Source organism: Saccopteryx bilineata, chromosome 6 (genome assembly GCF_036850765.1).
Source record: "Saccopteryx bilineata isolate mSacBil1 chromosome 6, mSacBil1_pri_phased_curated, whole genome shotgun sequence".
Classification (NCBI taxonomy): Eukaryota; Metazoa; Chordata; class Mammalia; order Chiroptera; family Emballonuridae; genus Saccopteryx; species Saccopteryx bilineata.
Window position 1 is genome coordinate 164,741,949 of NC_089495.1, and position 60,948 is coordinate 164,802,896.

Below are 60,948 nucleotides of genomic sequence, written 5' to 3' on the forward strand. Positions count from 1 at the left end.
ATGCATGATGAAAGAACTAGGAATGCCAGGTGTGCCCTTCAACACCACGCTCAGCAAAGCTGTCAGAGGAATAAAAAATGTTTCATGCCATATCTCTGTGTGGTTATCCAGAAAATGTAAGAACCTGAAGAGCCACCCAATAAGCTTATACATGGGTTAACCATGTGCCTGTCACCATTTTCAAAAACCTACATTCAGCCAATGAGGATAAGAACTAGCAAAGTTATAAAACCACAGAAATAAGGCAGGTACACCATAGTCCAGACATATAATAATGACCCAATACTAAGCAATATTTAGTTTACTACACTAATGGGTCAAAAAAGAAAAATTATTTGATATACTTGGTAGAGGCTGAAAGAATAATTGATAAAAGAAAATATTCTTAATTTAAAAAACAAAACTTCATAAAGAGGGAATTGGAGGAACTTCAGAAATCAGCACTTGATATAATATTTAATAACCGAATAGAAATACCAAAAACATTCTCATTAAAGTGGGAATGAAAACAACTACTTGGCATTATTACTCTTCAGTATTATTCCAAATACTTAGAAAGAGAGATTTCAGTGTTGATAAGTGTGTGCTTAAAAACATGCACCTTAAAACCTTAGATATAATAAGTGGGTTTCCTGAAGAAAATTCTCCTTAATTCTCAATATTTTCTACAAACAGGTAAAAAGCAACAACTTACAATATATTTCCTATGAGCCCAGTAGAAAACATAAATTTAAACCAACCACACTTCTACTAATAGTAAAAGATTTAAAAAAAACATTAAAGATCAGGTAGCATTAAGACATGCTTGCTGCTTAAATGTTTGTCTTGATGGGTATCTACTATTAACTGGAAATAATCAAATTTGTTCAGTCTGCACACCCGGAGGCAGCCCTACACATGATGTGAATGTATTTTGTTAATGGGCCCTTGCAATCTCCTGTACCGAAGGGCAGAGCAATCATCTGGGAACTTGTCAAGAATGCAATTCTTGGATCCCATTCCAGACCAAGGAATCAGAAAGGCTACAGGTGGGATGCAGCCAACTGAGTTTATCAAGGCTTTTAGGTAATTCTAATGCCCACTGTGGTGAACCACTGGTATAAAGAAAGGGCAAAAACACACCTCTTGGACAAAACCACAGAAAGCCTCAGACTACACACAGGGCTTTCCCCCATCTAAAATCAAAAACACAGGCTTGAGGCCAAAGGACCCTGGGCCAAGTCAGCCCTTTCGTGGGTGTCTTTAGACCTTCATGGAAACTATGGCTGAGCCTGGCAAGAATCAACTGTAAACTTGGGTTGGGGACACTGTGTGGCCTAGTCACTGCTTGATCTCTAGCACGCGGAATAGCACCTGGCGCAGGTTAGCTTTGATGAGCAGATAAATGAACAAATGGATTTCCTTTTGTGTCTTTACAAGGATGAGCAACTGCTGAGCCAGAAACAGCTGAGTCATGCACCCAGGCCCGGAAAGGCCGACTCTCAGTGAATACACATTTCCTGAACCAACCGTCTGCAGTGGGTGGAGCCCGTGCAAACCAGTGACCTTGACAGCGTGCCTCCCCTAGGATGGGGGTGGGGGGAGACTCAGAGGAGTCCACCACATTCTGCTGCCCTACGTGCTCTAGTCTGAGAGCCACAGGGCTGACCACCTCGGAGGTTAAACATTGGTAATGATCCAGGCCTCAAAGAGAGAGTCTGGGCACCCCAAGTTCCCTGTAAGAGTAGCCAAGACCATCACAGACCCTTGGTTTGCTACTTACCTTTTCCAGTTTGGAGTTTTCTTGAACGACACAGTTTTCATGACTACTTGCAAACTTCCTGCAGTTGCTTCGGGCAATTTCAACATCAATGAAGTATTCCAGACGGTCTGTGACCTGCCAGTCAGCAATCGAAGCAGTTGTTCAATTTCATTCAAAAAGTTATATTTTACTTTTAAAATGTTTTGCCAACACTAAAAAAAAAATGCTCTCCTTTCCATCCTGCCTCCCTGTTACAAAGCCTTTCTCCCTTGAAGCCCACTGCTGGTCCTCAGGGGAAAGGCTCCATTCTCATATGGAGCCTCCTGGAAGGTAAGGCCTTTAAATTTTCTTTTCTGTCCCAAAGTCCAAGGCATGCTGCATGTTCGGTGAAGGGTTGGGGGAGAAAACCGAAGTCACCAGAACATCAGCTCCTCTAGGCCCAAGAATTTACACATTCACATGGGCCAGATGGGAGGACAGCCCCTCAGCCACATCGGACCCCCCCCCACCCGCCCCCAATTCTCTTCCCGTGTGCACACAGCCCTCAGATTCTGTTATCTGGTTCAATCTCCTGTCCCTTGAGGCTTTCCCACTCAAGGCCCCACCCTCCACCTCAGCAAACAGTCCTTAAGGCACCATGCCAAAGTAGTTTGGCTTTCTGGTCTCTGTTGAGTGTCTAGCAAGGAGAGCAGCAATGTTTGTAGCAAGACATCAGTGTTTACCAAATTCACCAATGATTGAGTTTGGTGAAGGTGAAAGCTATTCATGGCGTCCGCACAGCTGTGCTCTCATCAGTTTTAAAACCTCACAGTGGGAGCTGGAAAGGGGCACCTGCTTCTTGGCTCCAGTTTCCCTTGGACTCCCCTTTTGCTCACATTTCCTCATTGCCATCTCTAAGCCTTGATAAAGTTTATTAAATTGTGGCTGTGTTCCAAAGAATTAAGGGAAACTGGCCTGTGGGGAAGATGCTGGTTAGAGGACGTCAAGAAGTGAGGAGCAGAGCGGCCTCTTGGGTTTGGAAATTAAGTTTGTATTTAGAGGACCTCAAAAATACCATGGAGGTGAACCAATGCCCAGTAGGACCTCCTGCTGGTTGTGACACCTGCTGACCCTCACCAGTGGTCACTCTCTGTCATGCAGTGTCCCGGGGGCTTTGCACACATGGCTGCTAACCCACACACCAAACCTCTGGCGTAAGGCTTCACTCCCATTTGTTTCAGGGAAGAAAACTGAGGCACAGAGGAACTAAATAACTCTCTATTAGCCATCAGCCAACCTTGGCTCAAACAAGGTGTCCTGGCACAAGAACGCGCAGCCCTGACCACCATGTTCTCTCTTGTTTCTGCCCACTCAGCTCGTCCAGTCAGAGGAAGGCAGAGGACTGCTGTGTGGTGATTCCTGGGAAATGTAACCTGAACTGTGGGATAGCTGGGGCCATCTGGTGACGTGAACACCTTGGTTGAACCTACATAACCTCATTCTAAATATGTCAACAATAATAACAGTTTTAAAACTCAAATCTAATGGTTCCTGAGAATTCACTGACTTCATGTTTTTCTGGCTTTCCAGTGCTCATAAAATAAAGTAGAAGTCTTGCCCGAGGCCTATAAGGACAGTACAGTGGTCCCTGTTTACTTCCTTGCCAGTCAGATTGCAATCTGAGCTGCCAAATGAACTGTGCCCTCTCCCATCCTCATGTACCCCAAATCTTCCCTGTTTCCCTCCCGTAGCAGATGCTATGAGTAGTGCCCCATGTCCCATGCTGTTCCTAAATGTACTACTACTTTCTGGGGCTCCCTGCTAAGGGCTTTCTGCCACCAACAGGAGCCAGGGTCTCCCAGAGCAGCTCTTGGCCAAAGTCAGATAAGACGTGGTGGGTAAATAAGTCAGCACCTCACCTGCAGGATGGCCCAACTTCGAAGTGGGCTCTGCACCCTCTCCCCAAGGAGTCCCCAAGGAGATGAGCCCCGCTGCCCAAGGTGGTAACCTGCTCAATAATTCACCTGCACTGGCTGCCTCCCTGCCCCTCACACTCCCTCTGACCTCCGGGCGCTTCCTGAGATGGCCTCCCAAGTCACGGCACTTGAATTCTAAGACTAGAGTCTGCTTCTGGGAAACCAATCTAAAACCCTTCCCACCAACCTCCTTCACCTGTTTCACTGCTAATTGCCCTCTGGCTACACCTTCAACAGCACCCCCTAGAGAAGTGATACTCAGCCTTGTCTCCATGTGGGGATCACCTGGAGGGTTTTAACACCTACTGAGACCTGAGTTCCCCCTGGAGACCCTCGTTTAATTGATGAGGGTGCAGTAGGATATCCACAAGCTCCTTAGGTGAGATACGCTGCCTGAAGAGGCCTTCCCCTGACACTCAGACCCTGTGTTCCATACCCCAGAACAAACATCACAAATCTCATTCCTGGTTTAGTAATTTTTTTTTCTATTTGGACTGGTTCCCTAAGGGCTATTATCATTTCAGTCTATCTCTCTGCCCTATCAATAGTGGCTAGCATAGAAGTGGTTTCAAAGAAACCTGATAAAAAGTATTTGCTACTTGGGTACCAAAGGAAAACACAAACTATAAAGAGGGCTTGGGAAGTTCAAGACTTTGGATTTATTGTCCTGTCTCATGTGAATGGACTGTTGTGTCCCTATCAATAAAATGCACTGCACCATCAATATAGGACTACAGATGTGGTCCTCCTGGCTCTCGTGTTCCCAAGAGATGGGATCATAAGTACCAACATGTAACGTGGCCCGGCTGCTGCCAACAGAGACAGACTGGAGAGAGTGTAAAAACTGAAGAGAAGAAGCTCTGCCAACAGTGACCTATTTGCTGGTTCTCTTTAGAACTCATTCTTATAAGTTTCATGGTGCAATGAGAAGTCACACCACCAACCAACCCCTGAGGCTGAACTTCAACACCAAGAGCCTTTTCTCAATATGGCAGCCAAGGTCAAACTAGACTCCAAGTCAGCAATACCTCCTAGTGTTGGACAACTTGTGGTTCTGTGAGGACAGACACATTTCTATAAACAGAATAACATAATGTTTCTGTTTCCATTAAAAAAAATGTTGGATTAAAAGCACTACAAAATAGGGAAGGAGGCATATTATGGGCCCATAACAGCATTATTACAAAATTTCCATGGTGCTCAATTTGTTTCCCAGTAACCTTAGCAAATACAAAGCAAGAACATTTGATTTGCAGTTTGGGTTTAAATGAATATATATAAAGTACTCAGAATGACAGTCCAAGCATATACAGAAAACACACTGTTAGAGAAACACGGAAGTGTGCATGTGCTTGAGAACTCACACATTTAGGATTTTCATATATCAATGTTTTTCTCACATGTCCAACCTTTAAGACAGACTTCAGTCTGTACCACCTTATGCAAATAAGCATATTGAGAGGAAGCAGCTTTACCTGCAGCTGGACTTGCACTATCTGGACCACCTGGAAGATGTACTTATCCTCACTCTTTTTGTTGTACTCTTGCATGGCAAACCACAGACACTGCTTCACGTTGGCATTGGAGGCATTGATAACTTTTAATTCCCTTAGCACCTTGACCTTATTCTTGTCTGGGTCTGTGCTGGCTACCAGGGCCACCAGAAGGGTGAGCAGTATCTGGCAGGACCCCCAGAGTCTTGTCATGGTCCCTCCTTCCAGGGGCACAGGTGAGTCTCTCTCCTCTCAGGGCCGGAGCTGCAGGTGAGATGGGGTGGTTGCTTCTGCTGCTATAGATCCAAAGAGCTTTCCACAATAGCATCAACCCAGCTAGATTTAAGACAGAGCCATTAGGGTTACTTGTAAGGTTTCCTATTCTTCAAGGAAACCCACCTGAAGAAGCCATGAGGAGTCTTTGCTCCCAGGCATCCACCCTCCTTATCCTGGGTGCGGTCTGGGGTTCCAGGGAGAGCGCTTAGCTCAGATGTGTGGACAACCTACCCCGTGCACTTCACCTCCCACTCCTGCTTCTGTGTCTGACCTACAAGATGTGACTGTTAAAATGTTGCTGCCCCAAGGGTTCCTGGCTCTGGCCCTCTGCCCTCGGTGGGCTTTCCAACCTGTCCCGCTGCAGGCTGCCGCTTCCTCCTTGTGGAGGCAGGCTCTGACCCAGACGTCAGCCGATGGCTTTCCTGAGTCTCTGGCAAAGTAGGAGTAGGAAAGAAGGGGGTAAAAGCCAAAAGCTTATATTATTTATTCGAGGAAAGGCTATATCTGGAGCACCAATTATTAGTGGCACAAGTCAGTTTCCAAAGCCACCAATTATAATAGGTATAACTATAAAGAAAATTATTACAAATGCATGAGCGGTAACTACTACATTGTAGATCTGATCATCGCCTAATAGGGCTCCTGGTTGGCCAGTCTGGCAGTCTGCTAGGGCTCCTCTGGCAGTCTCAGCTCACCTCCTCCCTCCTGATCTCTGGTCTCTCTCCACCTTCAAGTCCTTGCCCTGGCAGGGAGGTCACACTTTGTGATGTAATTGAGCACCTGTGACCCTGCCTCAGGGAGGGCTCCTCTAACCTGCTGGCCACTGACCAGCAGGCAAGCCCCTCAAAGGTTTCCTGATCACCTGTGCAGTGACTCTGGCTTCCTAAATGCTTGGTCTCTGGACTCCCTCTGGCCCTATAGCACCTCTCTCCTCTGTCCTGCCTGGGAGCTCACACAGCCCACCCTGGGCTCTCAGAAATTCTGTTTCTCTGTGAAAATCCCAAATCGGTGTCCAGCAAATTACTTGAGAGGTTGGGTGCGAAAATGAGTGGGCTCCTGACCACGAGGACGGGCAGTGTGCAGAAAACGACAGGGAGGAATCTGCGCAGGCAGAAGAGCACTGCGCACTGCACACTCACCGTGCTGTGCTCGCCCCTCTGCCTCTGGGGGGCGCTTACTCGTTCTCATACTCAGCTGTTACACACAGTGCTGCAGTGGACAAAACTTCCCAAATAGTTTTGCAATTTACACAGGTATTTCTTTACAAGAAAAGACTAGATAGAGGACTGCTGCCAGAACTTGACACAAATTTAAATTTAGTATACAGTGCCAAATTGATAGCTACTTACTAGCAGTGTCTTCATTATTTTCAACTCTTGCTGTAAGTTAAAAGCATGTGAGAGCTCTAAGAAGTAAGTGCATTCCCACTAATACAAACACCATCTCTGGAAGAGGGTCCAAAAGTCAGCATTTTTTGAAGTTAGCCAGGGTTCCAAGGCACAGCCAAGTTTGAGAACCTGTGTACTGTACCTGTGTTTCATGGATGTTAGTGTACACTTGAACCACGTGGAATCTTGTGAAAATACAGGTTCTGATTCATTGGGTTGGGTCTGCGGTGGGCATGAGATTCTGCATTTCTTTTTTCTTTTTAATAATTAAAATCATTGAAAGTTATTTTAATTGGGGTATTCCTTTTATAACCTATAGTGTAAAATAAAAATTTACTTTAAAATTGATTTATAATTTACAAAAAAGTTGCAAAGATACTATTTTAACTTCCTTTACTGTTAACATCTTACATAGAACTATGAAACTTTTCCTTATTGTTTTTTTATTTTAAATAGAACTATTCACTCACAGACTTTATTTATTGTAATTTCACTCTTCTTTACTCACGTCCTTTTTTTTTTCTTTTTTTTTTTTGGGGGGGGGGCTCAGATGGCTTATTTTTATTCAAATCCCTGTGGGCTCCAAATTATCATCTTGATTTATGGTTCTCAGCTGTGGAGCCAGCCTCCCTTCATATTGGCCAGTTTTTTCTTTACTTTTTTTTAAATAAATTTTTATTTTATTGGGGTGACATCAATAAATCAGGGTACATATATTCAAAGAAAACATGTCCAGGTTATCTTGTCATTCAGTTCTGTTGCATACCCATCACGCAAAGAGAGATTGTCCTCCGTCACCTTCTATCTAGTTTTCTTTGTACCTCTCCCCCTCCCCCTCTCCCTCCTTCCCTCCCCCCGCCCCCCGTAACTACCACACTCTTGTCCATGTCTCTTAGTCTCATTTTTATGTCCCACCAATGTATGGAATCCTGCAGTTCTTGTTTTTTTCTGATTTACTTATTTCACTCCGTATAATGTTATCAAGATCCCACCATTTTGTTGTAAGTGATCCGATGTCATCATTTCTTCTGGCTGAATAGTATACCATAGTATATATGTGCCACATCTTCTTTATCTAGTCTTCTATTTTTTTTTTTACAGTGATTAAAGCCTTTAAGCAAACTCTTGGCCAATACAGCAAGAATCCATAAAAGAGTAGTGTCCTTAACATGTTCACCAAGGATTTGGCATGGTGTTGGGGCCAACTTGGACTTGGTGAACATGTTAAGGACTCATGTCCTTCTTTTATTCTAGAACCCAATCTAGAATACCACTACATGGCATTTAGCAACTTTTAAAATATTTTTATTTGGAAAATTAAATTTAAGGGGGTGACATTGATTAATAAGAGTACATGGGATTCAGGTAAATACTTCTATAGAATACTGATCGTGCTGAGTACCCATCAATCAAAGTCAAATCATTTTCCATCAGTGTATATTTGTCTCTCATTACTCTCCTCCTCCCCCCCTCCCCCCCACACCTCCCCTAGTAACCACTTAACTTTTATCTAAGAACATGAGTCTCATTTCTTTTATTAATTTTAATTTATTGTGTTAACATGAATTCAAGTGTCCCACTCAATATAACCCCCTCACCCCCACCCCCTCATCCCCATTGCCCCCTGCTCCCCACTTCCCTTTGGGATTTGCTGTCCTGTTATCTGTATCTATGTGTTATGTATATATAATTTCACCAATCCCTTCACCTTCTCTGATCCCATACCCTAATCCCCTTTCCCTCTGACAGCTGTCCCTCTGCTCCTATGACCCTGCCTCTGCCTCTATTCCGTTCCTCAGTTCACTTTGTTCTTTAGATTCCACATATAAGTGAGATCATATGATATTTGTTTTTCTCTGCCTGGCTAATTTCACTTAGCATAATAATCTCCAAATCCATCCATACCATCGTAAAAAGTAAGATTTCTTCTTTTTCACAGCCATGTAGTATTCCATTGTGTATATGTACTACTGCTTTTTAATCCACTCGTCCACTGACAGACACTTGGTCTGTTTCCAGATCTTCGTTATTGTGAACAATACTGCCATATAAACATGAAGGTGCATTTCTTTTTTTCAAACAGTGCTATGGTGTTCTTGGGGTATATTTCTAACAGTGGTATAGCTGGGTCAAAAGGCAGTTTCATTTTTAATTTTTTTAGGAAACTCCATACTGTTTTCCACAGTGGCTGCACCAGTCTGCATTCCTGCCAGTAGTGCAGGAGGGTTCCCTTTTCTCCACACCCTCGCCAGCACTTATTTTGTGTGGATTTGTTAGTGAGCGCCACTCTGACAGGTGTGAGGTGATATCTCATTGTGGTTTTAATTTGTATTTCTCTGATGATTACTGATGTTGAACCTTTTTTCATATGCCTATTGGCCATCTGTATGTCCTCTTTGGAGAAGTGTCTATTCAGTTCTTTTGCCCATTTTTAAATTGGCTGGTTTACCTTTCTGGTATTGAGTTTTAGAAATTCTTTATAAATTTTTGTTATTAACCCCTTATCAGATGTATAGGTGAATATGTTCTCCCATTGTATGGTTTGTTTTTTAATTTTGTTTATGGTGATTTTTGCTGTGCAAAAGGTTTTCAGTTTGTTATAGTCCCATTTGTTTATTTTGTCCTTTATTTCACTTGACCATGGAAGTAAATTGGCAAAAATATTGCTACGAGAGATATCAAAGAGTTTACTGCCTATGTTTTCTTCTAAGATCTCTATAGTTTCACAACTTACATTTAAGTTTTTTATCCATTTTGAGTTTATTTTTGTAATGGTGTAAGTTGGTGGTCTAGTTTCAATTTTTTGCATGTATCTGTGCAATTTTCCCAGCACCATTTAGTAAAAAGACTGTCTTTACTCCACTGTGTGATCTTACCTCCTTTGTCAAATATCAATTGGCCATAATAGTGTGGGTTTATTTCTGGAGACTTGTTCTATTCCATTATCTGTATGCCTGTTCTTATGCCAGTACCAAGCTGTTTTGATTACTATGGCCTTGAGTACAACTTGATATCAGGAAGTGTGATACCTCCCACTTTATTCTATGTTTTCAAGATTGCTGAGGCTATTCATATTCTTTTTTTGGTTTCATATAAATATTTAGAATATTTTTTCTATATCTTTGAAGTGTGCCATTGGTAATTTAATAGGAATTGCATTGAATCTATAAATTGTTTTGGGTAATATAGACAGTTTAATGATGTTTATTCTTCCTATCCATGAACACAGTATATGCTTCCACTTGTTTGTATCTTTCTTGAATTTTTTTTTTTTCAGTGTCTTATAATTTTCTGAGTACAAGTCTTTTACCTCCTGGTTAAATTTACTCCTGGGTAATTTTGTTGTTGTTGTTGCAATAGTGAAGGGGATTGTTTTCTTAATTTCATTTTCAGATAGTTTATTGTTGGTGTATAAAAATGCCACTTATTTCTGAATACTAATTTAATATCCTGCTACCTTGCTGAATTCATTTATTATGTCTAGTAGTTTTTTGACTGAGACTTTAGGGTTTTCTATGTACAATATTATATCATCAGCAAATAATGATAGTTTTACTTCTTCTTTTCCAATTTGGATGCCTTTTGTTTCTTCTTCTTGTCTGATTGCTGTGGCTAGGACTTCCAGAACTATGTTGAATAAGAGTGGTAAAAGGGGGCACCCCTGCCTTGTTCCTGATCTCAAGGGGATTGCTTTTAATTTTTGCCAATTGAGTATGATGTTAGTTGTGGGTTTGTCATAGATGGCCTTTATCATGTTGAGGTATGTCCCTGTATTTCCACTTTGCTGAGAGTTCTGATCATAAATGGGTGCTGGATTTTATCAAGTGCTTTTTCTGCATCTATTCATATAATCATGGGATTTTTCTCCTTCCTTTTGTTTATGTGATGAATCACATTGATTGATTTGCCAATATTGTACCAGCCTTGCCTCCCTGGAATAAACCCCACTTGATCAAGATGTATGACTTTTTTAATGTACTGCTGGATCCAGTTTGTGAAAATTTTGTTGAAAATTTTAGCATCTGTGTTTATCAAGGATATAGGTCTGTGGTTTTCTTTCTTTGTAGTGTCTTTGCCTGGTTTTGGAATGAGGACCATGCTTGCTTCATAAAAGAAGCTTGGAAGTCTTCCCTCCTCTTGAATTTTTTGATAGCTTGAGAAGGCTAGATGTTAGTTCTTCTTTGAATATTTGGTAAAATTTGCCTGTGAAGCCATCGTTCAAAGACTTTTATTTGCTGAGAATTTTTTAATAACTGTTTCAATTTCATTTGTTGTAATCGGTCTGTTTAGGTGTTCTGATTCTTCTAGATTGAGTCTTAAAAGGTTGTATGTTTCTAAGATTTCATCCATTTCATCTAGGTTGTCCAATTTTTTTTGACATATAGATCTTCATGGTATTTTCTTACAATCCTTTGTATTTCTGCAATGTCAGTTGTTACTTCTCCCTTTTAATTCCTAATTTTATTTATTTGAGTCCTCTCTCTTTTTTCTTTTTTTCTCTCTTTTATCTCTCTCTTTTTTTCTTGATCATTCTAGGTAAAGATTCATCAATCATGTTTACCTTTTCAAAGAACCAGCAGTTGGTTTCATTGATCTTCTATATTTTTTTTTAGCCTCTATGTCATTTGTTTCTACTCTGATCTTTATTATTTCCTTCCTTCTACTTCCTTTGGACTTTATTTGTTGTTCTTTTTTCTAGTTCTTTTAGATGCAGGGTTAAGTTGTTTATTTGAGTTTTTTCTTGCTTCTTAAGGTATGCCTGTAATGCTATGAACTTCCCTCTCAAGACTACTTTTGCTGTGTTCCATAAATTTTGAGTTGTTGTATGTTAATTTTCACTTGTTTCAAGAAAATTTTTTATTCTTCCTTGATCTCATTGTTAACCCATGTGTTATTTAATAACATGCTATTTATTATCCAAGTATTTGAAAGTTTTTCAGTTTTTCTATTGTAGTTGATTTCTATTGTAGTTTCATGCCATTGGGATCAAGAAAGATGCTTGATTTGATTTCAATCTTCTTAAATTTATTGAGACTTCTTTTGTGTCCTAACATGTGATCTATCCTAAAGAATGTATTATGAGCACTTGAAAAGAATGTATATTCTTCTGCTTTGGGGTGAAAAGTTCTGAAGATGTCTATTAAATCCAGTTGGTCAAGTGCAGGCATGGCCAACAGTTTTTGCTCCCAGGTCAGATTAGAAAGAAAACTTTTTTTATGGGCTGGACAAAATATTAAAAATAAAAAATGTTAAATACAAAAATGATTTATTTAAGTAAACAAAGTTTTATTATGTAATTTGTTTATGAATAATGTAAATAATTTAGTGCAACAAATTAACAAAAAAACCAATGTGACGTGTTGAGGTGCTTTGCATCGTCTATTATTTTTTTAATATCTGGCTCTATACTTGTAATAGCTATTCTTAACACAGCCTCCAAATGTAAATCATTCAATCTTGGTCTGTTGTACTTTTATTTAGATTCATTAAAGAAAAAGTTTGTTCACAAATACAAGTTGAGCTGAAGATTACTGAAGATATTGTAGTTTATGTATAACAAGTTAAAAGTACCACTTATTTCATTTCCACAGTGCGTCATGTGGAGAATATTAAAAATTTAATTGTGGGCTGCATAAATCATTATGCAGGCTGTATCCGGCCCATGGTCTGTATGTTGGCCATGCCTGGTCTAGTGTGTCATTTAAGGCCACTGTTTCTTTGTTGATTTTCTGTCTGGAGGATCTCTCCATTGATGTTAGTGGGGTATTAAAATTCCCTACTATTATACTATTGCTGTTGATCTCACCCTATGTCCATCAAAATCTACTTTATAGATTTAGGTGCTCCTATATTAAGTGCCTAAATATTTACAATAGTTATATTGTAACTATCCTGTTGGGTTGCTCCCTTTATCATTATGTAGTGACCTTCTTTATCCCCTACTATAGCCTTTGTTTTAAACTCTATTTTGTCAGATATATAAGCATTGCTACCCCAGCTTTCTTTTCATTTCCATTTGCATGAAATACTTTTTTCCATCCCTTCACTTTCAGTCTATATGTATCTTTTGTTCTGAGGTGGGTCTCTTGTAGACAACATATATAAGGGTCCTGTTTTCTTATCCATGCAGCTACCCTCTGTCTTTTGATTGGAGCATTTAAGCCATTTACATTTAATGTTATTATTGACATGTACTTATTATTGCCATCTTATTCTTTAAATCTACAATCCTCTTTTTCCAGATTTTTTTCCCCTTTGCACTTTTTACAGCAGGCCCCTTAACATTTCTTGCAGTACTGGTTTGGTTGTAATGAATTCCTTGAGGTTTTTTTTTTTTTTTTTGTCTTGGAAACTTTTTATTTCTCCTTCAATTTTAAATGATAGCCTTGCTGGATAAAGAAGTCTTGGTTTGAGGTTCTTTTTTAGCATCACTTTGAATATATCTTGCTAATCCCTTCTGGCCTCAAGTGTTTCTGTTGAGAAGTCAGATATCATCCTTATGGGGGCTCCTCTGTAGGTAATTAACTACTTTTCTCTTGCAGGTTTTAGTATTTTTTTCTTCGTCTCTTAACTTTAGGACTTTAATTATAATGTGTCTTGGGTTCCTCTTTAATGGCACTGTCTATGCTTCTTGAACTTGTGTGACTTTTTCCTTCATCAATTTAGGGAAGTTTTCAGTTACGACTTCTTCAAACAGGTTCTCTATCCCTTGTTCATTCTCTTCTCCATCAGGAACCCTTATGATGTGGATGTTGTTTCTCTTCATGTCACAGAGCTCTCTTAGAGTTTCTTCATTCCTTTGAGCCTCTTTTCTTTTTGCTGCTCTGCTTCCATGCTTTTGTTTATCTTGTCCTCTAAATCACTGATTCGATCTTCTGCTTCATCCAACCTGCTGTTAATTTCTTCTAGTGCAGTTTTCATTTCTGATATTGTGTTTGTCATTTCTGACTGGTTATTTTTTATGATTTCAATGTTCTTTTTGATGCTTGCTATCTCTTTATTTAGGTGCTTATAATGTCCACCCATTGTTGCTCTAAGCTCTTTGAGCATCCTAAAAATCATTATTTCAAACTCTGCATCAGGTAGTAAGGTTACTTCCATCTCATTTTCTGGTGGTTTCTCTTGTTGATTTATTTGGGTCACATTTTTCTGTCTGCCAATTTTGTCTGTGTATTAGGTAGTGCTGTCTGACTTTGAAAATTTTGTGGTGTCTTTATGAAGAAAATGGGCTCAGTGGTACTGACCTCCAGGCCACCTCTTTTTCTTGTTCTAGGAATGCTTCTTGAGGGTACTATTTTCTCTCTATTGTATGTGAGTATTAAATGCAGTTGGTCCTTTCATGGGTACTGTAATCCCTTCAGGCTAGCTGGCTCTAAGAATCAATCTTGACCATATGTATTATACACTGTGCCATGTTTGTCCTATTGGGCATATTTATTCTCCACGATGTCTGGTGCCTGCTAGACTCCACCTTTGAGCATGCTGCTTGTATAGGTAGCTGAGTCTAGGGTTGGTGCTGTCTGCCACCCACCACCAGTTGTGTTGGCTCTAGATCTTCTTGGGTTGGCGTCGGTTGTTGTTTGTAACCTGCTGTGGGCTACCTGTCAGCAGCTACTGCACTTTTTGCTGTTTGTGTGTGTCTGCATTTTCTGTGCCTGGGTAGTATGGGAGGGGCCTACCTTTGTATATCGATCAGCTTATTCCTGCTTAGAGATGACAGCAGCTCCATAAAAGCCCCAAGTTCTGTAAGATTTATCTTTTCTTTTCAGCTGCTCCTCCTTTTCTTGCAGCTTCCTGGTCTTCCCACAGAGTCTTCTGTAGGAAGACTGTAGTGTGGGCTCAGACTGTCCTTACCCAACCAACCCCTGTACAAGTTTGCACATTGATCTTTTCATACTTTCCATCCAGCACCATCTCTCTGTCCTGCCCCCTGTTGTGTAATACTCCCTTCAGCTGTTTCCAATCTGAGGTTAACCGGCCTATCTCGTAATTCATTTCAGTTATTGTATTTTTCAGTCCTAGAACTATTATTTTTTCTTTTTGATAGCTTCAACTTTTTCACCAATATTATTCATCTTTGAATTCATTGAATCTATTCATCTTGGTGTGTTAAAGTCCATCTCTGATAACCACACACCTAGATAGATTTTCAGGTTTGTTTCTATCATTTATCTTCATTCTGCATCATCATGCCTTGCCTTTTTCCCAATTATTTTTGACTGTGTGCTGGAATTCTGTATTTTAAAAATATAGAACTAATTTGAGGTTTTGCATGATTTGGATAATATTTTAGATTTACTTAACAGCTATGCACAGAATGTAAGCCACAGGATAGGTCTATGTAAAATATACACAATCTCAGAGATAATAGGTGTCATCATTTAAAGAGCACAGATTCTGAAAATGGGGTGCAGTGAGGAGATTGGAATTGGAAGAAGAGGAAATGGTAGAGTCTGGAGAGCTGGGAATAAATGGGGCATATACTGAGGGGTAGCATGTGAGTGCGGGCAGTTGGAGACAAGGAGGAGGAGCTTATACTGACTGAAGTGATGGTTTAAGACATTGATTTGTTGACTTTGACCCACTTATGGTATTCCTTGGCTGACAATGTGATCTCACAAGCGATGACAGGTGTTGGGCAAACAAGTTTATAACAGGTTTGCTCGCTTATATTTTGCCTAATTGTTACATTGGCGGCAGTGCCGTGTGTGTGTGTGTGTGTGTGTGTGTGTGTGTGTGTGTTCCCAAGAGAAGGGGTTATTTTTCCTTCAGCCTATTTTGCTGGAGAGGGCAGAGGGGGTGGAGAGAGAGTGCTGAGGGGCTTGGGAGCTCTGAGATTTCCTTGAGTCTGGTTGGCTGGGGATTGCTGAGGCTGGTGGGGGGCTGTGAGTCCAGGTGAGTCCAGAGTGAGAAAGGGAAGTGATCTTCCCTGCCTGTTTTCCCATCCGCCTTTAGGAGACTTTAATAAACAAAATATCCCACCATTTTCTGGCTCCACTGTTCCTTTACCATCTGTCCAAATCCAATGGAACCTGCATAGCTGTGGCGGTGGCCACCGGCCCTACAACAGGGAACCAGATAAACAGCAACAGTGTTTCTGGCAGGTGGTTTTGCTCTGAGAATAGTATTTGGAAAGCATTACAAAAAGGAAGTAACAAGTAGTTAGTTTCAAGTGTTTCTGGGCCTTTGTTTCTTTGCTAAAACAATGAATCTTTATGTCCAGAAACCAAAGAGTTAAAAGGGAAATTGATGTGATGGGGACTGGACTTAGTTGGCCTTGAGCTCAGTTTCAGAAAACCACAGTAAGGAAACAGGAGACTTGTTGCTGTCCTTATCAGGTGTCCCGATAAGGAAATGGAAAAGGGGGTTGGTGGTGAGGATACATAGGGATAATTTCAAAACGTGCCACATCCAACCTACAGGGAGCACATTCTTCCATTTCTCCTCCACCTCTTTCTTTCTGCGTTTGAATTTTCCCCCAAAACACCCCAGTGCTGAGATTTGGGGTAAGCCCCAATTTCTGGAGTGGAGGTGTTTAGGTGAATGTATTCCAATATTTCAAACCAGTTAATTCTATAAAATAGTCTGGGTTTTGTGAAAATCAAGAATTTCTAAAAATAAGCATCAATTTTTACATTGTGTACTTGTTCTGTAACTTTCAAATATATTTTTACTCCCTTCTGATTGGGAGCTACTAGTGACTGGGCTTGCTCCAGAGAGGTCTCTTTAGGACACAATGACACTGGTTATGACAGACTTTAGTGAGTGGTGCATCATTCAAAACCTGCTAATGTGGGTTCAATGAGAGTGGTATCAGGAGCAAACTGTCCCAACCCTACCAAAAACCCATGGGCATTAACTCAGTGCAAGGGGCCATTTTTTTAACACCATATTCTGTGACAGCAGAAATATAAGGAAAGACATAGACCATGAACAAAATATACTAACTGCAACTTACACAGTTTCTCAATATTAGAGTTCCTTAGAGAATCATTACACAACCTTGGCCACAAGTGCCAGTCACCTGGGGCTTTATATATGCCTTCTGTCAGGTCACAAATGTTCTTTTATAGTAGAAAAGGAGATGTGGTCTGTTGTCTAGGAAATTTGTAAAATAAAACCAGTGGGGTTTGCATATGAATCAAAGCAGGAAACAACTGAAATGTAGCAAACAAGAGCAGGACACCGGGCTTTTCTGATGTAAAATGGATGTCAGACAGGAAGGTGACTCCACCTGTGAGAAATGCAGACTAGCACTCAGGAAGTCAGGATATCCTTGACCCATGAACAACGGCTCAACTTCTAGAAACCTGAGTGCTATCATAGGTGAGGGTGGACAGTATGCTGGTTTTGCCGACCACACAACTGCTCTTGTAAGTTCATAGAGGCCTCTATCAAAGTATGGGCAGATGTTAGAAACTCTACACACAGATGGGTCAAAAAGCCAAAGTTCACCGACACGATCTTTGTGCTGTCCGCAGTGAAAGCATCACCTGCTGTCTTGGGAAATCCTGCACCATAGGCCCTTGTGACCACTTCATGGGAAAGGATGTCCAGGAAGGAGCAGGATTTTCAGTTAGGGACCAATTAAACCAGAGTGCCCAGAACCCAGGAAGGATGAGGAAAGTTCCATCAGCCCTTCCATTCTGAAGTGTTCCTTCAGATGGCATTGCTACTATGTCTCTGTCCCCAGCAGGCCCCACATCCTCCCATGCCCTCTATCTCTCTCTCTCTCTCCAGGGCTACTCCCCATATGGACTCAGGAGGACAGAGTTGCTCATGAGAAGAAGTGTCAGCGGCCACAATGCCTATCCCAGGGGACGTGACTAGTGTTGATTTGATACACTGGGCCCAGATGAAGAAAAACAGGTATCAAGAAAAATGTGGTGATGTAGTGACTGGAGCGGCTACATTATTACCTTTTTCAAAGAACATGAGAAGATATCCTTGTCAATTAAGCAGCTCCCTGAGTAAATGCCATAATGAGTGTTCATGGAGGACAGAGACTGCAGTCAACGTCAGTCACCCACCACCCATCCCTGCGCTTGGGTGTGACTCATGACAAAGGCCACCGCAATGTGGAGACTGGCCAGGGATGGGAAAACTGTTTGTATTCCTACGAGTGAAATGGAAGAGGGCACGGAAAGATTGGAGAATAAATAGATGGATGGATGGATGGGTGGGTGGATGGATAGATGGATGGATGGACAAATGGACAAGTGAATAGATGAAGAAGGACACAAACAAATCAGTGGGGCTCTACAAGAACCAGTAAGGGCAGACACACATGAACTGGGGTGTTTCATTTACCCAAAACTTTGCACCTGCAGCCAAAGTAAGAGCAATAACAATAAATTCTCTACCATGTGTCCCTGGCAGAGTCTTCCTGCAAAATAAACAATACAGAAGAATGAAAAACTGGCAGGGACCCCGAAGTGCTCTGAGATGCCTTTATTCCCCTGGTGCTTCACAGGCCTAACTATAGACTAGGTGTCACTCTCTGGAGAAAAGGGATCTTCTGCTGTGAGAAGCCAGGAACTCCGGCTCCGCCTACTCCTGCACGCAGGTGCTGTTCAGGACGGTGAACTCAGAAAGCCATGGCTGGACATCCACAACAAAAGTGCAGTCCACCTGAAAAACGTAATTGCAAGACATAAAATCAGCACAATGTAACACATGAGAGCACTTAATAGGAGCTCAATAAGAAGCATTTAAAATGACAGGCATGGCATAGTGGATAGAGCATCGGCCTGGGACGCAGAGGACCCAGGTTCAAAACCCCAAGGTCACCAGCTTGAGCGAGGGGTCACTGGCTTGATCCTCATGGCCGCTGACTTGAAACTCAAAGTTGCTGGCTTGAGCAAGGGGTCACCAACTTGGCTGAAGCTCTGGGCAAGGCACATATGAGAAAGCACTCAATGAACAACTAAGGTGCCTCAACAAAAAATTGATGCTTCTCATCTCTCCCCCTTACCTGTCTGTTTGTCCCTCTCTCTGTCTCTCTCTCTCTTATCTGTCACTAAATAAAATAAAATGACACAAGGGAAAAAAAACAGCAACAGTGGCCTGGGTAGGACTTAGGAAGCTCAAGACTCTACCAGGATGATAGGCAGGCGTTACCTGAGCCCGCCTACCTGAGCCCAGGGCCTCCTGAGAGGGTTCCTGGTAGGCCAGCACTTGACTCTGAGGGGTCCCCCAGGACACACGATGCTGCATGACTGGCCCCTGCTCCTTAAGTTCTAGGGATCCAGCACACTGCCCAGATCATAGTTCAGGTGGATGCTTACCCAGTCAGCAGAAGCTGCTAACCTACTCAAGGGCACTCTGACCCCAAGGCTGGGGTAGTTGGGGGAGACCAGCCCCACTGACAGTGTCACCCTGACTGAGGTTCATCCCCAAGGGCCAACTCCCAGGAATCAGATGTCATCTCACAGGATCGTGAACGAGAGTTTGGGCTGATGGAGCATGTCCTGAAGCCCAGGAGACCGGAGGGAGAGGTGGGATGACAAGACTAACTGAACAGTCCTGGGTATGGAAGAATAGCAGCAAAGAATGAGTGAGGCCCGCACGGAGAACAGCATTTGCCTGAACCCCAAGGTCTCAGGAAACTTCAAGGCTAGGACATGAGTGGAGGGTTCCATCGAGGGAGGAAGGTCAGGTGAGGGGCATCGGGGTGTCTGGTGAACCGTCCAGGCTGGGGGCACAGGACTCAGCTCACTGCTGTGCTGACAGCAGCTCTGTCTGTTTAGAATGATCGCCTCCCTCCTCCACGGGGGATCCCTAGGATCTGGTGGGAGAGGGGCTAGGACACTCATTCTGCCCCAGGAGTGTCCCTAAGACCTGGTGGGAGAGGCTGCTCCAGGAGACTTTCCTAAGCCTCCTCTCACAGGCCTTCCTCTGTATTATCTTTCATTCCCAGAAGGTCTTGATTCTGTGGGTTGTTTTTATTCTCAAACCTTTTTCTTGCCCGGGCCTTCTTGCAAGGGGCAGTTGTCAATGTCTTCATCATGTTTTTTGCAAACTGTGCGGCCCATCTTCACGTCCATTAAGTAAATCCAGGTAAACCGCTGTCAAGAATAAATTGTAGAGACTTCTATGAAATACTTTAAATAACGAGTAAAATACAGACAACCAGCTAGAAAAGTGGGCAAAAGATGTGAATGTGCAGATGCATGAGCATACACAGAGGTGTGCTTTCTCATATTTTTCAAATTTATTTATTATATCATCTGTTCCTTGACAGTCTCCATTTCTCTCACAAAAGGACGTGCATATGTGCACCCAAAGCATGTACTAGATTTTCCTCTGCCACACTCCTCCTGACAGCCACTGCTGGGTCATCGCTTCAGCATGCCATGAACATGGGGGAGGGGCACATTCCCAGGGTGCAAAGGCCCACAGTAACGAGCCTGCACATGCTGCAGCCACAGCTAACACGTGACCTGGAATTGTTCAGAAAGTTGATTCTTTTGGGGCTCAGGAATTCCTGCAGCTGACACGACACCCACTCGTGCCTGGACAGACACCAACAACACACTCAGACATACTGACCCTCATGCTTGCCCTGAACAGTCATCATACCCTGAACTAAGACTGCATTCAGGGTCTGGGGCAGGGGCAATAGTGTTGGTGTCCAAGGGGCTTGTGTGGCCTCTCCAGGTACAGGGCTGAGGTGCAGCAAAATGATGAGGCAGACATCAGGAAATTGGAAAGACTGGGGAAGCCGCTGCCTGTGCAGTGAGGTCCACCCTACTGCCCGTCTGTTACAGAGTGTGGTCTATGGTGGGATCCTGCACATCACCTGCCAGCATGGCAGCTGACTCAGGGCTGTTTGTGGGGAACCAGAATCTGGGTACGGACAGAATGATTCAAGGACAACCCTTTATTCAATTCAAAGGAAGCAGGAAATCGTGAGATTAAATATCAGTGGGAAGGTTTGCATAAACAGATGCTAATGACACCTACATTTATTTGAGTCTCAACCTCTTCCTTGACCTCCCATAGCTGGTTCAGGAATACTTAATGTCATGGCTTCTGCCTAGATTGTTACATGTCTCCCCCTCCACCTTACTTCATTGTCTTTTGGGTGATAGAGTCACTGCCCACCCACAAGCTCAAAGGCAAATACCTTGGGTCTGCCCTTGACCCCACTGTTTCTCACACACCCCACATCAGCACCCCACGCCCACCTTTAAGCAGACTCAGAAACCAGCACTTCCGCCTCCTGGTGACAAGGACACCATCCCTGCCTTATGGGCCCAGCTTGCCCACAGGCTGTGGAGACCACTGAACCCACAGCATCCAGAGAGATGTTGCTAAAACTTCTGAGCGACTTTCTCCCATGAGTCCCCATACCCTGAGAATAATATTCTAACTCCGCATTTGTCTCTGAATACATCCCAGCTGCCCCCCCCACACACACACACACACACCATTTCTTCTCTGTGACACAGGTCCAAAGACTCTTAGGCTGTTTTCCAAGACACCCGTGGCTTTCCGCCCTTCTTGTCCCCCAACCTCCACCATGTGACTGGGTCCTTCCAGGAGTGCCCATCACAGAGAGGCCCTGTCTGGCCCCCCACACACCTGGTCTTCACACAGCCCTGGGTCCCTGCACTGACCACTCTTGTCCCCCTGACCATTCTTTCACTTGTGAACCTGAGGCCTGTTTGTCTCTGGTCACCAGCATAACAGTCCCATAGGACACGCTTCTGTCTGTCTTCTCTGCCACCTCCCACCCAGGCCTGGACCCATGGTGGTTGCGAGGTCAAGGCCCACTGGCTACAATCCGGAAACATCTCGGCACCTTGCCTGCTGATTGGCACAGTGAGACTCCCAGGAGCCGGCAGAGGCCTGCCATCGGGCGCCTGCACGGTGCCTCTCCTTCCTGGGCTTTTGGGCCTAGCTGTCACACCCTCGATCTTTCCCACTGCCAGCTCTGCTGTGCTTCTTCCACAGCCTTCCTCCTGAAGGCTGCCTTTCTCCTGCTCACCCTGCAGCTGAGTCTCTGACAGCTGCACTTCCCTTTCTGCTTTCTCCTTTCTCTGCCCTGCTTTTCAAGGCCTCAGCCATCAAGGAAACAAAGCAGAACTTGAAGCACTTGTAATGATACCTTGCATTTTTAAAAATACAGAAAACAAAACAAAATATCTTTTTCTCTCTTTTTCAGACCAACACTCGCCCCCCTCCCCCCAGGCCTGGTTTCAGCACCAATGTGAAGTCTCGGGGAGCGGGACACGCCACTTACCTTGCGCTGGCTTCTCCCCACCCACAGCAGCTTGTAAGCGTACTCGTCCTCCTGGACTTCATTGAATTGAAATACGGCGAACTCCACACATATGGCAAAGGCATTGGTGCTCTTACTGACGTCCACAAATTCAAAAATGCAGACAAGAGGCCCCAGTGCAATGAGCCCCAGAAGCAGAGGCACCTTCAGGAGCATGCTGTCTGGTGTCGGCCCTGAACCAGCAGCGCACGAGGGCTGGGCGGCAGCGGCTCTGGGCCCACCTCCAGAGTGCCGCGGCCCACACAGCCCTGCCCCCAGAAACTGAGCTGCTGACCAGCGACCTATCCAGCTCCTCCTCTCCACTCCCAGCCTTCTCACCACCAAGCAGAAAGCAGAACATTTTTTCAAACACTTGTCACATTAGCCTTGAACCCAGGGACATGCACGCCACATGATCTGTCCCCTCTGCAGTTCCAGGGTGTCTTCCCCTGCCCCAGCGCAGGTCGGCTAGGGCCTGGGGCGAGGGGGTGGGATCTGAAGCCCACCTTGCTCGCCCTCAGAGTAGTGCAGCCAGCAATGGCAGAGTCGAGTCGCAGGAGCTTTTAGGAATAGTGATGGGCCCTGAGTCCTGAGGATTTTCTCTAAAATTAGGTCATCCTTTGACCTTGGCTGCATCCCACAACCTCAGGGAGCATCAGAGAGTCAATGTGGAGTCAGTATCAGGGTTGGGACACAACCTTCTACACAACCTCTGGCACCTGCTGACCTAATTGCCATAAGGCCTGGCCATGCTTGGCAGTGCAAAGAGGGACTTCTATCATCCTGGGGTGGTTTTCTACCCTGGAAGGGCCACCCTACTGTGAGCATGGTCACAGATATGAAACAGAGGTACCACAGTAGGCCGTTTCCTGGAAAAACTGTCTGCATTCCTATGAGTGAAATAGAAGAGGCATGTAATGCTGGTGGCCAAGGCCAGGCAGGGCCACACTGGATTCGGGAAGATAGTAGAAGAACTGCGGAGCCGGAAAGTGGCAGGCCATTCTCATTTATTAGATTCTCGCAATGGCAGACGAGCAAACAGGCAGGTGAAAACAACTTCTCATGGCAGCAGGAGAATGAACAGCAGAATAGCCCCTCACTGTGGCGGGCAAGCAGTCTGCCCTGAGGGAAAGCACCTGTAGCCTTATGTAGGCTACACACATGTGGCTGTACCATGTGCTCACACACTAATCATGCAAAGTGCGAGCGAGTAATCCTAACACAGCTGTTTGCTCAACAACCCACCCTTTTAGGGTTGCTCACCTCACAATCTATGTGACAGGTATCTTCTGCAATGGTCCCTGTGTGAGGATTGAGGTACATTACATAAACAGAAACAGCACAGACTATAGCAACCGAGTTACAAAGGCACAAACAATACCAAAAATGACAATAATTACAAAGGTTCCCTTCACAATGACCTCTCCCAAAGCACTTCCACCCTAGGCAGCAAGGCACTAGTTACCCAGGGAGTTAACTGGAGGCCCACATCTAGACTCCTACCCCATGGTGCCAACAAGCCCATTCTTCATAGGTGGGGTTCCTGTACAGTCCAGGGCCATGTCCACTGAAGAGCAGTGTTCTCAGTGCATCTTTGCAACTGGATGGGAGCAGCTGCACAGTGCAGGAGGGCCTCCACAGGCGCCAGGCCCCCATCAGGGTCTCTCATACTGTCCACAAGCAGCATTTTCATCCAGCAAGGGTGTCAGAACACCCTTCTTGTCGAAGTTTTTGCTTCAAGACCATTATACTGGTCAACGATCTGTCCGTGATAGCACAGCTGTCTGTATAAATCATCCAGGGTGAAGGTCGATTACAGGCAACTAGCCATATAGCTCTTTACTAATGGACCTCAGCATCTTTCCATAAGCACTCTGTCTATTACCACAAGCTCCATCCAAACCCCTCAGCACACTCACAGGGCCTGGTGAGGTCAAACATATTCAAGTACTGTGCCACATTGACAGTTCTCTTAGCTTCTGCAAAAGCACATATTATCTTCTAAGGACAATACCTGGTGCATATTAGAAGGGGATCAGTGGATTGTCAGTTTCACATGGGCCTCTGGTTCTCACCTGTCCCCATTAGACAGGTCCCTAGGCCATCCCCCTATTCAAACTGAAACAACGAGTCTTGGGGATTCTCCTCTTCCTCAGCTGTTTCCATCATATAATCTTGGAACCATGCAACCTGAACACCAGCTATTTTCATGGCAGCTGCCAGGGCTGCCTGCTTCCCTGCTTTCTCAGCAGCTGGAACCTCTGTTCTGTTTTAAGCTGCTGCCAGAGCTCTAACAGGACTCTATTACACCTTCCATCTAATTTATCTTTATTTTCCCCAACTATAATCAAATCTACCCTCATTGATATTTGGGTAACCTTTATAGGCCCAGATCACTCTCCCACACCACCATGACGTGCAGTTCCCAGATTCCCTCAGCCACCACTGTGAGGGGTGATGTTCCTGTTCCCTTACCCTCTACTGTGAATAGCAGTTTTCCTTTCTTTATTCACTCACCTGTCTCTGAAAGCCTCCAATAAACGGGTAATGGCCTGATGTTTTCTGGCTTCACAGTTCCTCTACTGTCAGCCCAAATTCAATGTGAACCTGCCTGGCCTCGGCCACTGGCATTACATCAGGTGCTGTGAGCAGATTTGGATCAGATCAGTATGGAGCCACCAACACCCTCAAAGAGTGGGCTAGAGGACTAGCCATTGTCCTCCAACCTATGGTATCCTGTGGCGATCCTGTTTGGGGCTGTGAACTGGGTATTTTTTACAGCCCAGAGAGAAGAAACTGAAAGTTCTGTGTGAGAGTTTTTGCAAGGTCAAAAGCTCCAAGATGAGCTGCAGACAGAGTACCAACAACAGCATGAGTTGGAATGGTTGCTGGAGAAAGAATTGAAAATTCTAGAACTCCAGTTCTACGATGACAGCTTGAACTAGAACTATTGCTGGAGAAAGAGGCTAACTGCTTTTGAGAGCTTTAGTTTGAAATGCAAGCCAAACACCAACAGTCCCTGGAATTGGAGCAGTCGCTTGAGAAGAAATTGCAGATTCGAGAGCTGCAGTTTGCCCTAGAAGCCAAACACTGCAGTAGCAGTTGTTAAAGAAACAACTACGGGTTCAAGAGCTTAATTTTCAGCTTCAGGCCAAGAGCCGGCAGCCACAGGAGCTGAAGCAGTCACTAAAGAAGGAGCTGCATTTGTGTTGGTGGAATGGCTCTGAGCCAGTAGTAGCAAGTGTTTCCAATTCTTCCTCCTCTGAGGAGGAGGTTTGGGTTGAAATTGCCATCTAGGACTCAGAGCCCAGAGAGTGGTCACCCAGAAAGCAAAAATCCAGCAGCCTCAGGCTCAGGCACAACTCCCTCCACAAGTAGTTGAGCATTCTATGGTCTGGCCCTATGCCCAGACAGAATTGATGGAATTAGAAGAGAAATTTAGGCAGAAACCCACTGCATCCCTGGCAGCTTGGTTCCTGTGGTTGTGGAACATGTGAGGAGATGGCATTGTGCTCTCCAGAACAGAGATGGAGAAATTATCTGCCGATAGTACACACTCCTCTTTGAGGCAGCATCTTCAGAACTGCTATGACACCTCAGGAAACCATAACCTATTAGAATGGGTGATGGCTGCCATTCATACAGTCTGGCAGAATGCTGGAGACATGCCAGGAGCAGAGAGTCAGTGACAATCGTATACTAAGCTGAAGGACATCCTCCGGAAACTAGGTATAAAGAATGCTGCTTTCAACCTGAGGTCCCATGGGCCAGATGAGGAATTATTTGCTGCAAGGATGAGGGACCTTATTCTCTTTTTGAGTCACCAGTGGCTATCTTGAGCCCCTAAGTGGGGCAGCCCATCAATACTGTTAGAGACTCGGGGGGGGGGGGGGATGGAGGCAGCATGGAAACATAAGGCTGTGTGGGCTATTTCCCATGCTGCTCTGCACCCCCCTACCCCCACCAACTAACAAGAGAAACAGGCCTGTAAATGTTACCCAAACACAGATGTGGGTAGATTTGATTGTGGCCGGGGCAGATAAAGATAAATTAGCTGGCAGGTCTAATAGAGCCCTGTTAGAGTTTTGGCAGCAGCCTAAGTGAAAGAAGCTAGATACATAATAGCACATAATACAGAGTTTTACTTGTATAAAGTTCAAAAAAGAAAAAAAAATTACCTCCTATTAGAAATGAAGATAATTTATCTTTAAGGTGGTTTTAATTGGCAGGGAACATGAGGGGGCTTCTGGATATTAATGATGTTCTGAACCTTGGTCTGGGAACTGGTTACACGTGTGTATTCAGTCAACTTGTAAAATGTCTGTACACTTATGATTTGTGTATTTTCTGTCCATATTTACGTACTTTTATATATATTGCATTAAAACATTTACAAAGCATTAAAAATAGGATAGGTTTGTCAAACAAGGGTGTTGGCACCCATTTAATGCCAATAGGAATCCCCAATTTTGAGTGTAGTAAAGAAGTAATTTTTATTCAGTACAAAACAGCTCAATTGAGATACAGCACAGCTGTGAGGCAGCCCACAGGCCAGGCCCCTCTCTGGTTAGTGTTTCAGCTCAGAAAGGGAAACAGACTCTCTAGTCTTGGGTGGGAAGGAAAAGTGGGGAGCTTTCCAGAGAAGGGGTGGCTTCTATAGACAGAAGTCCCTGACCCAGGTTTCTGATTGGTCTGTCCTCATGGAAAGGACAACTCCAAATTCTTGAGGTTTGCTTGGTCCAAAGGGCTCTTTGGTCAGAATGGAACTGTTCTGATTGGTTGGTGAAGATTTTATGACAATATGGCTGCACAACTCTGACTCCATGGGAAAACCTCAGTCCCACTGGTTGAAATAAGACTCCAGAAACTCCTCTACAAAGGCTGGCTCAGATGGCAGGGACACAGTGCAGGCAGGCAGTCCAGTGCAGAGGCAGGTAGCTCAGTGCAGGCTTCTCCCTGAAGTGCAGTTTGCATGGGACACCCCTTTGTAGAAATGGCCGCTAGGCCCTGGTTTTTCAATTTGAGCCCCGTTAGCCACCAGCAGCTCTTCTTAGCAGTTATCTTCTTTCTTAGGGTCCACAGGTTGTATCATTTGTTTTCTATTGCTGCTGCAATACACTTCCACAAATTTAGTGGCTTAAAACAACTCAAAGTTATTATCTGGAGGTTAAAAGTCCAAAATAACTTTCACTGGTAAAATCAAGGTGTCCACAGTGCTACATCCCTTCTGTGGGCGCTAGAAGTCACTCAACTTCTTTGCCTTTTTAGTCTCTAGAGACCACCTGTGTTCCTTAGCTTGTGGCCCTTGCCTTCATCAATGCCAACGGTGCACCGTTCTTCAGATCGCTTTGTGCTTCTGTTATCTCATCATCTTCCACTGCCTTCTGTCCCTGCCTCCTTCTTATAAGGACCTTTTGATTATATTGTCCCACCTAGATTATCCAAGATAATTTTCTCATCCCAAGATGCTTAACTTAATCACAGCTGCAAAGACCCTTTGCCATAGACGGTAACACATTTACAGGTTCTGGGGAATAGGACATGGATATCTTATGGAAGCCATTATTTATGAGTTCTCAGAACACCACAAAGACTTGTGGACCAAGGAAAAATTCAAAACATATTTAGATGAAGTAGGAAACAATATGATGACTGCTAAGAACCAAATTAGTGGTCTTGTCTGACTGAGAAGAAGAAAAGAAATAACATCTTACTGATTTGATACATAAGAAAAAGGAATTTCAAACAACCTGCATTTGGTGAAGCTTAGGCTTTTGCAGTAACATTTATTCAGGGTTGAAGTAGAAGGTTGCTCACAGGTGTCCCATGTCTCATTTCCCTCTGTCTCACCAAGAAAAAGGTCCAGCCTTGTCTTCATGAAGCCTAGTTTAAAGGCCAATGTCCAGATGCTCTGCACCATGGTTTAACCCATGCCAAAGCTCAGTCCAGCCCAGGTGCTGCTCAAAGACTTTTTGGGAAATCATCCAGCTGCCAACCCACACAGCATGGCTGTGGATGGAGCTGGTGCATTTCTCTCAGAAAGAACACGAAGAGAAAGGCAAAAAGGGCCAGATTTCTGTAAGTCTGTGTTTATATTTTTGGACTGGGAAGGGAAAGAAAACTTGGGCCTGTATATTGGTTTTTCAAGTCTTATGCCAGGTTAATGAAGAAGACACACATCTGGACCTATTACAATGGGATCTGGAATTTCAAGAGAAAGTTGAAAATCATACATGCTTCCAGAAGAAAAGTATGAGTTTTTTAACAAAGGGAACAGAGCCAAATAATATCAATTTTTGTCCCAGTAGACCCCGAGCTCTACATCGATCTGGCGTCCCCGATTTGACTTCCCTGTGCAATGGGACACTCCTGCTTAACAGCAGGGCTGGGGGTTTCTCTGAGACTACTCTTGAGGCAACTGTGAGGAATTCTACTTATTGGTACCGAGACCAATTGCCACTGGAGGAAAGACACAACTGACACTCAAGTTGGTTGCAAGAATCACACAGGCAGGTTATTACTCACAATTCCAATGGCGTGCTTGGCTATAGCTTAATGGGGCCCCGTAGGCATGCTCCTCTCAGCTTTCCTTGGTCAGAGCGGCTTGGAGACAGTCCACGTTCAACATTAAAATTCAACATTGGCTTAAGTACCCTTTTCTGGCATACGGCTTCTAACAGGTGTTAATCTACGGGATTATCACATCAAGCCACTTTTAGGGAGTTCCTGGCGGGGAGCTCTTTTTATCTATGTATACAGTAATTTCACACACACACTGACTGGGCCCTGTGCACAGGGTATGGTCTTGCTTATTACATCCCTACACACTAGATTAGTTCTCACTCAGAGGGTGTAGCCTTATTCACTCGCCTTCTTGGCTTTTTATATTATATCCTAACTTATTTCTACATATCTTCTATATTTCTATATATTTAATTACTATAACATTATATTACTGTAACAATTTTCATCAGCATCCATTCAAAAAACAAGATATTGATGAAATGAGCACATGTTGATAGGATTGCAGCCAAACAGCTTCTAACAGGCATGATACAACCCATGGTTTTAGAAAAAGAAAGGCATGCAGATTAACCAAGATTCCAAAAAACACCACCCACACCCTGGTTCAGAGGAAAACACTCCAAAATTTTTCTGAGCTAAAGCACAATCAGACCGAAACAGCCATTTTCAGAAGAGAGAAATCAAAGGGGAGACAGTGTTGAGCAATAAGCTTTAAAAAATGTATTAAATCTAGTTGAGATATTTTAATGTATTAAGAACTCTTGAAAAAAAGAAGAAATATTCTAAAAATGAAAACTAATCAAAAGTTTGGAATCAAAATTTTCAACCATTTTATCACAATTCTGGTTTTAAAGGGAGTGGATTAGAGTGAAGGGAAAAATAAAATCATCTGCAATGCCCTTCCCACCCTAAAGAGTATACCTTCTGGGAGAGAAGGAGTGAACAAATTATAGTCTTGTTCAGCCGCAGATGTGATTATCACTTTCTTTTATTTTAATAATAGAAAAATATAGTTTTATTGGGGGAGTAATACTCTGTGCTAGATTGGTGAAAATGGTTGCAGTTCTTTAATCTTACCTATATCCACGCTCTTAACATAGGTGACTGTAGCCCTCCCATAAAGAGAGGAAATTTATTTCCCCACAAAAGGAATGTGGCACTGTCTGTGGGCCAATTTGTGATTTCCACATTGGACAGCTGCCCAGGCGCCCACCCTAGAGAGAACCCTGATTACAAGTGCTATTTTAACAACCAGTTTGGCAAACTCAACAAAAAATTGGATACTGGATATTGGTTCTGCCAAACCAGTGTGAACTAGCTGAATCCCACCACTGATTTTGGGACTGTGTATCAGTGATGTTATCTTATAAGCAAAAAACAAACAAACAAACAAAAAACAGAGCTATACAGCCCATGATCTCAGTTACTCTTTAAATGAGGAAAAACAGAGCTATACACCTTATACTTACCAGGCTACATTCTTCTACTCTCTTAAGCAAAGTATATAGTACTTCTATATTCTTTTCTAGAACTTGTTTTACAGGCAGGCCTGCTATAAATATTCTTCCTTAATCTTTATAGGTTGCTTTGTGACAGTCAGCCAGTAAAGTTATAGATCTTAAAAGGCTAATTTTATAATTTTAACTAAAAGCTAAATTCTAGTATATCACATCTTTTATGATTTGGTATTGGTTTCAAGGGAAAAGTGGGGATGTTATGTAGTCGCAATAAAGGCTTCAGCTGGCCCCCAGAGCTCTGCAATGGGATGGCCTCGCAAAGATGTCACCCTCAGGACGGTGGCTGGGTTTTTGTTCCCCCTGAATCAATCTTTATGGGATTCAGCAAAGTAAAGACAACCAAGAACAGATGCTCCTGTCTGAAATTTCTTTCTGCAGTTGTTCATAGACAGCTTGCAATTCTCAGTGGTGATGAAGATTGCCCAATAACAGCACACAGAACCTTAACATGAAGAAGAGCAAAGAACAGCCCTTTAGAGGGCCAAAATACTCCTTAAGTGCTTATTGCACATTTAATAATTTTTTCTCTGAGGTGAGAAAGGGGAAAGTGAAAAACAAATTGTGATTAGCTATTGTTTCAGGTTACACCAAGATCTGGGCACTCTGTTCTCCAAATGATAAATTTTATGTAATTGCAATAAATGGGAATTTCAGTGCAAAACCTATGCAAGCTAGCTGCTGAGTGCTGCTAATAAGAACAGAAGACTTGACTGGCTCACCCACCCCATGTGAGGTGACAGGCACACGTGATTCACCCATGCAGCTGTGGCCCTCAGAGAGGCTCTGAAGGATACACCCAGAGCTTGGGAGCTGCCCCAGTTCTGCTCTCTGCTGGGTTTACGTTCTCCCCCAGATGCAACCAGGTCCAGGTCACATGGAGCCTGGGGCTGCTGCGTTGAGGAATCTCATAGATTCTGGAACTGGGTCTGCGGAACATCACCTGCCCAGAGCCAGTGGGGCATCACACATGCAGCACAGGAAGTCACAAGTAAAAAAGCACGTCTTTTTAGCAGAGAGCAGTAATCGGAATATACTGATGGGTAGAAGATTATGCCACCCCAAAATGTGCCCTTTGACATAAGAATTATTTTGAAATGAAGACAATATAAAAGAAGTAACTACAAAAAAAGTTCTCTGCCTTCCTTCTCTTTGCCTAAAATCAGAGCATAAATTTGTCAGTGTCCCCACTCCCCTCTCTATCAAGAAGGACAGAAGACACCTCTAAACCCTAGTCAGCCCAGAGACACCACCAGAAGAATCTACATAACAGCCTTAAAACTAGTCCTTATCTTTCATTAGTTTCTCCCTATATTTACCTCTCACAATTTGCCACCCCAGAAGCTCAAAGTCATTTTCATTTGTCTTGTCACTTCTCTACAAATACACCATTCTTTTGTTAAGATACTATAAAAGCCCAAGTTCTAACCACCCTTTTAAATGTCACATCACTGGGTGTTCCCAGATGTATGTAGGAGGCACATGCTAATAAACTTTCATTTGTTTTTCTATTATTAATCTGTCTTTTATTGGTCTAACCTGCAAGAGCTGGATTTCAATGAACCTGGGAGGGGCAGAGAATTTGTTTCCCTCCCCTACAATACCGTAATGCATATAAGCATTTTGTTATTAGCACACATTTAGGCTGCCCAGTGTGTTTGCCATTTTCAAAAATCAGTAAACATAATTATTGACATAGCTGCTGTCTTTGCTTTGGCTTCCTGGAGGTGAGGACTCAAGTGGATGTGGATTATTTGGGAGGTGATGCCAGCGAGCACAGGCTTGGGTGGGGGCAGTAGTGGGGAAGGTGGAGTGAGACAGGACAAGAAGACGGGCAGTACAGGTGTGTTAATGAGAGGGTGACTCAGAGGGCTCCTGAGCCTGCATGTGCAGATTGCACAGGGACCTGGGCCTGGATCCCAAGGACACTGGATAAGAAAAACACAAAAAGGGCACCACCCACTGCCCCTCCCCAGGATCCCAGGGACACCATATAGCCAGGAAAAAAATTATTTGTAACAAATAAATAAAAACACCAGAGAAGCCCACTGCAAGACTGCAACCACCCGCCCACACTCGGGAAAATGTCTCATCGCTCTTCTCACTGCTTGCTGCTCACGCCCTGACAAAACAATTCCACAAGCCAGCTTTATTTCAAAAAGCCTGCCTTTTCACAAATCCCACTTGGTCCCCAGCTTGTAAAGGCAGCCAGGGAGAGCCAACTGCCAAGCCAGTTTAGAGGACTTTCCTTTCCTCCGTGCTGCCTCCCTTGAGGTCCAGTGTAAGCTTAGTAAAATCTGCCTGGAAACTTCTCTGAGGCTCCCTCTTGATTTCTGTCTTGGGGAACCCAGGAACTATAATGCCTAACGCCTATAACAAGTCCTGCCTGGGAACCCTGGGAAATTTCAGAATACCTGTCTCCGAACCAGCCCCCAAGAGGCGTGAGGAAGCTGCAATATTTATACACCAATATCCCAGGTGCTCCAGGGTATTAATTCCCTGGTGCTGATGGCCCATCTTGCGCAAAAGGGCGGAGCAACTTCTAATGGGCACGCCAGGAAGCTTGACTGTGGGGAGAAGAAACTTGACTTCTGTTAGTGTGGGCAGCTGCTCCAATAGGGAGCCTCCACCTGTCTTCCAGGCTGTCAAGCAAGACTTTATCATATTTGTTCCCAGATCAGTATAAATGCACTGGAGATGCTTAGGAGGGGTTTGCGAGGGATGGGTAGATTTTGTGGGAGGGACATTCTCATGAAACTGTTGGCAGAGCATAAAGCAAGAAAGTAATAGAAGTGATGCTGTGAGCACTGCTTATTTATTTGTTTGTTTGTTTGTTTGTTTATTTTTAACTTTTATTTTTATTTTTTTGCTAGACTTGGGAAGCTACTGAAGACTTAGGAGCAAGCTGCAGTCATGGGAAAGCTGGCTGTTGTGTTCAGGAGAGGCCAGAGTGAAGACTTCATGAGGAGCTAGAGCAGGGGTCCTCAAACTTTTTACACAGGGGTCTAGTTCACTGTCCCTAAGACTGTTGGAGGGCTGGACTATAAAAAAAACTATAAACAAATCCCTATGCACACTGCACATATCTTATTTTAAAGTAAAAGAACAAAACAGGAACAAATGCAATATTTAAAACAAAGAACAAGTAAATTTAAATCAACAAACTGACCAGTATTTCAATGGGAACTATGGGCCTGCTTTTGGCTAATGAGATGGTCAATGTACTCCTCTCACTGACCACCAATGAAAGAGGTGCCTCTTCCGGAAGTGGGGCGGGGGCCGGATAAATGGCCTCAGGGGGCCGAATGTGGCCTGCGGGCTGTAGTTTGGGGACCCCTGAGCTAGAGTATTACCTAAGTCCACATGGAAGCAATGAAGAGCAGGCTTGGAGGTGGCCATGGGTAGGCAGTTTGAAGGAAAAAGATTTAATTCATTTATTCATTCTTTCATTTATCCATGCAGTTATGCATTCTTTTATACAATCTATTTTTGAGTAATGACTTGGTGCCAGGTCCTGAGGATGCAGCCATAAGTTAAACAAAGTCCTGATATGGGGTGCTTCTATGCTAGAGATCTTTGGGAAGTATTCTGAAGAATGACCCGATGAGACCTGGAGACTGACTGGGCACGAAAGGTGAGCAGGAGGAGAGAACCACAGCTTAATCTTTGCACATGTGTGTGTGTGAACACTGCTAGCCATTCATTCAACATCAGGAATTGTACTAGGTGTCAGGGATGAGGCTAATAATGATAAAAAATAACAACCATAATAATAGCTTCTATTTCCTGAACTCTATTCTAACCTCTTTGTCTGAAGTATCTCATTTAATTATCAGAGCAGCTGATAAATAGAAACTATTTTATACCCACCTTTCAGATAAGAAGAATGAGGTACATTAAATGTAAGTAAGTTGCCCACAGTCACTTAACTGATAAATGATGAAGCCAGCCATAGCTTACACTGTCCTGAGGGGCTTAACGTCAGGTACCAGAGGCCATCAGGAAAGGCCAGAAGAGGAGGACAGTGGATAACCTTGCATGCTCTTATGGAATTATGCTTAATGGAGTAGACTCCTTAGCAACCTGGGCAGAGGGGAGGACCAATTTGTCAGCAGAATCTTCCTGGAAATGACCCCGGAGCAGCTCCAGGAAGGTGAGTACATGTTAACAAAGTGAAGAAAGGGGTAGCTTATTCACCAGAGGGGAGGCCCCAAGACTTAGCAAAGGCAGCAATGTGGAGACCCGAGCAGGAGGCCACATCTCCAGGGAAGGGGAACAAAGAAGACCCCTGACTGAGAGCTCAGCCTTTCCTCAGTGGCCCAGCCATTCCAGTTTGTCCCTAAATCTGCAAAAGGAAACCTACCCAAATCAAATTCCCATTGCAGCTACCTTCAAGGGTTTGGAGACGAGCCTTTCTGGGAGGAGTCCCGATAAATCTGACTCCCTCACTCTCACCATAAAACAATGATATGCTAGTGCTCTCCTGAGTGGCCACCCTGCTGATACCCCGTGTCGATCTGCTCTGAGCCCACGGAGAGTTCTGTTGGCTGGACAAACAGTGTTTATGGAACATGAGGATGAAGACACTTGAACTACGGGAAACCACCAGGAAGCGATAGCAGGGCAAGAACATTCATCGACTGCAACCACAGAACTTACAAAATCCCTGGAGTTGGCATGTGTCTGAAGTTTTTGAAATGAGCCAGTAAAATTTGTTCACCGTGTCCATTGACCTGAGAATCCAGTTTGGTGGTCAGATTACATATTCCAGCAGAGTGACTTCAAGCTGTGGCCACAGGCACATTAGGAAAATCCATGTCAATCTCAAGCTAACTGTTCTGCCCAAGGTGGAGCAGGAAGCCTTTCTGACAGCTGGCAATCCTCATCCCTTTTGCTTTCGATCTCAGCGTTTGGACCAACTGTCAGTGGGACATGAAGAAGCTGATAGAAGAAACTTTTCTATGAGAAAAGTTTCTCATAGAAAGTGAAGATACCTAAACAGTTCATTAATGTTGAGAAAATAAAACAGACAGGAGTTGGAGAGCAGAGGGAACTTTTAAGCAAGGCGGTCTCATGACTGACACCCACCAAAGCTATAAGGGAGTGACTGACTCACTGTTTTCTAGACAGCCAAGCAAAATGGGAAGGTAATTTTCAGAGAGAGAGATAGAGGTGTGGGAGAAGGTTGCCAAGAGGGTCCACACAGCTCAGCCCAAACAAAGCATAGGGTTCCCAGGCTGTGCAGGGGCAATCAGCAGCTAACAGAGAGAAACGTGCTCCTATGAAAGGCAGAATCGTGCCAGCAAAGATGTCTTAGTTCCACCCCTGAAACCTATGAATAGTCTGCCCTCAAGAGAAAATAAGGCACTGTAGATGTGATTAAGTTAAGGATCTTGAGATGGAAATATCATCCTGAATTAGCTGGGTCAGCCAAATGTAACCACCATGTCCTCATGAAGGGGAGGGAAAGACAGGGGAGGACATGGCTGGGGAACCAGAGGTGGAGGGTCAGAGAGGGAGATGATAGGGAACCAGAGGTGGGGGGTCAGAGAGGAAGACGATAGGGAACCAGAGGTGGGGGGTCAGAGAGGGAGATGATAGGGAACCAGAGGTGGGGGGTCAGAGAGGGAGATGATAGGGAACCAGAGGTGGGGGGTCAGAGAGGGAGATGATAGGGAACCAGAGGTGGGGGGTCAGAGAGGGAGATGATAGGGAACCAGAGGTGGAGGGTCAGAGAGGGAGATGATAGGGAACCAGAGGTGGGGGGTCAGAGAGGGAGATGATAAGGAACCAGAGGTGGGGGGTCAGAGAGGGAGATGATAGGGAACCAGAGGTGGGGGGTCAGAGAGGGAGATGATGGGGAACCAGAGGTGGGGGGTCAAAGAAGGAGATGATAGGGAACCAGAGGTGGGGGGTCAGAGAGGGAGATGATAGGGAACCAGAGGTGGAGGGTCAGAGAGGGAGATGATAGGGAACCAGAGGTGGGGGGTCAGAGAGGGAGATGATAGGGAACCAGAGGTGGGGGTCAGAGAGGGAGATGATGGGGAACCAGAGGTGGGGGGTCAGAGAGGGAGATGATAGGGAACCAGAGGTGGGGGGTCAGAGAGGGAGATGATAGGGAACCAGAGGTGGGGGTCAGAGAGGGAGATGATGGGGAACCAGAGGTGGGGGGTCAAAGAAGGAGATGATAGGGAACCAGAGGTGGGGGGTCAGAGAGGGAGATGATAGGGAACCAGAGGTGGGGGGTCAGAGAGAGATGCTCAGTGTGGGAAAGCTGATCTCCCCAGAATCGGTAAACAGCCTGCACAAGATGGAGTTAGTGTGGACAGGCCCGCTCTGTCAGATCCAGCCATGCATGACTAAGGGAAAGAGGCTGAGATGGTATGCATGCACGCCCACCTTATATAACTGATAATGTTATGCCCACTTTTTGTAATCATGGCTTGGTGCCACTTTTGTGTGATTTACTACAAAACTCCTGCGCACTGTGTCAGGCTGCTGCTGTACTCTGTCTGGTTGCCAGAGGCGCCCAATAAAGCATGCAGAGTCTGTCCGCAGCTCCGTGTGTCTTCCAGCTCCCTACCCCTTGCTCCCCTCTGTCCCTAGCCTCTGAACGCAGACCCAGCACTGGGGAATCAGAGCAAGGGTCAGAGAGGGCGATGCTGGGCAGAACATGGATGGGAGAGCCAGAGAGAGATTGTTTGGTGCTACATTGCTGTCCTTGTAGATGTGAGAGGAGGCCAGTGCCCCGCAGTGCAGCAGCCTGAAGGGGCACTTCCCCAAGTCCTCAGGAGGCGGCCACCCTGCCAACACCTTAATTTTAGGACTTCTGATCTCCAGACTGTGAGATAATAAATCTGTGCTGTGTTAAGCCTCCCTTGGTGGTAAATTTTTCAGCAGTCAGAAAAGTAACACAGCTGCCAGGAGTTCTGAGAGGAGGGTTAGGTCGCAGTGGAGGCTTGGAGAGAGACAGGAAGGGACTGCAGAGCGTCTGCTTTAAAGTTCCACCAAATTTGTGGATCACTGAACCTGGAGCCAGGAGGAAATTTCCAGTCCCTCTGCCCTCTACTTCCCCTAGTTCCAGCACCAGAAAGGTCCTCAAACCCTTGGTTGTGAGATGTGTGGGAGGTGTGGTAGCCAGAGTAGATCGATGAGAAAAACAAAAGAAGCAACCACTCCTTCCCATGGGCAGGCCTCGAGGAGGTTTGAAGCTCTGACAATGTGCAGAGGTTACTGACCACATAGAGTATCTGAATTAATGGGTTGTGGCTGCCTGTATATCTGAGAGGTCGCAGGGACAAACAGCAGGGCTGAGTCCATCCAAAGAGACCGTGGAAAGTGAAAATAAAGCCATGGCGTGACTACATCTGCAAGCAGCTCCCGCTCCCATCCTCTGTTTCTCCAAGGGGGTTCCTGCACCTCCCAGAGTTAAGAATTATTATCACAGCCTGACCAGGCAGTGGTTCAGTGGATAGAATGTCGGACTGGGACACAGAGGACCCAAGTTCGAAACCCCAAGGTCGCCAGCTTGAGTGCGGGCTCATCTGGTTTGAGCACAGGTCACCAGCTTGAACCCAAAGTCATTGGCTTGAACAAGGAAGGGGTCACTCAGTCTGTTGTAGCCGCCCCTCCCCCCATCAAGGCACATATGAGAAAGCAATCAATAAACAACTAAGGTGCTACAATGAAGAATTGATGCTTATCTCTCTCCCTTTCTGTCTGTCTGTCCCTCTCTCTCTGTCACACACACACACACACACACACACACACACACACACACACAGAATTCTTACCACAGAGAAGAGGTCAAGGTTTGGGCTTCAGGGAAAACATGTATCCTAGTCAGCCAGAGAAGTTGGGAGGGATGACAAGAAAAATCAGAGGGAAGGTCAACAGCACAGGGAAGATGTGTTCACCCAACTCACTGTTCATGCCCCACTGCCCTGGGATCCGGTGTCCCCTGTGTCTCTATCGCTTCCTGCCACACCAGGCCTCCCACAGCCCTAGCCAAGGGAGCTCAGTGAACAAGGCCCCTGGCCTGGCTTCCACCCAGGTAATGCTGGGGCGGCAGGAGGAGCAGGGAGGGAGGGATGTTGCTGAGAGAGTAGCCCCAAAAGAGAAGAGACGGGTGTTTGCATGAGTGTGTGTCTGTGACACAGGAACAGATGCAAAGGATGAGAGGAAGTATGAGTAAGGTTGCCAACTATTGCAACATCTCCCCCGCTAGGCAGGTTCAGCTGCAAGTGCAGCGGGGGAGGAGAGCTGTGGGTGTCCACTGTAGACTCGCTTAAATTTGACCAGGCCAGTCACCCGCTCCCTGGCTGGACGTGGAGAGGGCTCTTTCTAGTCCTCCCCAGCTGAGAGGCAATGGCCAGACCCTGGCAGGGCCCACAGCTTCTACTGGTCATTCTGGTGGTCTTGGAGGCCCCCACCTACCAAGTAAGGAGAAAAACCTTTATAAGTGTTCGAGAAGTGCCTCCATCAGAAGTCTATGTGATAGCCACCATGCAGTTCGTGACTGATGAGTTCAATAAGAAAAGTGACGATAAGTACAGCTTCCGGATTGTGCGAGTCATGAAGGTCAAGAAGCAGGTTGGTGGGCTCCTCTCCCCCTCTCTTTTCACTGTGCCTCTCTGCCAGGGGACCGCTGACACTCTGGGGCAGGTCCACTCATGTGAGACTCAACCTCATTTAGTGTGAAGTGGATGTGTGAGGAGAAACAAATCCATTGGAGGGGCTGAAGTTAAGTTGCTTAAATGGTGCCCAATACCAGGAGTCAGTACACTGAGGTCAAATCTGCCTGCTGCTGCTCCTGCAAGCCATTTCTTTGGCTCCCAGCCGCACGGTGTGTGTCACGTCATGGGAGGCTACTGTCCTGCTGCAGTTGCAGAGAAGCGTACTCGCAACTGAGGCCACATGTCACTCAAAGCCTTAATGTTCATGCTCTGGCCCTTTATAGACAAAGTTTACAGACTCTGAACGAGGGTAATTGGCATAATTTGGGTTCTCCAATAGATGGCTCTGCCCACAGACTTGTTTCTAGTCAATTCTCCTCAAATGACAAAAGGAGGCATGGGAGTCATCCCTCCGTCCAGGATGGGGTTCTTGGTCCTTGGCGCCACAGGACAGAGTCCCCACCCACAGAAGCTCTTGAGAAGAAGGAGATATCCTTTTGTTTTCTTGCCGCTTACTTCCCACAGGTTACTGACCATATGGAGTATCACGTGAACTTGGAGATGCGGCGGACCACCTGTCAAAGGCTGGAGACCAAAAACTGCACCTTCCAGGAAGGCGAGCTTTACAAGGTACTGGGTGCAAGCACATTAACTCAGAAAGAACTCATTTTGAATGGCGTTTCCTGTGGTTCTAGGATGATGTGGGGTAGAAGTATTGTGGATATTCTTAAGCTTGCCTAAAAAGAATGCAGAGTCAAACACCTGTTTTCTCAAAACAGAAAAACGGAGGTGAGAGTGAGCACTGCTCTTTTGTTGCCAGAAAAATAATGGGGATGTGAAGGGTTCAGAGGAGGGGCCTAAGTGGCTGAGCTGCAGTGGAACATTCTGAGGTTGAGGGAAGTAGTTAATTATTAATCATGTTTTTGCAGCCCTGGGACCTCACTGGCGCCCCTGGATGAATAATGAATATCAGCCTGACATTAACACACAGTCACTGGGCCAGGCCTCCATCCCTCTCATCCCGCAGTATTGGGACAAAAGGGGGAGGAGATAAGAGAGAAGTTCAGCGTTGTTTAACTGTGGTAGGAGCAGGGGGAGGTAGGGAAGTCAAACCTGTATGTACAGGGTCTGCGGAGGGGCCAGCTCCCCCAACAGTGGCTGAGTCTGCTTCATTCCTGCCCAGGTCTGTCACACTCGAGGGAGGCCGGGGACCATCCTAGCTGCCGTATGCAGTCAGGATGAGCCCACATTCACAGGAGCCTTGGAGATCTCAAAGCCTACAGGCCCTGCAAATCTCTTCTCTTGACACAGCTGAGTTACAAGCAGATGAGCATCCGCCCAAACTGCCTGGGAAGTCCGATTTGTACCCAGCTTCTCAGTGTCATCTTAATGGCTTCCCCGTTTGCTTACAGCAAGTCCTGGCCCAGAAATTGTGGAGTGACCCTGCTTTTAATGGCCTGGGTGTTCTCAATATAGAAACATGTTATCAAAAGCTCCCTCCATACTTTCTTCACAAAAAAAATCTTCAAAATAGACTTTTTGGGTTCTTCTTGAAGAAGATCGTGAAACCTATGAAAAAACTACTTGAGAATAACAGTCAAGTAAAATTAGAGGATCTTATTGATGTGATAGATTTAATTGGTGGAATTAATATTCCAGTTTCTATCTCAGCAGAAATGTAAATATGTAGTTAAGCCTCCTACTACCACCCTGTTCCCCACCCTGGACTTCCCAATGAAGAGCTGAAAAACAAAATGACGCTAAAAAATGATAATATACAAAATTTACTGATTGATTTTTCATTATGTGGAAAAAGGAAAGTGAAAAATAAAGAGGAAATATTGAGAGAGCATAGGGGCAAGGGAAGAAGAGAGAGGGTGTGGTGAGTGAGTGCGTGTATAGACAAACCAAAGGTGGGAAGAAGGATGGATGGATGGATGGATGGATGGATGGAAAGATGGAGCCAGTACAGGTCAAGTAAGAAAAGGTGTGCAGTCATTAATACACGAGTTGAAGAGGAAAAAGAATCAGTGAGTATGTGCAGAGTGGACTCTTTTTTTCTAGTCTCCAATTTTAACTACAAATAGAAGGGCATTTTCTGGGATGATCTCAGCTACAATACTGTCAAGTGATTAAAATCAAAATAAAAGTCAAGCCATGTATGAATTGGATTTCTCCACCTATAAGTATTATATTCTTTCCCCTTTAAAATTTTTGCTTGTTATCCTTTTTAAATATTGTTTTCTTTTTGTTTTTTAGCAAATTGAGTGCTTTTACTCAGTGTTCGTTGTTCCCTGGTTTGAAAAGTACAAAATTCTGAAAAAAAATTGCACCGATGGGTAGGTAACCTGGAGGACACACCTGTGGTCACTATATGGGAAAGTATCCTGCTACAGGCAATGATTCTTAGTATGAAAAATAAATGTTTATCTGCCTGTTCTCTTAATATTCTTAATGTGTATAATTTCACTTTTTCCCAAAAAAATCTTTAGTTCATATAAATATAATCTGGAGATCCTTTGGGCTAGGACAGTTTGGGGGTCCAAATGAGGTGACACGAATAATTAATTATTGGCCTTTTAGCTTAAATAACCTGAACAATAGCAGAACTTGAACCTCATCCTCACATCAAGTATGATTCTTTAGATTTTAAAACAAAATGGAAAACGAGGAAAGAAGGAGAAGGAGGAGGAAAGAAGCTTTAAGTTCCGTAATTGAACAGCCAGTAGATTTTGGCAAGTATGCCCTATAATGGCATCTCTGAGGAGCTCAGTAAAGAGTATCCCCTTCCTTGTTTAAAATGCAAAACACGAAGAACTACGGTGGGAGATGTGCCCTATTTTTATAGGCAAGAGCACTTTCTAACACTCTAGAATTAGACTTATGCCCTCAGCATCAGCAACAATCTCTTCACAAGAGATTCTGCTCCTGGAGTTGCCAAGGAAAATGTATGCGCCCAGCAGGAAGGAGCAGGACCTGGGCTACACTGCCTGGTTTTTCTTCCCAAAAAGACAAGACAGACCAGGAGAGAAATGACTGAAGACAGAGCAGCTAGCAGTGCTATGCTGAGGGGCTCTTCTTCCATGGATGGCATGTTAGCAGTGGAGAAACAGCATCACTCAGCCGACAGCATAATTCAGGATTTTAAACAAAGTCACCAGGCTCATTTCTCCACTCTACTTCCTCCCTTTCCTGATTTTGTTGTGTCCTTTCACTGCAATCAATCACAGCCACGAATATGACTCTATGCTGAGTCCTGGAAATCCTTCTAGTGAATCACTCTTCCTAGGCGTTTTGTCTTGGGGACCGTGGACACTCAAAAAGATATGTGTCAGTCACAGAGTTGTATGTGTATGGGGAAAAAACAGAGCTCCCCCAAGCTCAAGCCAGAGTCAGAATAATGTGCCTAAATAATGAAAGGCTTCAGAGATATGGGCTGAAGTAGAAAAAATTATGAGATTTCCCCCAAAGACTTAACAACCATCTGCTCAAATTAAACCAGCCTCCTGATGACCACTGAGTATGTACATGAGTGAGTGTGCGAATGCATATTTGGGTTTCTATGAAAGTGTGTGTGTGCTGTGTGAGTGTGTGAGTTGGTACATGTGTGTGTACATGTATGAATGAGTGTGGGTATAAATATGCATTTGTGTACGCTTGTATGCGAGTGTGGGAGTGTGGATGTGTGTGAGTGTGTGTGTAGTGAGACCCTGCCGAGGGCGATGCAGACCAGAGTCCGTAACAGAAAATGTCCGCACGGCCACCTAAGGTTTCATCAAGGATCTTTGCACAAACTCAATTAGGCCTGCAGACAGGAGTTGTTCCAAAGTTGGTAATGGTCCATCCAGGGCACAGTGTACATCCAAAATTCACAAATGAAGCTCTGTGGAAAGAGAAAGACACAATTAGCTTTCAGGGAAATACTTTTAAAGGCAGACGAAGGCTCCTGTTTCCTGAAGATTAGGAACACTTAACACCAGGGAGTTTAGAACCAACACTCAGGCTGCACACCGACCACGTGGGTGGGGAGAGCCTGCTACAGTCATCTGCTGGGGGCACAGGGGGGGCTAGGCCTAGAATAAAAATGTCACCATGAGCGCCCCCTGTGCAGCTACTTGGGACCTGGAACAGGCACGTCCAAAGAGCCCTCGTCAATCCCAGTCCTCCTGCTCCTCACCCAGGCGCAGGGGGACCCTCACATTTGCCAGCAGGTGGTGCCACCAGGAAAAGGGTGGGCAGATTCTGAAAGACAAAAAGGCAGCTGGACAATTTTCAGGGACCTGGAGAATACAGGCCGAGACCAGGAGAAAGTCCCCAAGGAAAGAAAACGCTGCTTCCCATGAGGCCAGGAGTGAGCCAGAAGGCCTGAGGCCTGGTACCAAGCCTGTGCCTGCCCCAGGGTGTGGGGACTGCCCAGTGAGACAGCCTTTCTCCCGCCCTCAGCACCTCTGATAGTGTCTAGTGTCGGCATTCCGGAGCTGTGCTCCCACTCTGCCCCACCCCACACAGCTGGAAAAGCTGCCAATGTTCAGTTTTTGTTAACTTTTAAATTTTTTACTATTCTCCCTTTCGATTAGGAATTCCTTCTCAGATGACTGCCACCACACACCTTTTTTAACTCCTTTTCACTTTGAATGGGGCATGAATGACTTTTTGCGCTGTTCTTCTTGCACTTGGTCCGGCTAATCTTCAAGGTGACTAGATACTCCACTCCCGTTGTCAGCTACCAGAAAACAATAGCAATGTTAGTTTTGATTCAAAGCATCCAGTTTCTGGCTCTCCCCTGAAAGGCAGGGATGGAGCGTGAAGCCCAGGAGCCACAGTCCCCATGTCTGGTGCATCCACCAACACATAGCTCCCTCTTCTCCCTCCACAGATGGATCTCACCTGTCCTCCTTGTTTACTCAGACAAGGGAGGTAACACACAGATCTTGGCTGCCTGGCAGCACCCCCAGGTCTGTACACATGGTCCTCAGAATGCACAGAGCCAGCCGCACATCTTCCAGTCCCTTCAGCCTCCCTTTCTGCTCTTCTCCCAACCAACCTGATGGGGGGCAGTCAGCAACACAGCTCCAAACATAAGCTTAGAAATTGAACTGATTTGGAGCATGCGACCTTGAGTAAGTGCCTAGCAGCCTTGGTTTTCCTCACAGAGCATAGATAATAATTATGCCTGTTCAAGGAGTTGTTACAAGGTTAAGAGAAGCATGCATTTCACTAAATGCACAAAATGCACTTCAAAGTAACTAAATGATTACGAACTATCAAATGTTTTGGCAAGTGTTGGAAACATTACTCTGGAGCAGCAATGAAGTAGGTATAGTGTCAGAACTGAAAACAGAAGAAAAGTATCCAAGCTCAGCCAACTCTATCACCCTCGACAAGTCCTTCCACCTGTCTCAGTCTCAGTTTCTGCATCTAGAAAGTGGGACAAATAGTGCCAATTGGCAAACCATGGAGAACACACACCAGAGCATTCCCTGCTGTTGTGATTAGTCTTCTAGTACTTGTGTTCAAATGCGAGAGACATGAGGGCAAAAGACTGGAAAAGCCCTTGGTGGCAGGTAAGTCCACACCCAGAAGTGAAACTAACAAATGCTCTGTGTTGGAAAATGGACTGGAATTCCCAATAACTGTGTGGACTAGAGAGTTCTGCCTGGTGAGGGGAGAAGCTCCTAGAAGTTTGTAATGCCTTGTCCAAATGCAGTGGCCAAACCACATAAAAAGGCTTATGCTCTCCGGAGAGGTGACAGAGGAAGAGTGTGCACACTGCCCCAGGGCAGAGAGTGTTGGGGACTGGAAGCCAACAGGGTCTTTGCGGTTTAGATTTTTGGGGGACAGAGGTGTGGGGAACTGTCAGTAAGCTGACAGTCTGCCCAACCCCCCACCTCACTTGTTCTGTGAAGTTGCTAAAGGCTATTTTGCTATGATGCTGGATTGTTTATACTCATCCTACCCCCCATATTCCTCAGAAAGACTGGAAGCAAGTTTCTTTTATCCTTTGTCTTGTAAAGTTCAGATGTTCTGTATGGTGGGGGTTTCTGCACTTGGGAGAATTCTTGGGTTGCTTTGGAAATGTGATCAGAGATCTCTTTGATTTGCTAATGACCTCACTTTGCCCTATAAATAAAGCAGGAAGCTGGTGTGGAGGGTGCTCTGTTCTTGCCATCAGCATTGCGGGTGATCCCTTCTATTTTTTTCTCTAAGCCTATTTTCTTAATTCCACGCAGTTCCCACTCAGGACCTGGAATTTCTAGCTGTGTTGGCTCGTGGCAAGAGAGTGCCCATAGGGAAACTCAAGGTGTGCAGTGTGGCTGCGGGAAGAGGCCTGAGGGCAGTACCACCACCCTGGTCCCTACATCCAACATCCAATGGAATAACTTCAGGATGCAGGGCTCCTGAGCTCTTTTTCAAGGGACAGTTTCATCCAGGCTTTAGCATCTCATAGGGCTGGTGCCAAGCACTGTCACATTGACCTCCAGCACATTCTGTACATATAAGGAAACAAAAACACTGACCATAAGTTTAACTAACATTCCAGTAAATGTAATATATTATTATTCATTATTAGACTTGACTGTTAAATAGCAATAAGAATAATCGTAGTAGTATAAATGTTTTTATAAGTGCTGCTTCACTTTTATCCTGCCTACATTACAGGCAAGAAAACTGAGGCCTGCAAAGTATGGATGGCATTTGACCAAGATCCCACAATTAGGGTGATCTGCACATCAAACTCAGAAGGTGCCCATCTCCTGTATCCCTCTGTGAGGCAGTAAGACAAACACAATCATGCAGTAACAGGTGTGGGGATGCCCAGGATCCATGCCTCAGATCACCCAGCTACCAAGGGATGTATTCTCTCTGTCAGCTCATCAGTTTGAATGCCATGAGAAGTTTGCTCACAAACAAGTCTTTCAGAGGTAACTGTTAATGACTATGGATTGATGCCACAAGACAGGCCTCCTAGGATAGCCAGATTTACCCATGGAAAGACCAGAGAACAAACCAATTTCCACAAGAACATTGGTCAATGGCTGCCACCTTGTGGCCAAGTCACCTCAATGTTCTTGGCTTTGAGTTACCATTTTGTGGCAAGTGTGGTTTACTGAGAAAGAGCACGCTGCGGCCTACATGTTGTGACATGAAGCTCATTTGTGTCCCATTAACATTGCCCACCCCTTCTTCACTACCTGGTCTGGATGTTTTCTGTTTCCTGTTTCTACTGCCCTTCTCCAATCAGAGACCTTTTCTTCTAGTCCAACAATTTTCAACCCCAGTGCTGCGAGAATTTTAAAAATGTGCAATACCTGACTTTTAGTCAGGGGCACTGTCCTCTTTTCCTTTAGATTGTCAAATTAAAAAATGACAACAGCCAACACAACAATAGCTGTCTAGTGTGAATGAATCAAAATTATACTTATTTTTTGTCAGATCGACAAAAATATAATTTTTTTGGTGTGCCACGGAATTTTAGTAATTCATGTGCACCATGAAATAAAAAAAGTTGAAAATTGCTGTTCTAGTCAGTTATTTTTTCTTAATCCAGGTAACTGAACTAAGATGCATTATTATCTCTGCCCTAATTTACATAGTTTACTGACAAGGAAACAATTCAGAGATGTCTAAATTAAATGTCAGAGGTCAGAGAGTGAGAGAAAAGAGACAGAACTGTTCATCTGTAATGGCAGAGGGTCAGCTCACATTCCCCCTATGTCTGTTGGAATTTCAGATTAACTTTCAGGGGGCTATGTCTACTGATTATCTTAGCCAGGCACCACTGAACTCCGGGAGCCTGCACATGTGAACTTTCCAGACTGCTGCCCATAGCCCCACCACAGGAGTGGATGTTCTTTGTATGGACTCTGCCCCTGTCCCAGAGCTACCTTGCGTCACTTTCTCCACCACTCTGCCTATTGCTGACATTAATTCTTTCAGAAGGCTGGCATCTTTCTCCCCCTATCTCCCACTTGACTTTTGAAAATGCTTGAGCATATATGACAATGGGCATATATGTTTTTTCCACCAAGCCATTTGCTCATAGGTTGAACTTCATGGCCCAAGACTGGTCTCTTTTTTGCTAGCATTTTTGGACTTTCATCCATGGAAGCTAAAATTTTTCTTTTTAACATTACTATCTGACCTTGAGGGGAGGCTGAACAAACAAAAATGGTTTTAAAATAACTGTTCCTGGCCCTGGCCGGTTGGCTCAGTGTTAGTGTTGGCCTGGCGTGCTGAAGTCCCAGGTTCGATTCCCAGCCAGGGCACACAGGAGAGGTGCCCATCTGCTTCTCCACCCCTCCCCCTCTCCTTCCTCTCTGTCTCTCTCTTCCCCTCCCGCAGCCGAGGCTCCATTGGAGCAAAGATGGCTCGGGTGCTGGGGATGGCTCCTTGGCCTCTGCCCCAGGTGCTAGAGTGGCTCTGGTCGTGACAGAGCATCACCCCCTGGTGGGCATGCCGGGTGGATCCCAGTCGGGCGCATGCGGGAGTCTGTCTGACTGCCTCCCTGTTTCCAGCTTCAGAAAAATACAAAACAAACAAACAAACAAACAAAAAAAAAACCTGTTCCTTTTTCTATCATCCTTCAGTTGATATCAGAAAATTGTATACACAAAACAAACAATAAAAGAGATGATCTTATTGAAGCCTAGCCATTACTCCCCCTGGTCTCCTCCTGCCACAGCGTGCATGCACACACACACACACACTCTCTCTCTCTCTCACACACACACACACATACACACACACACACACACACACACACACACACACACACATCCAAAAAATCCCTCTGCATAATTCCAGTAGCATGCAGCTAGAAAGTTGAGACTTAGATTTTATAACCCTGGACATTAAAATATTATTGTTGACAGGAACCTACAGAGAACATTTATATTTTGGCAAATGAGGTTGTTAAAGAAAATAAAAACATTCTGGTCAAGATGATGGCACAAGTAAATGTGGTACTTAAGATCTCCCACAACCACATTAAAATTACAATGAAGTTATAGAATAAGTGTTATTCAAAATGCTTGAAATCTGCCAAAAAGGGAATCCTAAAAGTAGGACAAGTAGCAGCCATCTGCAGGTCACTCTGTGCCCTAGGAGGGGCACAGATGGTGGCTGACCTTACATGTCCTGGGAGACTCCAGAGACAGTGCACCTGGTAGACAGCTTCAGACGATGCTGGATTACAATCCAAAGACCTCCATGAATGACACACTCAAGGGATAGCCTCAGCAGATGCAACGCTTCACTGGTGAAAGCCCTGCTCTGTAGCATAGACCATTGCACAGCAGCTTTTCCACTGTAGTCATAGCCAGTCCTTGTAGGCTACTGGCCTGGGGATCAATCCCTCCCAGTCACATGCCAACAGCAATCAAGGCTCAACTACAACAGGACAGTACACACAGCCCACAGAAGGAGCATATTTAGAGCACCCAGCTCAGGTGACCAGGGAGGCTATGCCACTGGGTCCTACAGATACCAACTACACAAGACTACAGTACCAAGTCTGAGATATGTGGCAGCTCTAACTAATACACAGAAACAAACACAGGGAATCAGCCAAAATTAGGAGACAAAGAAGCAGGTTCCAAATCAAATAAAAGAACAAAACTCCAGAAAAAATAACTTACTGGAACAGAGGCAAGCAAGCCTACCAGGTAGAGTTCAAAACATTGGTTACAAGGATGCTCAAAGAACTTAGTGAGAACTCCAACAGTATAAAAAAAAGATAGGAAGACCATAAAAAAAAGTCAGAAATGAAGGACACATGAAATGAAATGAATAATTTACAGTGAATCAATAATAGAGCAGATGAAGCAGAATATTAAATTAGCAACTTGGAAGATAGGAAGTAGAAAACTCCCCATCAGAAGAGCAAAAACAAAAAAAAAATCCAAAAGATGAGTATCATGTAAGGAGCCTCTACGACAACTTCAAGCACACCAAAATTAGTATCATAGGGGTGCCAGGAGGAGAAGAGAGAAAGCAAGAATTTGAAAACCTATTTGAATGATGGAAAACTTCTCTAACCTGGTGAAGAAAATGGACATGCAAGCCCAAGAAGCATAAGGAGTCCTAAAGGAGATGAATCCAAAGAGGCCCACACCATGACACATCATAATAAAAATGTCAGAGGTTAAAGACAAAGAATCTTAAAAGCAACAAGAGTAAAGCAGTTAGTTACCTATAAGGGAACTCTCATAAGATTACTCCCATCAGCTGATTTCTCAACAGAAGCTTTGCAGGCTAGAAGGGATTGGCAGGAATTATTCAAAGAAAAAGCAAGGAACTACAACCAATATTACTCTACCCAACAAAGCTGTAATTTGAAATTGAAGATAAAGAGCTTCCCAGACAAGAAAAAAAGCTAATGGAGTTCATCATCACCAAACCAATATTACAAGAAATGTTATAGGGTCTTCTTCAAGAAGAAAAGCCAAAAAAATGATCAAAAATATAAATAATAAATTGGCATTAAATACATATCTATTAACAATTACTTAAACTACAAATAGATTAAATGCTTCAATCAAAAGACATACATACGGTGACTGAATGGATAACAGAACAAGACCCTTTCGTGTGCTGTATGTATGTAAGGGACTAGCTTCAGATCAAAAGACACACACAGACAGAAAGTAAACAGATGGAAAAAGATACTTCATGAAAATGGAAACAAAACAAAACAAAAAAAACAGAGTAACAATACTTACATCGAACAAAATAAACTTTAAAAAAAAAAGGCTATAATAAAAGATAAAGAAGGACCCAGCAGCTTTACTTCTGGGTATTTATCCAAAGGAACCCAAAACACTAAGTCAAAAAGACATATACATTCATATACTTATTGCAGCATTATTTAAAATAGATAAGATATGGAAGCAACTTAAGTCTCCATTAATAGATAAATAGATAAAAAAGAAGTGGTGCATGTATACAATGTACATGATTCAGCCATAAAAAGGAATTAAATCTTGCCATCTGAAACAACATGGATAGACCTAGAAGGTGTTGTGCTGAGTGAAATAAGTTAGACTGAGAAAGACAAATTTCAGATGATTTCAGTTATACATGGAATGTAAACAACAAAATAACCAAACAAGCAGGACAGAAACAGACTCAGATACAGAGATCATTGTGATGATTGCCAGATGAGAGAGGGATGGGGCAATGGGTGAAGGGATTAAGGAGTACAAATTGGTAGTTATAGAATAGTCAGCACAGGGAATATAGTCAATAGTATTGTAAAAACTATGTATAGTGTCAGATGAGAACTAGATTTATCAGGGTGATCACTTTGTAAAGTTATATAAATGTCTAATTATAAGATTCTATACCTGAAACTAATATAATATTGTATATAAACTATAATTTAAAAGAAAAGGAAACAAAATCATCCCCATTTCCTTTCACTCTGGTAGAATCTCATTTCAGAATGAAAGCAACTCTTCCCCGGGGAAAACAGTTGAGGATCTCAGGGAACATTTTTGCTTTAGACTAAGAGTAACAGATTTGAGTTCACTCTAGTCCTTAGACTACCATAGCATTTAGGAAGCATGGCTAAGTCAACTCTGTGGTCTGAACCACTCTAAAGCTTGCCCACTCCCGCCCCACATGGTGAAAGTATTGCCTGGTTCTCTCTGGGAGCCACATCACATCTCCACATGTCCAAATGAGCAAGAATGGGGTCACTGCCCATTTCCAGAGAAACTGAGGCACAAACCTGCACATAACTTTGAAGTAGCTTGTCTACTCGAAATAAGTAGGTGTCATTGCTCACATTGTTGTAGTTTTCAGTGAAGAACTTAAGCATTGAATTCATGTTTCTCTTGCTTGTGGGCTTCTCCAGAAAGCCGCCCCACCTTTGAAAGTGACACAATTTAGCTGCCAGGACCAGAACAGCCAGCAACAGCAGAGGGTTTCTCCAGCAGTCCACGCCCATCTCTGCAGCATCAGAAACCTCCTATCCACTTCCAGGGTGGGAGGTGACAGATTCAGTCTCACTCCTGTTTTCTCGACAGGACTTGCCAACGTTGTTTTGCTGGAGACTGCTGCCTGCGTTCAAACAGAGGCTGAGATTTCAACCCCTTCCTTTCAAGGCCCTGCCCACAATTTGACTGAAGGACCAGCCAAAGAAATCTCCCTGCATGGTTGTCCAACCTGCTCTCAGCTCAGGTCATTTTCCACACCCACTCAGTTCTTTGGTGATTCAGACAGGCGTCATATCTAAACACTTGCCAAAATGAGCAAGACCCTCTCCCTGCCTTTATACCTACAAAAGAAGAAAGCCCCCAAAAGAGATCTTTGCTATGCATAGACCTGGCATGTTGGACAGAGGAGCACCAGTTGTGGGAAAAGAGAAAGGCTTACAGAAAACATGATATTGGAACTGTGATGTAAGGAACCAGGGGTATGGATCAAGGTCAGGTACATTCTACTTACCTACCTTGGGCTCTACTATATTACCTAGCCTTCAACTATTTCCTATGCTTCTCTAGAGGTTCTCTTCACTCACCTGCCACCTACTGACCAGATTTCTGCCTGCTGGATCTCACTGGGCCTGCAGGCACTGGCACCAGCCCTAGCTTTCTTAGTATGACCCTAGCAGAGCTTTGTGAGGTAATCCTAACCTCCCTGAGAGGGAAGAATACACTGTAAGCCTTACCCATTCAGAAGTTAATCATGCAGTTTTGATGGTTGCCAGGTGGGAGGGAGGTTGGGGAGATGGAAGAAAAAGGAGGAAGGATTAAATTATGAAAATTGTCAGTTATAAAATAGTTACGAGGATGAAGTACAGCATTGGGAATATAATCAATAATACTGAAATAACTATGTATGGTGTCAAGTTAGCACTATACTTATTGGGTTGATCACTTTATAAGTTATATAAATGTCAAATAACTATGTTTTACATCTGAATCTAATATAATATTGTATATCAACTGTAATTTAAAATTTAAAAAAAAAATTTTTTTTAAAGGAAGTTGATCACACAGACCCCTGAAGGGTTGAATGCTGCCTGTTTAAGGAGAAATTCCTCCTGTACTTTCTTTGGGTCTCTGGTTTGGCCTAAGAATTAAACTAACATAAGGCAGAGTAACAGGAGAAAAATACACATTTTATTGAATTTTTACATGTACATGGGAGACCTCACAAGAGAATGGCAACTCAAAGAAGTGATCAGAGCAGGAAGTTTGTCTACACAAAGAAACAAATTTGTAAAGAGCCAACAAGGCAAAGACGTTTGGGCTAAGTGTAGTAAAAGAAATCACAGGTTTGTTTATACAGCCTCCGTGGCCATAAATTTCCCATCTCTAGTGATAAAGATGTTTCCCTTCCTTCTGGTACTGGGAGGGCACTTTTCACAGGGAGATTTATCTCCTGCTTTCAAAAGAGTAGGGTGTCCTTTCTGCTTCTGCTATTTTATCTAACTTCTTCAGTTTAAGATACTCAATATGCCAAGGTGCTATATTTTGGGATAACATATCCTGAACCCCATCGTCTACACTGTAAAAGCCTGCAGGAGGTCCCTATCTTTAAAGCACTCATTAAGTTGGGACACTAAATGGGGTTTTGCTTCAGAAAAAGAACATTAATGAGATAATTGACACAATGTGAATAGAGTCGGCAGATTAGTTAATAGTATTGTATAAATATTAACTTCCTAGTTTTCACCATTGCACTATAATTATGTAAAATGTTAACATTTGAAGTGAAAGGCATATGAAAACATTTATGCTATTTTTCAAACCTTTTTATATGTCTGAAATTATTTCAAAACAAAAATTAAAAGGTTCAAAAAATAAATAAGACACTGATCTGTGAGAAGCAGTATGCGACAGTGGGGAAAGCATGGGCCTTGCAGTCCAATTGTCCAGGTTCCGATCTTTTGTTGGGTAACTCTGAGATAGTTAGAAATCTCCCCAAGAGCCTCAATTTCTTCATCTATAATGAGAATAAAAATAAACTACTAATCTTGGACTGTGGCAGAAACTAAATGAATATAGGCAAAGAATCTGTTCCCGAGTCAGGTGCCAAGAACATCTTTTGCATGATTCTTCTGCAACTTAGAACTTACACACTAAAGCCTGTGGTTTGTCTGGCCCCACCTTTTCCAGAACCCAGGCCACCCTCAATGTGAAAATCCTTCTAGGAGAGATCATAACATCCATCCTTCCCGACATGCAAGCCTGTCTTGTAGGACTTGTCCAGCCAATGGGGGTGACAGCTTTGAAATCTGTCTTGCTTGAGCTACAGCAGTCTCATCATAAAGTGAATAGACAAGGATTCTGAGCAATATGCGAGAATACATAGGCCTGCACAAGCTCAGCCTGCCCTGGAAGCCCGAGAAATGCCTGTCAGACTGTGGACATGAGGAAGGAAAAGTAACATTCAGTGGGCCATGTTAGAAAACCCATGAACATAGTGCATCAAACATAAATCTGCTTAGGAAATGTGAGCTTTGGCTATGTCCATAAAGTGGGAGAAAAGTGAGTCCCTGGTAATTTCTTTGAAATAAAGGCAAAATAGAGAATCTGGAAATAAGACCAAAAATGAGGTTTTATCATATCATTCCTGATATCCTTTGGCTGGTAGCAGCATGAACTTCAGTCTCTGCCTCTGTTTTTGCATGGCCTTTCCAACCCAACCCCCATGTCTATTTGTCTCAAATCTTTCTATCTTTTCTCTCATAAGAACCTGAGTCATTAGATTTAGGCCTAGTTCACATTCACAGGTACTAGGGGTTAGGACTTGGGTATATATTTTTGGGAAATACAAGTCAACTCAATAAATGTCCATGGAATAAGAAGAAAATAGAAAGCACAGTGCATCCATGTGTATTCACTTTCTATAGTTACTATGACAAATTACAAAATCTTGGCGACTTAAAACAACAGAAATTTTTTTTCCTCATAGTTGTGGAAGCTAGACATCCAAAGTCACTTTCACTGGACCAAGATCGGGGTGTCAGCATGACTGCATTCCTTCCAGAGGGTCTCTGGGAGAATCTGCTTCTTGCCTCTTCCAGCTTCCCTGTCTGCTGACGTTTCTTGGCTTATGGCCACATCACTCCAATCTCTGTTTCTGTGACCATATGGCCTCCTCCTCTTCTGTCTGCATCAAACCTCACTCTGGCTTACTGTTATAAAGCTGCATGGATGACATTTAGAACTTACTTGGGAATTTCAGGATGATCTGCCCATCTCAACATCTTGAACTTAATCACGTCTGCAAAATCCTTCTCTGCCATATACTTTGTGGAGAGTCATTATTTAGTCTACCACACCAAGGATTGGGGGGAAATAAGAAGGCAAATTCTGGCCCTGGCCGGTTGGCTCAGCGGTAGAGCGTCGGCCTGGCGTGCGGGGGACCCAGGTTCGATTCCTGGCCAGGGCACATAGGAGAAGCGCCCATTTGCTTCTCCACCCCCACCCCCTCTTTCCTCTCTGTCTCTCTCTTCCCCTCCCACAGCCGAGGCTCCATTGGAGCAAAGATGGCCCGGGTGCTGGGGATGGCTCCTTGGCCGCTGCCACAGGCGCTAGAGTGGCTCTGGTCATGGCAGAGTGACACCCCGGAGGGGCAGAGCATCGCCCCCTGGTGGGCAGAGCTTCGCCCCTGGTGGGCGTGCCGGGTGGATGCTGGTCGGGCACATGTGGGAGTCTGTCTGACTGTCTCTCCCCATTTCCAGCTTCAGAAAAATACAAAAAAATAAAAATTAAAAAAAATTAAAAAAAGAAGGCAAATTCTTTCCAAGGACTAAGGAGAAAGCAGAGGGATTGATCTAGTCCATGTAATAAGGAAATAGGACACCTGGTTATAGTCATGGGAGATGATGGAAACAAATGGAACATGGTAATAGCTATGCATTGAGGGAAAAGAGGGGAACCGGTTATTTACATGGAGTGAGGGGAGAATGGGGCCCTGGTCCTGTCCCTAGAAAAGGGGAAGAGGGGGGTAGTGAATGGACACACCCAGGAGAGTAAGAGAAAATAGGAGGCTTCGTTCGTTCTAGGCTTAAGGAGAAACATCGGTGTCCTGGTCATGTCTGTGGGAAAAGAAAAACAGGGCTCCGGTTACATCCAGCAATAAGAATAAAATGGCCATGTTCATGCACTAAGGGGAAAATACGTAGGAGTCCTGGTCATGTCCATGGAATAAGTAAAAAATAAGGAGCGTGTAATATCCAGGAATCAAAGGAAAAATATGGGACAGATTGTTTCCATAGAGTAAGGGGGACATAAGGGTTTGGGTCCTGTCCACATAGTAAGTAGAAAATAGGAGGCTGGTCATGTCCATGGAGTGAGGAGACAATCAGATTCTAGCACTGTTCATGGTGTCAGGAGGAATGGGGAGCTTGGTTGAGACCATGGAATAAAGAGGAAATAACTGGCCTGGTTATACCCGTGGAATAAGCTGCAAGTGAGGCTAGACATTTAATGCCCATAAAATAAGGGGACCTAAGGATCCATCATGTCCAGGGAGTACAGTAAAAATAAGGGGTCTGGTTAGGTCCATAAATTAAGAGAAAAATATGAAGCCTGATATAATCAATGGACAAGAAAAATATTGGGCCTGATCATTTCCATGGAACGAGGAGAAAATAGGGAGCTGGTTCCAGATAGCAAGAGAACAGTAGGAGACCTGGTGATGTCCATAGAATAAGAGAAAAACAGAGTGTCCTTGTCACGACCATAGAATTAAAGGAAAATAATCTCATTATATCCATGAAAGAGGAGTAAAACAGAGGCCATGGCTATGTCCGTGCAATAAGCAGAAATGGGGCCCTGGCTCTACCCATGGAACCTGAGAAAAACCCTAACTGTGTACATGAATGAGGGGAGATAGGGACTGTCTGTGTCCATAGACAGAAGAAAAACATTAAGTAATGATGTCCATAGATGAGGGGAAAGTGTAAGGCTTGATTGTTTGTGTGGAATAAGGAAAAATAGAAGCCCTGGATGTCCAGGAATAAGAAGAAAATTGGAGACATGAACATGTTTATGGAATAGGGGAAACATATGTCCTGGTTAAATCCAGGATTAAGATAAAAATAGGGGACCTCATTACATCCACTTAATAAGGGTTAACAGGAAGCCCTGTCATGTCCATGGAATTTGGGGAAAGTTGAGTCTCTGGACATTTCCATCAAAAATGGGGGAAATAGGCACTTGGTTATGTCCATGAAACAACAGGGAGCTAGAGACCCTGGCTCTATCCATGGCTTGGTCATGTCCACAGAAAAAGGAGAAATAGAGGACCTATTTATTTATATGAAATGATAGGAAAATATGTTGCCTGGTTATGGCCTTGGACTGGAAGGAAAATAGGGAGACTAATTATTTCCATGTAGTAAAGGTAAATTAGTTGGCCTGGTTATGTCCATGGGAAAAGTGCAAAAGAGGAGCTCTGTTTCTTTCAGTAAAGCAAGGGGGATATAGGAGCCCCGGTTAAAGCATGAAATTATAGGAAATATGGGACCTGTGCACATTCATGGAATAAGGAACAGCAGGAGGAAGAGAATGAAGAAGGGCAGAGGAAACTTTGGGTAATAGGTGCATTTATTATGTAGTGATGATTTCACAGTCAAAACTCCTCAAATTGTGCATTTTAAATCTGTGCAGTTTATTTTATGTGAATTATACTTCAGTAAAGCAGGATGGATGGATGGACAGATGAGTGGAGAGGCAGGTGGATGGATAAACAGATGAAGGGTGTGAAAGAATAAGCACCATGCTTCCTACAGAACAGACACTGGCATAGGTTCCCTTTCCTGCCATCACTGTGCTCTTTTTCATGACTTGTACCCGCGACATTGAGAGAGAAAAGGCTTCCCTTGGCCAGAGCTCCAAGTGGCAAATCTGAGAAAGTGAGGCTTGCACTGTGGGCCCTCCTACTTGGCTATGCCCACTCCACCTTCTCATCTGCAGCCACACCACCCAGGGGAATATAGTCAACCTTGCTAGTAGTGTTTTTCTTAAGAAAAAGAAACTATCTTTTCCACGAGCCTAGCAAACCCAGCCTGAATCACAAGTTCAACTTGGTAGTTGGGCCACTGCTGGACCAGTCACAGTAGCGAGTGGATGGAATTTGTCTCCGGTCAACTCGTGTCTGTGTGGTATGTGGGTGAGGTCGTGGGAGCCACAGGGGGACCCTCTATGAGTTGCACACCTTCCTGGTTTTGCATGTGGCCAGCCAGTCAGACTGCTCCTCAGGAGAGAACATGCAGAACACAAAGGGAGAATGTGTTATCACTGCAGGTTTTGCCTGTTTGGGCTGAGGGGACTGGAGACCAGGAGTTTCCTGGCTGTGGCTTTTAATATACACTTTCCTTCTACTTCGTCATTGCTGCCCTTCTCTTGCCCAGATGGACTTGTCAGGTTCCAGCTTGACCACAGCTTTTTTGGGCCTGCACAGATCACCCATTGGTCTGGTCAAAACCATGGTTCATCATGTTACAGTCAGATTAAAAACCCAAAGTGGGATGCCCTTGCTCACCAAAGTAGAAAGGGGCCTGGAAGTCATCAGCAGGTTGGGACACATGCCCTAGAATGCCAGGCAAATTTTAGGACAGGTAGCTGGGTAGAGCTTCCCTTGCCCAGCCAGTCTGAACCCAGGAATCCAGGCCAGTCAGTCCTGGTCTTGTGTGGGACTTGGGACTGCTGGGAGAATGGGGAGCTGAACAGCAGCTGCTTGGCCATTGCTTCACCTTCCAGGTTTCAGTTTCCTCATCTGTAAAATCAGTATAATAGTAAATAACTCAGAGGACCGTGGAGACTAAATTAGACAAGGTACAGAAGTGCCCTGCACAGTGCCTGGTGCAAAGGGCTCACCGGTGTCAGCGATTTCAGTAAGAAGGGTAACCCCTCCAGCAGCTCTGGATGTGAAGCAGATGCAACTCCCTGGGGTTTCAGACTATTTCCTGTGAACTCCCTGCTCTCACCCTTCCTCTACCTCCACTGCCATTAACAGCATCACATCAGGGCTGAGAGAAGAATCACGCTGTGACCCTCTTCATGAGCTGTTGCGAACCAACCATGACAAGTCTATTCCAGGGTCCCGAGCAGGAAAAGGTATGAAATTGATTTAAAGATAGAGAGAGACATACAGATGGGTTTGGGAGGATGCCGCAGTGAACAGTCCCTACTGTCCTGAGAGGCAACAATGACTCCCCCAGAAAGACATCCGTCTTTATTCATGATAAAAACCTGGTTCATTAGCAACTCAATTTTAAGTTTCCAAGGCAACTCAAGGACAACCCCCACCATACCATTCAATCTAACTTTACATCAATAAGAAACTAGCTTCCAGTCTCTTCCGGAGAACATGGGTGGGCAGAAAGCACAGCTCTTTGTTAACTTAACTAGGCAGGTGAGGTGGGGGATTGGGCCCAACACCTCTGTCCCCACGATATTCTAATTGCAAAATACCCTGTTTGCTTATTTGGCCTCCAACCATAATGTGCCTACAGCTGCTAGTGCCCATTTTCTTCTCACTCTGGGAGAACAAATAAGCCCTTGCAAACAATAGGACTGATCTCAGTTGTGTTCTATCCACTTTTTTTTTCTTTTGTAGCACTGTTTGATAAGCTCTTCTTTGTCCCTTAATTAGTCTTGCTCCAGACTGGCTGATGACCTGAATATAACCAAGGCAGAAAGCAAGTTTATCTGAGACCCTGCTTCCAGGAAGGAGCAATCTGCAGTCCGGGAACCTGACTGAGTGCACTCCCATGGGAGGTGCAGGGGAACATTCCCCGGGCCAGGAGCAGCAGCCCCTCCCCTCCTGGGCTGCAGCAAAGGAACATGGTCGACCTTGGCTGGAAATGCCTGCTGGTCCCAGGGAACAAGCCAGCAGCAGGCACAGAATGTCAACAGTGATGAGGTGATGCTACAGATGGCTTCAACTGGCATAGCACCAAAGCCCTAGTGAACATTTTCTCTTTCCAGACTAAGGAACCTGAGTAACAAACTATAGAAATGATCTCTGAAAGTATAGTCTTTATAAGAAACCTGAGAAATCACAAGGCTCGAAAAGTCAGAGATATCACAATAGGCCAAACACTTGCACTGTCTGGGTAGGACTCCCAACTGGGGGTCAGCAATGGGTAAGGACACTAAGGGTGAAGGGGTGTGTTGACAGGCCATTGTCTTCATGCAACCTTTGGTCTCCTTTCAGCAGGTGCTTTACATAACTCAGTACAGGTTTCCCCCACTATCCGAAACATTCCTGTGAAACATTTTATAAGTCCAAATGGGGTAAAGAGGCAATTACCATTAATTTATATGGAAGAATTTTGGAGAGTTCCCAGACCACAAAATCACCTACCAAATCATACTAAATAACACATCAAGCCTAAAATAACACTGACATGAAGTAAAAGCAAGCATGGTATAATAAACACTCTTTATACACCTATCGATCTACTCAAATGATCGACTTTCCACTGATTTTTTTTTAATAAATTTTTATTAATGGTAATGGGATGACATTAATAAATCAGGGTACATATATTCAAAGAAAACATGTCTAGGTTATTTTGTCATCAAATTATGTTGCAAACCCCTCGCCCAAAGTCAGATTGTCCTCCGTCACCCTCTATCTAGTTCTCTGTGCCCCTCCTCCTCCCCCTAACTCTCTCCCTCCCTCCCTCCCATGTCCTCCCCCCCCCACCCTTGGTAACCACCACACTCTTGTCCATGTCTCTTAGTCTCATTTTTATGTTCCACCAATGTATGGAATCATGTAGTTCTTGTTTTTTTCTGATTTGCTTATTTCACTCCGTATGATGTTATCAAGATCCCACCATTTTGCTGTAAATGATCTGATGTCATCATTTCTTATGGCTGAGTAGTATTCCATAGTGTATATGTGCCACATCTTCTTTATCCAGTCTTCTATTGAAGGGCTTTTTGGTTGTTTCCATGTCTTGGCCACTGTGAACAGTGCTGCAATGAACATGGGGCTACATGTGTCTTCACATATCAATGTTTCTGAGGTTTTGGGGTATATACCCAGGAGAGGGATTGCTGGGTCATAAGGTAGTTCTATTTGCAGTTTTTTGAGGAACCACCATACTTTCCTCCATAATGGTTGTACTACTTTACAGTCCCACCAACAGTGAATGAGGGTTCCTTTTTCTCCACAGCCTCTCCAACATTTGCTATTACCCGTCTTGTTGATAATAGCTAATCTAACAGGAGTGAGGTGGTATCTCATTGTAGTTTTGATTTGCATTTCTCTAATAACTAATGAAGCTGAGCATCTTTTCATATATCTGTTGGCCATTTGTATCTCTTCCTGGGAGAAGTGTCTGTTCATGTCCTCTTCCCATTTTTTTATTGGATTGTTTGTTTGTTGTTGAGTTTTATGAGTTCTTTGTAAATTTTGGATATTAGGCCCTTATCTGAGCTGTCGTTTGAAAATATCAGTTCCCATATAGTTGGCTGTCTGTTTATTTTGATATCAGTTTCTCTTGCTGAGCAAAAACTTTTAATTCTGATGTAGTCCCATTCATTTATCTTTGCCTTCACTTCTCTTGCCATTGGAGTCAAGTTCATAAAATGTTCTTTAAAACCCAGGTCCATGATTTTAGTACCTATGTCTTCTTCTATGTACTTTATTGTTTCAGGTCTTATATTTAGGTCTTTGATCCATTTTGAATTAATTTTAGTACACGGGGACAGGCTGTAGTCGAGTTTCATTCTTTTGCATGTGGCTTTCCAGTTTTCCCAACACCATTTGTTGAAGAGGCTTTCTTTTCTCCATTGTGTGTTGTTGGCCCCTTTATCAAAGATTATTTGACCATATATATGTGGTTTTATTTCTGGGCTTTCTATTCTGTTCCATTGGTCTGAGTGTCTATTTTTTTGCCAATACCATGCTGTTTTGATTATCGTGGCCCTATAATATAGTTTAAAGTCAGGTATTGTAATGCCCCCAGCTTCATTCTTTTTCCTTAGGATTGTTTTGGCTATTCGGGGTTTTTTATAGTTCCATATAAATCTGATGATTTTTTGTTCCATTTCTTTAAAAAATCTCATAGGGATTTTGATGGGAATTGCATTAAATTTGTATATTGCTTTGGGTAATATGGCCATTTTGATTATATTT

At 44.1% G+C, this 60,948-nt stretch overlaps 4 protein-coding genes and 1 pseudogene across 4 annotated transcripts in view; 1 reads left to right on the forward strand and 4 right to left on the reverse strand.

Annotated features, from left to right (window-relative positions):
- The window catches only part of LOC136309414 (cystatin-8-like), a 7,121-nt gene extending 1,719 nt beyond the window's left edge, over positions 1–5,402 (reverse strand). The window contains exons 1-2 of the mRNA XM_066237567.1: positions 5,172–5,402; positions 1,763–1,876 (exon numbers count right to left, since the gene is read on the reverse strand). Of these exons, the coding sequence (XP_066093664.1) occupies positions 1,763–1,876; positions 5,172–5,402 (345 nt within the window). The remainder of the gene's footprint in view (positions 1–1,762; positions 1,877–5,171) is intronic.
- Positions 5,403–18,299: 12,897 nt separating this feature from the next.
- Positions 18,300–22,334, reverse strand: LOC136309038 (probable cystatin-15). The gene is made up of 3 exons (XM_066237047.1): positions 22,101–22,334; positions 19,810–19,920; positions 18,300–18,484 (listed from the first exon to the last, which is right to left on the reverse strand). Exons 1-3 carry the CDS (start codon positions 22,293–22,295, stop codon positions 18,404–18,406), a joined length of 387 nt encoding a protein of 128 aa, XP_066093144.1. The 5' UTR covers positions 22,296–22,334; the 3' UTR covers positions 18,300–18,403.
- Positions 22,335–38,524: 16,190 nt separating this feature from the next.
- CST11 (cystatin 11) lies at positions 38,525–41,278 on the forward strand. Its single transcript, XM_066235761.1, has 3 exons — positions 38,525–38,749; positions 39,358–39,462; positions 41,092–41,278. The coding sequence occupies exons 1-3, from the start codon at positions 38,525–38,527 to the stop codon at positions 41,173–41,175; spliced, it is 414 nt and encodes a 137-aa protein (XP_066091858.1). The 3' UTR covers positions 41,176–41,278.
- On the reverse strand, positions 41,214–50,850 carry CSTL1 (cystatin like 1). The gene is made up of 3 exons (XM_066235760.1): positions 50,564–50,850; positions 43,442–43,555; positions 41,214–42,715 (listed from the first exon to the last, which is right to left on the reverse strand). Exons 1-3 carry the CDS (start codon positions 50,780–50,782, stop codon positions 42,632–42,634), a joined length of 417 nt encoding a protein of 138 aa, XP_066091857.1. The 5' UTR covers positions 50,783–50,850; the 3' UTR covers positions 41,214–42,631.
- A 7,901-nt stretch (positions 50,851–58,751) lies between these two features.
- LOC136309698 (small nucleolar RNA U3) lies at positions 58,752–58,837 on the reverse strand (annotated as a pseudogene).
- Between the last annotated feature and the right edge of the window lie 2,111 nt (positions 58,838–60,948).

What these genes read in the sequence shown, in the direction of transcription:
- LOC136309038 (XM_066237047.1), bottom strand. Translation starts at nt 22,295, where the DNA reads ATGCTCCTGAAGGTGCCTCTGCTTCTGGGGCTCATTGCACTGGGGCCT. An exon ending in TGGGGAGAAGCCAGCGCAAG is followed by an intron (nt 19,921 to 22,100) that starts GTAAGTGGCGTG and finishes TATTCTTGACAG; the next exon opens with CGGTTTACCTGGATTTACTT. An exon ending in AAGGCCCGGGCAAGAAAAAG is followed by an intron (nt 18,485 to 19,809) that starts GTTTGAGAATAA and finishes TACGTTTTTCAG; the next exon opens with GTGGACTGCACTTTTGTTGT.
- CSTL1 (XM_066235760.1), bottom strand. Translation starts at nt 50,782, where the DNA reads ATGGGCGTGGACTGCTGGAGAAACCCTCTGCTGTTGCTGGCTGTTCTG. An exon ending in TACTTCAAAGTTATGTGCAG is followed by an intron (nt 43,556 to 50,563) that starts GTTTGTGCCTCA and finishes GTTTTCTGGTAG; the next exon opens with CTGACAACGGGAGTGGAGTA. An exon ending in GTGAAAAGGAGTTAAAAAAG is followed by an intron (nt 42,716 to 43,441) that starts GTGTGTGGTGGC and finishes CTCTTTCCACAG; the next exon opens with AGCTTCATTTGTGAATTTTG.
- CST11 (XM_066235761.1), top strand. Translation starts at nt 38,525, where the DNA reads ATGGCCAGACCCTGGCAGGGCCCACAGCTTCTACTGGTCATTCTGGTG. An exon ending in TCATGAAGGTCAAGAAGCAG is followed by an intron (nt 38,750 to 39,357) that starts GTTGGTGGGCTC and finishes TACTTCCCACAG; the next exon opens with GTTACTGACCATATGGAGTA. An exon ending in AGGAAGGCGAGCTTTACAAG is followed by an intron (nt 39,463 to 41,091) that starts GTACTGGGTGCA and finishes TTTGTTTTTTAG; the next exon opens with CAAATTGAGTGCTTTTACTC.